Raw genomic sequence first — 68,307 nt, 5'->3', positions numbered from 1 at the left:
GCAACTTTCAGTCGCAACTGCCTAAGGTAGGTGCTGGTACGTGCTTTAAATAGAGCGAAGAGAAAGCTTTCACTGGCCTCTATGCCTCTGCTAACCACAGCAGGAAGAACTGTTTGTCTGAGATTGCTCTCACCATTATCACATCTGGCTCTGAATTTAATTTTTCCTCCCAGCTGTCAGCATCCTGTATCTCCACATCCAAAGGCAGCAGCAGCCAACTCTGACATTTAGAGACAAGCAATAAATTTCAGCCAGCTTCAGTTATGTATATCCTGCAGGGAGCAGAGCTTTCCTGTTCTGCAGTCCAGTCACCACACTGTCAGGGAACAGCTGGGCCAAATTTATTGCACTCACAGCTGTATGTTTTTACATGGGTTGAGTATGCTACAGCCTCACAGCTCAGAACAAGGTGCAGGAGACAGGCTGCTCACTGTCTGTAGGAAAAAAAAAAAATGTATAAAAGTGGGTACACTGTGCACGAGTTAACTGTCCTTAGCTATCAGCCTTTACAGACGAAACTGGAGGGGACAGACTCCTGGGACTTAACCTGTGCTCTGACAGGGACTTGTTATGTGACCCTGGGTTATGCTGTTAGCATCCTCATCGGGTTTTAGTTTACCCAGCTGTAAACTAAGGGAGCTTTGCAGGGTTGAGAATGCCATGGTCAAGTATGCTACCACTGCTTTTTCAGTGTCAGCATCATGTGGAAACCCCCACTCAACCGCTAACACTAACACAGTGTCTCCTTCTTCTATAGGCAAGCAGTTAAAGGTCACCCTTGTTTTCAGCCTTCCTCTAATTTTTCAGGTAAGATGTTAAAAACATTGTTGAAATCCAGCTGCATTTGTGTTGTGGGTAAAGAGAGATCTCGAAAACTTTGACAGGCAAAAAGCAGCCACCCACAGCCCTGCAGAGATGTGTGGGGACACGGCTGCTCGCACTAAGGATCCAGAGGTGGGCGGTGAGACAGCAGAGCAGTGCTAGAAGCCAGAGGAAAAACAAACAGAAGGAACGAAAACAAAGAGAGAACAGAAACAATGACATACATTGCGATTTTAAGACGGCCTGGACTGTTAGAACCAAGTCCCCTTCTAGCACCAAAATGAACATTTTCAGGAAAGACAAGAGCATCTTATGCCGAGTGCTTGTGAAGAGCCAGCTCACTGCTCTTTGCAAATACCTACTCAAAGTGCTGGGCTTCAACTGAGGTCAGCGTTGAAGAGCTGACGTGCCCAAGGAGGAAGAGTTCAGCATCCTCCTCTGCCTGTTCCTGCTCAGAGCAAGTCTGAAGCGGGAAGGAGAACCCAAAGCACTGAGCTGTGCCGAGACCTTGCTCCTGAACCGCCGGCCTGGCCCCGGCGCTCGCGCTCCCACAACCACAGGAGCAGCCTCCGCCACGCCATGGCCCCCAGCTCAGGCTCTCCGAGAGGCTCAGCAGAGCAGGGAGAGTTTTGCAGCCTGTTTCTTTTTCCTTTCACTTCTGGTGGCATGCCTCCAGATAGCAGGCAGGATGTGGTGAAAGCCAAGCCCGCCTGAGATGGAGAGCGCGCTAAGATATTCAGTGATAACAGGCAGAGGTATCCAGGGGAAACCTTTCATCTCAGTGCAATGGAGAGGAGGTACTGGAGACTAATAAGTCACAAAAAAGCAGGGCACAGATACCACAAGCTCACTCTGCCCTGTAGGTTATGGCAGTGTAGGCAGATGAAACAAGAATAATCAGAACTTAAATCAGGGGCAGGGGCCTGAATGAGACACCGGCAACGTGTCCGCGCCAGCACGGTAACAGTTTCCTGCTTCACCCGCTGCGTTTCCTCCCAGTCTCATTAACACCTCTATTAATTTAGCAGAGAAAACAGCCCAGGGAGGCTCCGGCTTTGTCTTCCCAAGGAGCCCTTTGCTCGCAGCACAGCTTCAGCCGCTCGGCGGGCTCACCCCTCGCTGGGGGGACGGGGCGGCCACAGGACCAGGAAGCCCGGGAGGATGCTGGTGCTCGCCGTGCCAGGCTGCTGCCGGTTACAAACACAATCACTGCAGCCCTCTTCTCACTTGTGACAGCGCGAGAAGGGGACACGAGCAACAGGAATATCTCAGATGGGAGAAGGGAGGGAATACTGAAGTTAGAAAATACCTAATGAGTAGAGTCAGTCAGGAGGAAATGTTATCCCTGCTGAGAGAAGGAGAACGCTGAAGGATGTATTATTTTTCCCGTTTTATCCGACAGCTGACTATGTACATACAGCTGTACGTGGGTCCTGAAACATTCTGGAAAGCAGCCACACGTTTGAGAGTTTGCAGGTGTTACTTTGGCTGAGCACTAAACATTTCTTGCGGAATTCCCACTCTAAGCCCCCAAAAAAACCCCCAAACCCCACATACTTATGGGAAATGTTTTCAGCCGCAAGACCTTGCCAACTCTGTTAATGATGTTGGCATGAGCCAACGCGTGGGAACTCCCTGGGACTTCTCTGCAGCTGGGTTCTCCTGCCTGCTTCACAGGCCAGCACCAGGCTCCCTTCCTGACACGGCCACGGAGGGGTCAGTACCTGTCCCAATACACTCTTCTCTTCTTCCCTGTTCCAGCTGTGCACCGGGAACAACGTCACCGATGACTATGACTCCAACACCACCATCGACTACACCATGTTCGAGACCCTGTGCGAGAAGGAGGAAGTCCGCAACTTCCGCGCTGCCTTCCTCCCAGCCATGTACTCCCTCATCTGCTTCACAGGGCTGCTGGGGAATGGGCTGGTGATGCTCACCTACATCTACTTCAAGAGGCTCAAGACCATGACGGACATCTATTTGCTGAACCTGGCGCTGGCAGACATCCTCTTCCTGCTGACCCTCCCCTTTTGGGCCACAAGTGCAGCCATGCACTGGCTTTTTGGGGAGTTTGCTTGCAAAGCCGTCTATTGCATCTGCAAAATGAGTTTCTTCAGCGGGATGCTGCTCCTCCTGTCCATCAGCATCGACAGGTACTTCGCCATCGTTCAGGCTGCCTCGGCCCACCGTTTCCGTCCCCGGATGATATTCATTAGCAAGGTCACATGCGTCCTCATTTGGCTCCTGGCCTTCATCCTCTCAATCCCCGAGCTGGTTCACAGTGGTATAAATGACGCAAACAACCATCCCCGTTGTTCCATCATCGCTAATGACTTGCAGACCTTCAACACTGGCATCAAAGTGTCCCAAATGGTTTTTGGCTTCTTATTTCCCCTACTGGTCATGTCTGTCTGCTACCTTATCATCATCAAAACATTACTCCAGGCCCGCAACTTTGAGAAGAATAAAGCCATCAAGGTCATCATCGCCGTGGTAATTGTCTTCGTTGTCTTCCAGCTGCCCTACAACGGCGTCATGCTGGCCAAGACCATCTCAGCCTTCAACGACACGAGCTCATGTGAGGAGAGCAAGAAGCTTGACGTGGCAGATGACGTGACCTACACTCTGGCCTGCTTCCGATGCTGCCTCAATCCCTTCCTCTACGCCTTCATCGGTGTCAAATTCCGCAACGACCTCTTCAAGCTTCTGAAGGAGCTGGGCTGCCTGAGCCAGGAGCGCCTCTGGCAGCTGTCCACCTGCCGCGAGAGCAAGAGGTTTTCCTTTGCCATGGAGACAGAGACAACCACCACCTTCTCCCCATGAGCCGAGCTCCGGGCAGGCTTTGACCACGCTGAAGGCTGGAGTAGCTTTGTACACCTCCTCTATTCTGAATTACTGGTAGAGCGAGCCCTGGCACTACTGTAGGAAAGGCAGCTGTACGAGGGAAACCCAGGAGCTTCCCCATATTTCAGGGAGTGACCACTGCTGGCCAATACTCCCATGGATGGAAAGACTCCAATAAAGCTGTGACTAACAGAAAAGCAAGGGAGAGGGAGACCGGCGAGTCTAGAATTTATCATGCCATTTCACCTTTATTTTAGTCTTTCCTAGTCAAAATGAGAAATGCTTAAAATAGAACATTTTCCCTAAAAGCGACAAATACCAAGAGAGACATTTATGCAACAGAATTGCTTGTTTTAGAGCTGAACTTCCAACAGCATCGTCCTTGCTTCGACTGTTGCTTTTACCAAGACTACCTATTGCTCTTCCGTACCCACAAAAACGGTCCCTGCTGCACTGACTCGGTCTTCAAGACTAAACAGCACCATCAGCCTCAGCCTCCAAGCTTAATCCAACATGCAATATAAGCTAAGAAGTATCCTAGGATGCAACTCTCTGCTTTGTCTTCCCCCACGAAAAGTGAGAAATTTCCATAACTGATACTAAATCCATACATATGATATACATAATTTCAATAACTTTGTATATTATTGTGGCAACTCATATGTTTGTCAGGAAAAGTACAAATTCCACTTCACTTCTGCCTGTATCTGGTGTTTCACCTACAAAGAAGGTGCATCGTAAGGAGCACAGATTATTCTATCCCAACCTTGACTTGAATTCTTTTGAAATGCTGCTCCACACTGTAAATAAAGTCTCCTTTAGCTTCTGAAAGGGCATCTGCCTGCACAAGGGCTGGTGCAGGGGTAGCTAGCACAGTTTAGATTCAAACTTTTTGCACAAAGACAAATTAGTTACAAGCTCCAAAAAACCGCCGTCTTTCCAATCACCACGCATACAAACTTAAACTAAGAAACAGATACTTCTGCACCAATCCAGCCAGGTGTTAAAATATATTTTTACCCCTCAGCCATCCAGCCTGTCCCAATGTCATCCTTACTCCTGACGTGCTGAGGGACTCTTTACTCACTCGCTTCATATAAAGCACGTGTTTTAGCGGACTGGTGCCAGAACCGTCCAAATTTTAAAGATTCAAGCCCAGGGCAAATCCGTCTGCATTTCTTAAGGCAAGACTCTCAAATTCAGCATATAGTTGTGCCCATGGTCCAACCACCTCAGCCTGCCAGTATCTGAAGCTTGCTTGTACCTAGCTTTATCGGCTGCTGCGGACACAGCCTGCTGATTTTTCACATACGCGTGGGGGCCTTCTGTGCTATTGCTTGCTGACCTCAAGCGATAAACAAGAATGTGGGTTTTCTTCTCCATACCCAACCAACGTGTCTTTCTAGAAGGATTTTAGCAGCTGGCTTTTAAGTCAGATATGTATTTCACTTATAAGCTATTGAAAACGTGTTTTGCATTCATACTGTCAGTGCTAATAAAGATGCCATTCACCGTGGTTTGATTTAAATGCAAAGGACAGTCACGTGTTGAAGATTACTGCCAGGGTCACGTACTTGAAAGGAACATGGCAGCTGAACAACAGATCATTGTCATGTAAAATAAGACCCTGAAAAGAAGCCCAGAATGTAATGCCAGTTGGTGCGTTTACTAGAAGAGCAAGGATTCCTACCAACAGATGAATACCCTGGGAGCTGCTGTCATGGCACATCCGAACGTCAGCCGGGGAGGAGCTGCTGCAATTGTTTGTGCATCTGTTACTGACTCGCGTGCTCTAATCCCCAGAGCGCACAGCTCTCCCCAGAGCCAGACGTCAATGGCGAAAGGTCTTGGCCAGGAACCGCTCCCGGTGCCGGGCAGGAGCAGGCTAACTCTGCCGAGGTGCGTAGCCTCACCCTCCAGAGCAGCAGCTGAACAGTTTTGTGGAAACTGCAAGGCATGCTCCAGTGGACATACAGACCCATCCAGAGCAAAACACGCTTACTAAAAAGACATTTATACTTTTTTCAATACCACACATGGATCCATTAGGACTGATCCAGGGAACTCTCTGGATCATAGGTCAAAAAACATTGCTTTAGAGACATGAGAATTAAAATCAACCTTCCAAGGAAAGAATTCAATTAGCTGGTTTTGAGACAATATTGCCAGTTATATAGCTGGCTGCCACCATAATTAAATAAATTCTTCTTCATAAACCATTTCGCTCTGGGGTATGGGATTTTGCCAAGAGCTGGGATTCAGGAAGAAAGCACGTTCTGCTCCACATTACCTGTCTATGCTGAAGTACAATCCCATCCAACCGTTTAACACATTTTCTTTTATAATGCCCACGTAACATGTACAGAAGTGCTGCTTCTCTGTCATATGAAATGGGGGGTTACGACTGACACTGAATAGTCATTTGTGCTTGGTTTGTTCCTTTAGTCCTTACTCAGGCAAGACACTCTGCTAACGAGAACTTTTCCAGAGCAAGGAATACCCATAATACAGAGTCTTTTTAGTTTTCTTCATCTGTAATTATATATTCTTAATGTATATTCATACATTGAAAGCTGCTTTACACAGAAAAAGTTAAATATGTACATGAATGTACCCTGAAAATACACTGCTTTAACTAAAACTTTTTATGCAAAATACATTCACCTAACTTATTCTAGCAAGGAAAATTGCTTCACCAAGACATGCAATTGTACTTGTCTCCCGTTTGATAAAAGCCATTTCTCTTCTACAAACTGAGAGTCTTCAGGCCTTTATTGACCACATGTATTCTAAATAGCAAAACATGCAGCTGCTTCCATATTAAAAGCATCATCTGGGACAGCTGCATCTGGTGCCTCCTCAACAAGACAGCAGTGACTTCAGAGTGCATAGCTTTTTTTTTTTTTTTAATTTAACAGACAGACCAAATTTGCCACTTATTTAGATGAATCATGTTAACATTGGCCTAACAGCCTAACCTGACATTCTCCACTGAAGTCTGAAAACTGACTGTATTTTGCTATTTGTGGAAAATAAATTATAACAATTAAAAAAAAAAATACCTTTGTTTTTCCATTGTATTTCCTCCATAAGATGTATCTTGTATGTATCATAGCAGTTCGTATCATATCCTTCTGGTCCTGTCAAGAGCTGTTTGTTGATCAACTGAGCTTCATATCAGTACTGCCCTGCAGGAAAAAGAGCGTGTCAAATAAACTAAGTAGGAAAAAAGCTGGTTTACTTCATCTGTTGATGCATTATACAGTAAACAAGTCATCAACAGAGTAAGTAGTAGTCTTTATTTTAACTATTAACCCAACTGCCTTGACACTGCTCCACTACTGGATATACCTGATGGCTATTTATCAATGTTTACATGAAAAGCCTTTATGTTGTAACATTTTATTGTTCATTTTTAAATTAAAAGAAGTCAGTAATGAAATACCATGTTACTGTGCAAATTGCTCACAGGGAGAGGCGGCAACCACAGCTCTGGTGGCTAGAGCACCTACCTACAAGCTAAGAGCAGCAATTGCCACTGAGTTGAGATGAGCTGTCTATCTAATCCAGCTCTGCAACTCAAACAGGCCAAGGTGGCATGATTAACACGCACAGAACATTTCTTCCTGACCTCCCCAGCTGATTTATGCCTCAAGGCACATGGGGATGATCAATACCCTTTACAAAAAATGTCTTACAATTGCAGCCACGGAATCAAAGAGGAAGGAACCTCAAAGCAAACCAGAAGACACGAAGCCTGATATTTGAGTGCCAAAACTAAAAACTGTTTCTGCTTTCACTAAACAATGCATGTCTCTCATGCTTTCTCCCTAGAGAGAAAGTATTAGGCTAGTTTCAGCATCCGGCCCAGAGGCTCAAGCAGCGATGAGGAGCATCTCAAGACCACGGCACCACAATACAACTCTAGATAATGACTGCCTAAACCCAAGGCTCCTTAAATAAACATTAGGTCTCGCTTACCACAACTAGGTCAGAAGTCTCAACTGCCCTGAATCCAAGGAGCTCATTTGTGCAAGAGGTGCAGCCTGCTGAAACAGGAGCTCTGAGCTAGGGCACACAAAACATGGAACAGAACTGGGGATTTGCAGAAAACCGCCACGCTTTTAACAATTCCCTGTGCTTCTCAGAGGTGACTGTGAACCAAGCTTTTAAACAGGAAAGTTCCCGAATTTTAAGAAAACAGAGACTCCAACTTACAACCCTAATTTAAACCAGTAAAACTCAGCCCACCAAGCAACCGTCCAAGGCCACAAATAGCCCAGCCAAATCACACAGAACCTGTTACATAAAACAGGCGCATTTCTAGGATGGATTTAACCCATTTTAGTACCTTTCATCAGCAAGACAGAGAAAGAAGTTCCCTTTTAGAGTTCACTGGGGGACTGAGACCAATCTCAGTTTTAAATCTTCTTTAAAAAGTCAATTAAAAAAGCCTGGCCCTCGTTACAGAAAGGGGCCACTGGTCTGCAATAAACTACAGCAGAAGCAGGAAAGACATCTACCACCTAGTCACAGCCACGTGGACTCCAGGGGGTTCCTGCAACGCCTTCTCCAAGTCATTGTGGGAAACCTCTTCGTCGCTCAGAAGCCCGGGACTCCTCATTGCTCCGAATAAAGTATCGCTGCTAATCACTTCTCTTTCCCTGCCAGTTCTTTATCTATGCATGTGTGCTAGCGTGTATTTTTAAGTTACGGTTTAAAAGCCCTCAGTGCCAAACGGACCTGGGCTAGGCGGGAGGTACTGGAATTAGGGGGAGGTAAACCAGAATGAGTCCTCACTAAATGCTCCCGACCATCTCAGAGCAGGCACTGGTTTGTCCTCTCCCTCCTCGTGCTGTCCCAGGCACCGCTTCCCATCACTTGCTGGTGAATGAACTGATTACCATGACGGTGAAGGGGAAGCTTCTCCAGGCACAGCTGTGGTTTCTGATGTGCCACCTGGGTAGCTGCGGGAGGGAAGTCCTTGTCACCCGAAGAACGAACGAGCTGGAGTTAAGTGAGGCAAACAAACCCCAAAAATAATGCATGTGGGTGATGAGGAAGGGTGGTGGCACACTGCAACAATCAGAATAGCTGAGAGTGGGCTATGGCTTCCTCTCCCCACATCTTCTTTTATATGGAAAAATAACCCAAACTCTTGTTCTGGGGGTGGAGGTGTCAGATCTCGGGGAAGAACTTCTTGCACGGCCAACTATCTTCCTCCCCAGCTTGTCAGCAGAGCTGCCCTGCCTGGGGGCCGCCTCCCCCAAAGGGGCCCGCGGTGGGTTTTCTCTCCACACCAGGGGATTTCTCCCCTCCTACCTGAGCTGCTGTAAGATGGATCTGGGGAAATTTAAGTCAGCTGAGACCTCAGCTGCCCCTTGTTTCTATCATCACGAGCAGCTTCGTGACCTCAAAGCAAGTAGATCAAAGGGCCTGATCAGACCAACAAGCAGAGACTTTTCATGGATTAGAAGGCAGGACCAGCTCAGAGCCAACTGCTGGCACAAAGGATGAGACAAGAACATGCAGCTGGAATATAAGGAAAAATAACACAGCATCATGCAGCATTTAGTGACAGCAGCAGCATCCACTGCTAGACCGCCTTACCCTTTTACAGCCCCCGGTGTGGTGAGAGCGTGCTTCAGGGGGCTGGAAAAGAGAAGAGAATGGATGTGTAACATAATGAATAACCCTCTAGCTTCGGATGTGGCCGACCATAAAAACAGAAGATACACAAAGGGATGGGATCTTAACAGGGTTTTGCTGAGTTCTTCTTAGACACACTTCCCAAAACGGGCAGTTTATTCCTTCTGGTGACCTGTATTAATAGCCGAATACACAGCACAAAAAGGTGAGACTGAGAAAGATGCAAGATGATGAAAAAAGGCGGCAGCTGACTAGAAAAAAAAAAAGATTATCTAGCAATATTTGCTCTCTACCAGGCCTTTTCCTGCTTGAATGCAGGCACGAACCTCCAGACTGGCACTGAGCGATTCCACCCAAAGGACACGTGGCCAAGGTAGCCTCAGAGTCTGCACATTTCTCGTAGTGGTACTGTAAGAGGAAAGGAAGCTCAGTCTGATCCAATGGTTAAAACTTCGGACAAGACTTAGAAAATATGGGTCATATCCCTAGCTCTGCTCCTCAGTGACCTGAGTCAATCCTGCACTTCTTCCCCAGCACTAAAACAGATAAAATGTCACTTTGCAAAAGCAGTAATAGGAGTACCTAGCTCTGTTACTAGTACCATGTATGGGAGCCTTCCCGCCCTCGCGTTGAAACAAAAAAGTAGACCTCACGTGTTTAGGTTTTGCAGAAATTGCAAGTTTTCAAGCATGCACACACAGAGCTCTGGGCAGCAGGCAACCCATCTTCAAGCTGCATGGAAAGTTATTTTTCACTTTTGTCTTTCAGTAAGACCCCAGTTCTTCACACAGCCAAGACTATTACCCAAGCAGCGGGTCAAATCTTCTTGATATTAAACAAACATCTGTCACTGCCACAGCTCCTTACGAAAATCTTATTCAGGTCTTAACAAGTACGGAGACTTTTGGTTCACCTTTACCACATGCATGGCAGATGCAAAGCCAATATAGGCATGATCTCATGTATTTGTCATTGCTGAACCCATGCAAATCTTCAGCTTGCAGGAACTGAAACTCTAACTTCCCTTCCTGCTGCTTTGTTTTTTTAATTCAATTGTCTAAAATAAGATGGCAAGCAGATACTTACTTTCCTTTCTTTGCTGATGAGCACAGTTGCACAAAACTCTGATTCTTGAGTGATTATGTGCTTTATTGGGAAACTTCTGTGACAGAAGGTCAATTCCAAAGTCTAGAATCATCCCGCAGGAGAGCAAAAGACCAAATAATTTCCAGTGCAATAAATAGTCCAAAAGGCCTTCCAGGATTCAGAGCCTGCGTACACTGCCCTGTACCAAAATCAGAACTTCTCCCATCGATTCTAGTTCCTTCTTCGTTAACTAGGAGCATGGTTTAAAATCCACTGAAAGCAACAGGGACTTTCATGAAAAGCCTCTGCATTACCTTGAAGTTGATATGGATTTTTCATGTTATGCAACATGAGAGAGGAGAGGAGGTAAAATCCCAATGGTGATACACATGCAACCAAGTGTACTTCTGAAAAAAACACAGGAAAGAGAAACCACTTAGTATGTTCTCCCCCGAGAGTTCTATTGGCTTTGCAACAAGAGCAGATGGATTTCATGTCGGTGTCTGTTGAGGCTTGAAGAACCCAAAACTGCTGCAGAAGCCCCATGCAGTGACAGGACAGTGACATACGCTGCTACTTTTCAGCCCCCACCTGTCCTGACGGCTACGCAGCCACGTAAAACTCAAGAGCTGCGCTCCTCTGGGACGATGTCCTGGTTTATACTCATATAATGACCAAATCCAACTGGCTGAATGCTCCAGAGAAGGAAAAAGGTGCTCTCTAAAATGCTCTAAATACTAACCAGGTAGTAAAAAATAAAATCTTCGCAAGCAGAAGTGACTCATGAGTCAAAGTGCCTTTTCCAAAGAGTCCTTCAAGCCTTCATTTCCAAGAGACGCTAGAGCTTTTACATTTCAGACACCCAACAAAGGCAACCTATTTCCCACCCAACTGTCTGAAAATGAAGGTGCTGAGTTGGACATCCAAAAAACCTTTGTCTGACCAAGATATCACTGGGGACTCCCTCAGATCCTGATCCCACGGGCCTTCTTGTGGTCTAGAAATTTAGTCATTCCGGTTTACCAATTTTAATTACAAGAAAAGTAAAGTAAGTATTCCCCCCTGCAGCACACTACCCCACCGCAGATGGTGACTGGTGGGTACAAAGGCCTCCGCTCTCTCGGGTTTATTGGTGTAACTAGCACAGGTAGTCAGCGCAACCTTGCAGGTTTCTATACTACACCCACCGCTTTGCATCTTAGTGTCAGGGAATCACCATCTACATGCGAACGTTAATGTGGAAGGAGGTGTGAATGCACACATGCGTTCACGCTTGCATACATCTCCCAGCAGAACTGGTTTCAGACTCTGGGGGCTATCGCAGCAAAATACAACACCACTGGAGCAAAATCTCACCGCCGGAGCTGCACAAACAGAAGCTCATGTTTTTAGGGGAGAGCTGACTGATTCCCTTGGAGATAACACGTTTCTTCTAAGTTTTGGCCACACCAAGCAGTGAGAAAGAATCTCTACCCCGTGCCAGGGCGGGGAGGGGGAGAAGGAAAAACAAGTCTCTTTCTGGATGACTAACACAGCCAGCAGCAATTGCCACTCTGCAGCTCAGCCTCGCTCTTCAACAGGGAGTTGCACAAGACTCCTTTGAAGAGGTTAACACGTTCACGGTTGCTTCTCGTCTGCCTTGCCAGAGGGTCACAGGTAGCTACAGTGCTTCTGCTCAAACTTCATGACCCGACGCGGCAGAGGGAGAGAGTCGCTGAACGTCACAGAGCCGTACCCCAACAGACGTGGCTTCCACCAGGCTTTGGGTGGGATCGCAGCAGACCTGGCAAGTAACCAGATCCTTACAAGACTCATCAAAATGTCTTTATTGCCAGCAGCTTCTGGCAGGCCTCCACACCCATCTACAAATGAGCAACCCCTCACGTGCCAGCGCTGCCTGCACAACCTAACAAACAGCCGAGAGGCGTGCAGCCGGAGACGTGGAGACTGTTTTGAAGCGTGCTGCACATAACAAACAACAGAAAAGGTCTCCACATCATCACAGGCAAGACCTGAAACGCTGCCAGAGCCTGCCTCCTCAGCTGGGCATCCTGTTTGGGGCATTGCGAGGGCTGCAGCTGTTGGACGTGCACCCACCACGCTGGCTCGCCCTGCGCCTGAGAAGATGGTGAAGCATCATCCTGCAGCACGGCAGCCGAGCCACACAGCTCTCCTGCCACGCGCGACACCTGCCCAGCCGCAGGGCCACCGCCGCTCCTGCACAAGAGTGCACGGAGACGAGACACCAGTTCTGCAGAAGAGCGGCTCCTCTCTGGGGATTTAGGGCTTCTGGTACATGCCCACCCCAGAGACCTGCTCCTCAGCTACGGCGGGGAGCCCGCGGCGCATCGCGACCTGGTCTGCACCGGCTCACCCCGAGCAGACAGCTCCCTGCTCCACAGCCCACGGACAGACACCGCAGTGGCAACCTCTCCCTGAGGAGGTTTAGTCTTCCTCCCTTGGGATCACGGTCTAGCCAGCCTGCTAGGAGCAGCCAAAACCCAGCCGTGCCTCAGATGCGTTGCACATGAGTAACACCACACCTTCCCCGCAGCCACGCAAAACACATGTGGTGGGAGAGGGGCAGGAGAAGTGGAAGCAGAGGGGAGCCTGGATGTGTCCGAAACACCCTAACAACGCGCCATGCCTCACAGATTCTGTACGGCCCTCTGGGAAGGAGGGAGGTATCTCCTTGCCAAGCACTAACGGTGATCTTCAGCTTGGAAATTAATTCCCTTTATAATCAGTAATACAAAAGGAGTCTTTCCTCACAAGGCATTTCCTCCTCCAGACACGCATCAAGCTTGTCGGCCATGCACGTGGCCTGAAACACACTATGGTGTGAAGCTTCAGTGACTAGTAACCAAGAAAAAAACACTTCCTTCTCCTCCCTGCGAGGGGAAGCTATCTGAAGACAAAAAATACAGATTATGTGCAGAGACAGGTAACAGAAGGCGCTCTCACAACGCACTAGCAACCTCCCCAGGCTCCAAGTGACCCACGGCACATCCAGAACAAGTCCACGGTCACAGTCCACTCTTGGCTGCGATCATCACACAGCCCCAGGAACTAGCAGAGAGCGGAGACAGAAAGCTGAGATTTCTTAAGAGACCAGGGACATGATCTCCTCTGCGTCCTTCCCTCCGAGCCGCTCTCCCCTCCTCTTGCCTTCAGTCACCCATGAGATGAAAAAGCACGCTCTCCTTGGGAGAACCGCTGATCTCTGGCGACGGCCCGGGTAAATCCGCAAATGAAGAGGACCAACCAGAGCCCTCTTGTTGAGAGATGCTGACACCATGTGGGAAAGGCTGAGAAATGCTCCACCGCAGACGCTCCACCTGTGCCCACCGAGCTGGGACTCCAGGAAAAACCAGGAAAACTTACCCCTGAAATAAAGGCGTGGGTTCAAATAGTATTAGTTGAATCATATTAAAGTCCTCTGTGGGCAATCAGGCTAAAAAGTAGAGTAATTTTAGTTTGGTTTAATTTATATATATACTGGAAGCAATTTTAAAATGGCTTTTGATTCAATAATTTAAAATTACTTTTAGTTTTACCTCTGAATCAGACTGCCCATGCCTTTTCCATGTGGTTTCAATAATCCCTTTTAAATGCTAAACCTTGTAATGTTTCTCACATCTTCCCATAAAAATGACATCTTCCATGTATCACCTTCCGCTAACTTTGTACCCAAATTTCCTAGACAACTTGGAAAAACATAAATGGCCTTTTCCTGTCACCTCCTATCACTTACCACCCTGCGGGAAACTGCGCTGCTTAAGAGTTCAGCTGCGTGAGCAGCAGCGTGAGCGGAGGGCAGCCCCTTCTCGCGCATGGGAGCTGTGATTTTTTCAGGCAGCTGAAGAAAGCAGCTTTTTTAAAGTGAACTTTACAAACGCGCATTTTTCCGCACGAGGCCTCATTCTGATTTTTAATCACTCCCCGATCTAACCTGTGGAGAGCTCAATTTCTGCTGTCACGTGCGGCGCCGGAACCCGCACTTCGGCAGCAGCCCTGTGTAAAGCAGTTGCTTGAGCATAACCGCAACTTCTACAAAACCCCACAACCAGCCAAATTCCTCGAGCCCCGCACTGCTCCCCGGTCACTACAAAATAGCGGACAGCCTTAGCTTCCAAGCTCTTGTAGATGAACCAAGACAAAACCCTGTCATTTCAGCCAAGGCCTCGCTTGATGACTCAAAGGCTTAGTCACTGTTATGCAGGTGAGAACAAACTTAGCAGCAGTGTAAATTTTGCACCGTAGGAAAGCCACAGCTGGCAGAAGTTAGAACAGAAATTTCCACAGCAGACAGTACCTGCGCTACCTGCTAGAGAGTTTCTATTCCCCTAAAACCCCACCATACTAACAAATTGTTGGCAATGTGTCACACAGCAATTCCTATATTTGTCAGCAAAAATGCACATGAAAACTTACAGAATTAGACTATTTCTCACATAGTGGAGAAACACGCTTATTTCAGCCACTTACTTCAGGGGGGATGGCCCCTTAGAGGCTCTTCCCGTGAACCTTACACTTCTATGCTCCTCCAATATGCATGAGGCGTAATTTAACTTTGTATGCCTTTTTTTTTTAATGGAGGCTAACACTGGGGCAATTGCTGCTTTCAGCGCATACTTCAAAACTCCTCCACCTGACACGTTTCCAGTGCTGACTCCCAGCAGAGGCTCCATGAGATGCCATCCTTCTCACCTGCGGAGGGGCTCCACCAGCCAAACAATCAGGAGGCTGCATCGCAGGGCTCTGAAATGGAACTGGCAGCAGAAGTCGCTACCTCCATTTCACCCTCAAACGTACTTATTGCAAACTGAAACCTCCCTGGCTCCATGTGGGTTGGCTCCAGTAATGCCTCTTTCCCCTGTTTGCATAGAAAAGAAGTCCTTTCTTTGTGGCTTTCTGCAGAAGTTAAATGAACAAAAACAACAAAGATTGCTCCACCTATGCAGATGGCTTTTACCTGAAAGGGATACAGCCCACAGCCCACACTCCACCCACCCAAACCTTAAAGAAATAAACACACAGTGACATAAAATCTGTTATCAAGGAAAGTTTCCCCACACCCCCTCACAAAAACACTTCAATATTTTGTTCTCCGAGATACTGCCAACTCGCTTCTCCCCCGCAAACCAGAATGCGTGCAACAGATAAGGAATCAGACATGCTTTTTTGGCCTTAAAGATGTTTCGCTAGACATTTTCCAAAGATCATTAAAATCTAGGATATGTGCAAGAGGCAAGGAATTCCTGCTATTTTCTAAAAGATTTCCAAGCAGACCCCCAAAAAATCAGTGCTACAATGATAAATAGAGTGATAGCTTGTTTGTGCACCAGGCTCTGCTGCGGTAGGACAGACCAGCGCCGTGCTTTGAGGGTTACACTAGGTCTGCCCATAGAGCAGCCAAGGTCACATTTTGAGCGTGAGTCCTACCGCCGCTCGGGAATGTGCATTTTATCACTGACGTCAGTCAAGCACCCAGGTGCGGGCACAGGCGCTGCAAGGTAAGCTGTTGAGACAAGAGGACTTGGGTTGGTAGCAGGGAGTGGCGTGACCCTGTTTGTCTCTGCTCTGCTCTTCTTCCAGCTGCAGACAGACTCTAACCCGCTCCCACAGCTTTCACTTCTGTAAAGGTAATCCTTACATGATTCCTGACGCTGTCAGCAAATGGAGCAGAGGGTCATCCCATCTCTTACCTGCCACACTCCCATTTTCTGGAGTCTCCTCTCCCAGGTGAAGCACTCTCTGCTGCTGTGGTGCTTCTGGACAATGCACATCCGCCAGCTTTCCCTGCACAGTAAACATTTAAAAGCATTGGTTCCAGGTTTGACAGGCTCTGGACAGCAGCGCAAAGCCAAGCTGTACCAGGGCTTCTGTCAACCACCCCTGACCTGGCACCAGCTTTCCAGGCACTTTGGTGCTTTCCTAAGCTTTCCTACTCCGTGCTCTGCCTCCATCCTTGGGGCACGCTTTCCTGAGCAGAGCGCTTGGCATGGTGTGGCTTTGTGAACCAATTCCTCCCCGTTTCAATGAGTCCTGACCACTTCTTCATCACAGGCTCTGAAGAAACAGCAGCCTGAATGCCTCAGCACAAAGAGAAGCTTGGGATCTGGTTCCCTTCCCAGCTTGCCTACACATTCCCCGCATGATCCTAGACCAAACACTGAGGAACAGCAGGTCTCAATTCCCAAGCTATAAAACGGGGCCATTAGCACTTAATTTCTCTCATCCATTGTCTGCCTAGATTGTAAACTCAGTAGGAGAGACTATGTGTTTGTTCAGACTCTAGCATGAAAGAGCCTCCAGACATAAATGAAATATAAAATAATAAAAATAATTTAAAATCCCCAGTAGGCAGTTGTAGAAGTAGCAGGATAGAAGAGAAACACATGCTTGCCTTTTAATGACAAAAATAAACACCCTCCAGGCAGTTAGGAGACTGCTGAGCTCCGTGGTGCAAGGTTTCTCATTGCTTTTCTGGGAAGGGCTTGCAAACCCACAGCTGGGGATGCCATGCCAAATACCACCAGGCAGGTCGAGATCCCGTTAACACCCGATCGGCATCGTCCTCTCATTGCATCCTCCCCGCAGCGCCTCAGGCGATGAGCGCACGAAGCTCACCAGACTCGGCGCAGCCCGCCCAGTGCCACACGGCACTGCCGGCACCGCAAGGACAACGCGTCACCCCCTCTCCCGCCGAAGGCAAAGCCGAGGGACGCCCAGCCCCGCGAGCCCACACCGATCCTGCCGCGAGAAGCAGCTGATGGATTTCACCCCATTTTAAGCCACAAAAACATGCCTAACTGTTCCCATTTACAAGTCTGCACATTCCGCGGGACGTGGCTTTGCCGCAGCAAGGCGAGCCAGGAGCGCTCCCCGTGCCGGGAGCCCAGCGCCCGACAGCGAGGGACGAGCACGTGTGCGTGGGGGAGCGCGCCAGTGGGGGAACCCGCGTTTGGGGGCAAATGGAGACACTAACCAGCGATGCAGCCGCCTTGATAACACCTCCACAGACTGCTGAACCGACAGCCCAGGAAGGCAGCGCCTCCCCCAGCCTCCCCTGGCCGGTCTCTGCACAGCCAGCGCCGCCAAGCGCTGCGAGGGCTGTGTTTTGGGAAGGACCGTGGAGCGCTGCTGCTGCTGCTCGCGCCCCGGCCGTGCTCGGTGTCAGCCCCACGCGCCCTGCGCAGCGGCGGATCGCAGAGGCCGGGGGAGCCAAAACACAGGGCCGGGAGGGGAAGGGGATCCCCCCACATGCTCCCCACCACCCCAAACGCGCCCCTCACACCCCACAGACACGCTGCCCATGCGCGCGCACGCGCAGCCGCCGCTCACGCCGTCACACGCTCGCACACGCCTTCCCGTGTGCCCTGCAGCAGCCACGCGCCGTCCTGCACGCACGCTCCCTGCACACGCACACAGCGTGCAGCCGCATGCACACACGCGCAATCAAGCGCCGGCACACACGCGCAAACACGTGCAATCACGTGCCCCCCATGCACTTGTGCACGCCCACGTTTGAGACACCCGCACGCGTGCACGCACGCCTGCAATCACGCACGCGCCGAGCCCCGCGCGCAGGCGCCCTCGCGCCCCCGCACCTGCCGCCGTCGCCGCGCGGCGCCCCCTGGCGGCTCCTGGCGGGACGCGGCGCCCGCAGCGCGCAGACCCGCTCGCCCCCGCCCACTGGCATGGGGCAGGCGGCTCCGCCGGGCCACGTGACCAGGCCTGACCACTCCCGCCCCGCGTGGGGGGGGCAGGCGGGAACGCCGCGCCATCCGTCCGCGATCGGAGCGGCGCGAGGGGCCTCGCCACCCCCGCGGCTTGGAGCAGCCCGGGGGAGGGGGGGCGGCCGGGCCGCGGGGGCTTTAAAGGGCGGGTCCGGGCTAGCTGAGGAGAAATGGCGGGAACGGGGCTGAGGGCAGCGGTAGCGTGGAGTCTGGCCCGCCTCGCCGTGGAGGCGGGCGTGCTGCCCCCAGCGCGGCGTGCAGAGCCCGGCCAGCCCCCGCCATGGCGGCCTCGGCTTCTCATGGGGTCTGGGTGCAGCGCGGGGCTGCACAAGCAGCCGGAGTGCCAGGGCCTTTGGGGGTACGGGAGGTTTCTGACTGGTCAGGCCTGCCGGTGGTGGCTCCCTGTTCCCCCTGAGGGTGCTGGTGTCTGGTGGGCCCTGGGATGGGCGCACGTGGGTGACAAACAGTTACAAACAGCGCTGCCCTCGTAACTGGGGTTGTGAAGTGGTGTGCGGCACTGCAAACGGCGTGGTCACGGGGAGAGAACGACAAAAACACTTCAAAAGGGGCATTGTGAAGGAAAATGGGGTTGGCAATGGGAACGTGGTGTCTGCGGCAATGCTGGGGAGGTCACATAGGGCACCTGTCTGATCAGACCGAAGTGGTGAGAGCTGTGCTCCTCTGAGCTTATCTCCTGTGACGGGCTGATAACACGGTATTGGATTTGTAGTAATGCAATTATCTGTGTGTCGGGTCACAGGGATCAATGCTTTAGTAAGCAGGGCTGCCAAGTAAGATTTAATCTAGGAGGTCTTTATCATCTCTGAGAAAAAACAGGAGGCAGTTGGTCAGAAAATAAAGTGGTGTGACCCGGTGCGTTAAAGGGAAGCTCTAAGCTGGGCTTCGTCAGTGCTGAGGGAAGTGTCAGCTGGAAGAACTGCACCTGGCTATTTGTGCTGCCGTTGCGCTTGCGGTGCAACACGTGCTGTGCATTCGGAGGGGGGCACAGCACAAATGCAAAGCTCTGATAAGTAGGAAAAATGTCGCCATCCCAAAACTACTGCGTACTGGTCTCCTGGCCCAACCTAGAAAGAATCTGAAATAGAAGAAAAAGCTTTAAAAATCAGGGTATTCCCGTTCCAAAATTGGAACTGGTGAAGGGCACATGCGGAGGCGCAGGAACAGGCGCGTCCTGCAGCAGCGCGGCGAGGGGGCAGACGGAGCAGAGCCGGCTGTCGTCGCACACCTCGGCCTTCCCCCGTACTGGGAAACACGGGGAGCAGGGTGAGAAGCACCAGCATCTGTACTCGTTTGGGGTGGGTTAGCCGCATGCTCATTAGCCGCGTGTTCATTAGCCGCGTGTTAAACACCCGGGGGAAATGGCCGCCTTACCCGGGCCGGCCAGGTGCGCAGCGCCGTTCCCGCCGGCTGTGCTCCGCGCCGGGCCTGCTGTGAGCCGCTGCCACTGGGGGGCAACAGGAGACCACAGGATTTCTGGCACCCCTGAACCTGCGGTAGACCTGAAATGAGCACAAAGCGCCAGGGAAATCAATCCGCTGTGGCAGAATAGGTCTGCTGGGAAGCCGAGCCCACAGAAAGACGAGGGAGCTGCAGCGTGCCGGAGAGATCAAGCTCTAATTAGCTTTTTATGTGTTTTCTTCCCTGTGTGATTTCCAAAAAAAGTTTCTAAATCTTTCTCTAAGCTCTGTGTCATGTTATTCTGGTTTAAGTGGTTATTCATGGTGCCCTTCATTATTTTTTTAAAGGGTCTAAAAGTTTGATGCTTGAATGTCCTCATGCCTCCCAGGCGGATGCTGTTACAACCTCCCCTCCCGCTGCTGCTACAGGGAATCACATAATGCCCAAGAAATCCAGAAACAACACATTCTTGGCAGCAGTCGGCGTCTTCTCTTTTAAACGCAGACTTGCGCCATATAAATCCTGGCTCCCTGTGTCCCGACAGAGGCCACTGAGGCACAATTTCCACTTCTGCAAACCACGAACAACGCAGTGGGAAAGCCCAGCTAGGAAACAAGGTGGGAGAGCCACGCTGTCATTTCTCTGGTACCTTTTGAGGATTTCAAGGCCCTTTGGAAATGAGAGCCAAGCTCTAAGTGTGTGTTACGGGGGGAGAGAAATAAGTCCGAGGTGATGCTTGGAAGCGTGAGCGGGAGAGCCTGGCAAGAGCCTGGAGCTGGGCATGTATTTCCAATGTCATGAGCTCATTCTCATGCCTGTTTTGCTGGCACAAACTGCAGCCCAGAACCGTGGCACTTGAATTAACAGGGAAGGAAGTAGTAATGCAGCACTTCTGTATTAAGATGAATCAGTAAATAGACCATGACCTGCATGCAGTGCACTAGAAGGGCACTGTAGTTTGGAGCCGCTCGTTTCTTGGCCGAGGTCTAGGAGCTGATCCTTTCCTTGTGCTGCGGCTGGTGAGCTGCAACATCATGGGTTATCCACAGTTAGGGGCAGGAGGGAGAGGGAGAACACGGGCAAGCAAGCAAGTGCTAATTCACAAACATGCAGGGAAACAAACAAAACCAGAGGCAAACCATCTTGTTCTTGTAAACACTGAGCATCTCTTTTTGGTTTCTTCTGTTTTCCCATGACACATTTTTGTCAGTGTCATGAGAAAAGCGCTGAAAATTCCTAATGGCAAAATAAAAATTAAAGAGGCCAGCATGTAATGCCTGACACATGGGTCAGGCCTATCCCTGCTGCCAGGATCCACCTCCAGCAGGGCCTCACCAAAGAGCTCCTCTGCAGAGGAAGATGCCGGTGTGATCTGGCAGAATGGGGATGCTGATGAGGCAGAACGTGAGATACCCCAAGTCCTCCAAAGTGGTGGCACTGACACCCAGATTTCCATGCCTTGGTGGTCATGCCTGGAGTGGCAGCTCTTCCTCCGTTAGAATTTGTTGAAGCTGTGACCCCCAGGGGATGTCTGAGAGTGACAGCCAGACCAACCGTGGAAGTGCCAGTGATCTGCTCGCCGCTTTTTCTCTCTTCAGGACAGCTTGTCTGCCTCCCCGGAGAATCACCACAACTCCATTAGAGTCCATTAGCAGCTTCCTTTCCTTTAGCCTTGAAGTGAATTTAGCGCTGGTGAAAGGTGTTGTCGTGGCAGTCCCGGAGCCTGCTCGCAGCGCAGCAGCGTGGAGGGGAGCCAGGCGCACACGGAGCAGCCGCACCGAACCTGCCCTGTCCACAGGCAGCCCTGTCTCCGTGCAGGAAGGAACCGCAGGGGCCTCTTCTTCCTTTTCCTGCAGACTTGGACAATAGCAGAGGCAAGGAAGAGAAGGAGCGATGGTTTTCCCACATCAAAACCAAGAGATTTTTAATAAAGTGGTGTCTGACGGGCGTTTGCTTGCCCTGCAGAGGGGGTTTCAGGGGCGCTGGTGTTTTGCTGTGAGCTATCTGTGCTATCCGGTTATTACTATGTGGCCTGGCCATCCCAATCGGAGAGCCCTTTGCATCCCTGAGCCAAGGGCAAAGCCTGAAAAGAAAGTATTGCAGCACCGTGTGGGACAGGAGTGGATGGGACTCATATTGAGGGCTTTGGCCAGGACAAAGAGAAGCCTCTCTCACTGAGAAATGGCCCAGCCTGGAGCCCATGGGGGACCATGGGCAGAGCGGGGCAGGTGCCTTTCCAGTCCAGGAGCCCTGCGGCCTCGGCAGCAGTCAGGCAAGGGGACTGCAGGCCAGGACTGAGGCGTGGAGAAAGCACGCAGAGCATTTGGCCCTGCTATACCCGGCACTGCGGATGTGAACAGCCTTCCATAAATATCAAAATGCTTTCAGCATGACAAGTGTCAGCAGCTGTGAGTCAGCCCTTTGCAATGCTTCCAGTCAGACAAACCATGGTTCCATTGTCTCTGGGTCCCCCGGAATGTGACCCACACAGAAGCCCACCCCGGCAATCCGGCTGCTTTCCTGGGCTGCAAAAAAAGGCGAAGCAAGCACCTTGTGAAGTCCCGATGCAGTGATGCATGCCGAGGCTACAAGGGATCCGAGGGGAAGATGCCACTTTCCAGGTAGCACTTGAGCGCTTTGTGCCTGGCCAGCGTGTGGCTCAGTGTGGAAAGAGGATCCCGAAAGCACATCCCGACTCTTCTGCCAGGGGAGATCTGGGAACAGCTGCTGCGAGAGCGCTTGATCCTCAGCCCCTCAAAGGCTGCTGCAGATTTCAGTGGGTTTTACCCATTGTAAGATGGAGAGGTGCATGTGCCTACCTGTGCACAGCTGCAGGGAGGTAGCTGCACGCCCTCAGCACAGCCCTGTCCCACTCACAGCCCCTGGCAGCCCTCCAGCTCCAAGTGATTCTCACCTATCTCACCATTCTTGCCCACTTTATCCCTGTAAACCCACAATAATCAGCCTATTCTTCTCTAGCCCTTTGCTGCTGCACCCATCCGGAGGCCCTCGATGCACTTTGGCTCTACCATTCCCCTTCCTGTGCTGTCCCTGCTTTCATTCCTACTCACCCTGCTATTAGCAATAGCAGTGTGTAATTAACATCGCTGGCTGTCTCCCTACCCCGTTGCAGTGGAGTTTAAGTGGAGTTCGCAGGTTTTCCGTTGAACAAATATGGGTGCAATTCACCTGCATTGCCAATCCCTATCAGTTGCTGGCTTGGGGCATGGCAGCATGAGCAAACAATGCTGATTATGGAGAGGAAAAGCAAGTGTGGAAAGCAATTGTTCTCGTTGACTTCACCTTGATAACAAAGACGCCAGTTCCAAGACAAAAGCCGATTCACGGTTCCGTGCCCTGGGGTTGCAGGAGTCTCATTCCTGGAAAAGGGAAAATTGGTGGTATTAGTTTAAAATGCAGCTCTGAGGTGGGAAGGATAGTCCACTGGTCAGGCAGAGTGGGAAGAGCTGGATTTCATTTCCTTTTCTTCTTCCACCCACCATGAAACCTCAGGCAAACCTCTTATCCCGGAGAAGAAAACTTTTCCATGATTATTTAGTTGAAAGCTGTCAACAGCTATAGCTCAGAGGTTAATGTCTCTCCTCTTGCAGTGCTGTCAGTGTGTGCAGAAATGCTCCTGCTGAGAGGTCACTGGAGCGCAGACAAGCGTGCACGTAGAAGGTGCGATGCCTTCATCTCCGCTCTGTGCACCGTCTACCTGCAGGCTCTGTGGACAGTGCACCCGCGCTGTAGGCCCAGCTGCCATCTGGGTTTGGGGGCCATCACACTGGATTTCTTTACAGCAGTTACAGGGTGAACAGCCCAACTGATCGTCTTTCCCAAAGTCTTGCGTGTAAGATACCCACGGCACATGAGCTGTTGGCTCTGAGCCCAACCAAACTGACTGCAGGATTGCACCCTGCGCGAGTGCGGGGGATCCCTCATGGCTGGCCATGCTCTGGTTTCTCCAGTGGCTTGTGCCAGCAGCTTCTCCGCTGCCCGGCTCTGTGGCTCACTGGTGGGTTATCCGCAGGTCTGGCAGAGGGCAGCGCGCTGTGCCCCACATGCCACGGCAGGTACCAGCTTCTGCTGGTACTTGAGAAGACCATGATCCAGGCCAGTGCCTAAATGCCAAGGAGCTTCTGCAAGCAGTCAGGGTGCACGGGTGAGAGGAGCTCTGTGGGGTCCCTCCCGAAGGGACTCACTTTCAAACTGGAAAGTTTCTTTTAGATGGTTGGGGATTTTACATTGAAGGGGAAACAAACTCCTTAGGATCTTGCTTTGTAGAGGAGAAGCCTCTGTATCTTTGAGCACACATAAACACAAACATCTCCAGGATTTCTCCTCCAAGAGAGCCCCTGCTTGCTGAGAAGCTCTGTAGGCTTCACCCAGCACTGCAGCTCCCGCTGGGCTATCCAGCAGCCAGCCGAGAGATTGAACCTGCTTATGTTTTTAATGATGAAACTGCTGTTGGCTTACTGGGGCAGGGCGAGTCCTGCTGCCAGGCAGCTCAGCCTGGGACTGACCAGGACAGTCTCCTCTGCAAACCCTGGGATTTAGCGCTGATAGTGACTGGAATGGCTCCAAGTGTGTTTTTTTTCAGACAGCATCTCCACAGCCCCGTGTCGCTGATCACATACAGAAGGACTGTGGAAATGCCTACTGAACCATTGCTAACATGCTCCTTGGAGGTGTCCATCCATGTTCTGGCTCCGGCTGGCTGGGAGCAAAGCCTGAGGCAGCGCATGGGGACTAGTGGATAGCAAAACAGACTCCCAGAGACTTGGCTGTAGCACAAGAGAGGAGGGAGCGTCGCTGCTCCTCTGGAAACACGATGTTACGGTTCAACGCCTGGACTGGAAGGTCTTCTGTTAGCCCATGGTCACATGCCTTTGCACCGTGCTGTCCTTGTTGACTAAATGTGAGGTGTCTGGCACAGGCACTGGGAAGATCCTCTGGTACCTGAGAACCCCAGCCAGCAGAAACCCCTCAAACAACGCAGTCCCCTAGGTCTCTGCTGACAGAGATGGCCTCCAGGGCCAGCACAAGTCTGTGATGACTATCTGCAAGATGATGGTGCCGCTTGGCACAGGCTAAAATACGTCTCTGGTGGAGACCCAGGTGGCTCCATGATTCATTCAGTGTCTCACATCAATGTGGGATTGTTCACGGTTGTATCCGGGGCGGATCCTAGAAGCATCTTTCTAAGGAATGTTTTGGACCCTGACGTCTCAGCTTCTGACGGATGGGTGCTACCACATGGCACAACCTGCGCTGCCTGCTCCTGCCCTCCTGCAGCATCACACACCACAGCAATATGGAGGCATTTATTCCCCATGCGAGGTTTCCTCACTGGAAATGCTCAGTTAAAAGCTGCCTCAGGAAAAGGGCTTGCTGTTAAGAAAAGAAGAATCCAGTCTCTAACTCTTTGCAATTTTGAGAGCACAGCGCAAGCCGCAGATGCATGCTGCAGACAGCCGTCCTGTGCTCTTTTGCTGGTTTTAACATCCCCAACCTCTGAGAAAACACCCCAGGGAAATCAAAGATGTGCATCCTGGGTGGCAGTGGCTCGGGGCACTCCGTCATGTGCTGAGCAACATCTGTGCAACATCCTCAGTGCCCTTTGGGGCAGGGAGCCTCTAGATGCCTTTGGGCTTGTCCGTAGCTTCTTTGCACATTGTAAACTACCAGTGTCACACAGCACTGGCCAAAAAAGGCTTTTTCTCAGTGCTCCACCTCCAAAGCAAGGTAATTCCTTGAGGGAGGCTGTAGGAGCCACCCGGCGCTGCCACCTCAGCTTTGCCCATGCAGGGCAGCAGCAGGACCTCATCCTATTTTGTTGACGTCAGTGGTTTTCCCCTCGCTGGCTGCCGAAGTCCTCACAACGCCCAGCGTGTACAGACAGATACGGGGAGCTCTGCTGCAACCCAACCCGCGCCTCTGGCACGCTCCGGGCTGTAGCAGTTGCTTTTCGATTCCATCCTGCACAGACACATCTGTCGGATCGGGGCACCCCGGCCAGCCCCCACCGCGGAGCGTGCGGCCACGCGTGCAGGACAGAGGGAGCTCGTCCTTTCCCTCCCCCGGCTCGTGGCTGTCTCTGACTCTCACCGATGCTCCTGGGCACGGCGTGGCTTCTGCGGAGGCTTGCACTTTCAGTCTATGAAAATCTTAACTGTAAGATCTAGAAAACAAAAGGTCCTTTTTCAGTAAGAGGAGGCTGATTAACATTCCCTCGGGGGAACCAAAGGCCCTCGTCACCGTTCTGAGTAAATGCGTTTTGTGTTCCAAGAAAAAGGGTGACTCACCTGGCGGAGGCTTCGGAAGCGGTGAGGTCTCTGCAGCATGCACGTGGCTGTTAAAACGAGCCCTCTAGTAACGGGGTTTAGCGGAGGTGTGAAGGGCTGCCTGCTGCCCCCGCGCGTACCCCACATCAGTCTGTCCTCGAGTCTCCTGCGCTGGGCAGCTCACGCCATCAGCAATGTTGTTGAATGCTTCGGGCTCGGTGCTGCTGAACAGTGCTGGATGTGTGCCCGTGTGCTCCCACGCCGACAGAAGGGGCTGGCTCGGCTCGGGGTGTCTCTGGGGGTGTTTGGAGGTGGCAGCAGGACCCAGTTCCAGACCTCGGGTGGTACTCGTGGTCCTCTCCCCTGCCCCGTGCCACTTGGCAGCCTGGTCGAGGTCCGGTCAAGTACAAAGCAGGTCAGGCATCCCTCAAAGGTGTCCCTGGGAGCTGCCTGGACTTGCTCTGCCTGTAACAGTTGTGCCATCAATCCTGGGAAGCTCATAGCCCTCTGTGGCTTTTTCAGATAGGTGTTTCAGCATTTATCATGTTTTCTTCATTTTTGAAGGCCCCAGAGGAGGGAGGAAGGCTGGAGGGGTGAGGAGGAGGAGAGGAAGGTAGCAGCGGTCTGCTTCCTGTCCAGATTCATTGCTCGGTCAACTTCCCATGTCACTTCTGATGCGTTGGGCATGGTGCCACTTCACTTCTCGTGTGTCAGACTTCTGCAAGGTTTTCTGGAGCCAGTGGTGACAGCACGTAACGCAGGACGCAGGGCAGAGCATTCCCAAAGAACAATTGGGCAGAGCAGCTGCTTGGGCCAGCTCACAAATTTTATTTGTTCTTTTTTAGCTGTCAGATTAATACTTTGTCTTTTATGAGCACATCTTGGGTAGGGCTGTGCTCGGAGAAATCTGCTCTGCATAGACAGGTCCATTTTAGTTAAGAAAAGAAGAGACAGAGGGGCTACCAGCAGAGGTGGTCCCAGAGCATTCTGCCACTGATGCTGCCGAGGAATCCCAGGGCGAGGGAGGACCTCGAGGGCAGTCCCTTGTTCCAGCCCTTCTGCGTGGCCTGAACATTTCAGCCCAAGGCCTCCCCCACCTCGCCCCCCTGCCCTGGCCTGCAGCCCGCAGAGGTGCTCCGTGGCTTCCCTCCAGTTACGCAAAAAACAAATCTTCAGTTCCAAGCAGAGGCGACAAACAGAGAGATTTTTTAACCTTTTCTCCTCATTTGCACAGGTGCATTCCAGGGAAGCACTCCCAAGTCTTATTCATAACCAATATTTGTTCCTCTGAAAACGCTCTTTTGTGTTGGGACAGCTCATTGATATCTGTGTATTATTTTGCTCAAATTCCAGAAACAAGTAACCATGTATTTACAAAACCTACATGATCCTGACTATATGGCTATCTGCCTCTCTTGTTCTTGAAATAAATTTTCGTTCTTTATTTTTGCAGCCTGCTTCTGTTGGGAAGGTCGATCTGTTCTGCAAACAGCGCCTGCACATCTTGCTGTTACTGGCACTGCTCTGTTTTGCCCGTGATCCGGCCCCGAGCCAGCAACCATCTGACGATGGGCTGCAGAGGGCCCAGGAGGAAGGGCTTTCCTCCAGCCAGTCCTACGGCCGCTTCGGTTTTCCTTGGCCCTCTCCAGCTACCAGCTGTGACCAGAGTGCGCTCCCTCAGCCAGCCTCCCATTCCTCCTGATTTCCCTCGCCTTTCTCCTGGGAACAGAAAGCGGCATTTACTGGCCACTAACCACCCGTCCCATTCCACCTTGGAGGAGTTGCATTACCACGGTCTTACCCACCTGCACGACTGTGTAACTCTCTGCAGAGTCTAGGGATGTGTTGTTTGCTAATAATGTTTGGGGCCTTCAGGGTGGGAAAATCCAGGATGACGCAGAGGCTTGTTCGTGGTGGGATTTTTCACTTCAGTGTAAGTACACCCGCAGAGCTGACTGGTGTGGGTTCTCACAGGCATTGCTGCTTAAATACAAAACAGCCTCAGTAAATTCAGCTTAAGCCGGCTTGTAACTGGGGTAACAGAGCCCTAATGCACGCAGATTTTTACACCTGTGCAACACAGGGGGGTGGTTAGGGATCCATCGGGGCAGGGCAAAATACCCTGCTGTGTTGACGAGCCCTCTGTCCACCTCGTTAATTTTTTCCCGTCACTCTTCCACGCATATGGAGAGTGCAAAGAAGATGTAATGGCTTGGCAAAAGAGCCACTGAACATCTTGGCTTCACTGCAAAACCAGCAAAGTCAAAGCCAAAGGCAAATGGTGTTTTTTTCTGAGGGGTCTTGCACTATCTCCGCGCTCGTGTTTGCTTCAGCATTCGGGGAGGAGTTTGACAGTACTGCAGCAACCAAGCCTTTTTCTATAGCAACTGGCCCCTCCAGGACATCTCCGAGCGCCTTACACAATGCAAATGGAAAAGCACTGAGACGTGAATGTCTGTGCTGCAGATTGAAAGCAACATTAAAAAAGCAACACAGGATTTCAATTTGGCTTTATAAGTGCCCATAGCAGTAACAATCCAATACCCACTGAGAAAGAATTGCATCACTCTGGGACAGAGAGGCCTCTTCAAGCCTGGGGCAAACGGGACGGGATGTTAAAACACAGCAAACAGCTTTGCATTTATTTATGTATTGCTGAGCAAGTTAATGTTAGTGATAGGTGTCTGTGTGACGGAAGCGCCTTCTGTTGTGGATGCCAGCCCAGCCCTGCAGTCACGTTTGATCTGATCACCTCCTTTCAAACGAGGCATGAACCAGCTGTGCGCTGGAGCTGGGGCAGTGGGACAGGGCGGTCCAGCGCAGGGTCGCTCTTGGACGCGTACGCCTGCGTGCCATTTTTCCAAAGGAGATGCTTAGCCCCGAACCACGCGGTTCAGCCTGCTGGCACAGGGTTGAGCTTACCAGGGTTGCAAACCCCGTAGAACATCATCAAAGCTGGGTGTGCTCTGAGTGCAAGCCGCAAACGAGGGGACCAGAACGTAAAGGCACCTTTTTCTACTGCCAAAACCCTTCCTTTCCCCCCACAGCCCTGGCGCTTTCCCTTCCTACACTGTCTGTAGCTGCTGCAAACGGCGCAGCCCTCTGTAACTGCCCAAGCATCCTGCGAGAGATAAGATGCTCAGCTCGAGGGACCTAACGCAGATCGTGGTTCCCCAACATTACTCCCCGTCTGCTCCCTCCAGCTGCAGTCTCGCACTGGTGATGTGCAGTAATAGCGATAGTGAATGTCCTCCAGGTTACAGATGCTGTCTGTCACCTACCTCATCAAGGGCGAATTTTACCAGCCGGGAAAAAGGAAAGCTGCCGGGAGATCACTCCCCGCTGCAATCTCGCAGCCGTTACAGAGGGAAAGGGGCTGTGCTGGCAGTGTGAAACACTGTTTACCCAGGGATGTAAGGAAAGGAAAAAATAACCGCTGATAATAAATAAAACGTTGGAAAGATTGTAAATTGAGATCAAGGAATTTAAAGGAAGGGAGTTTATATGGTGTATTTCCTGATAAAATCGGACATTTCAAAGCGTCCCTTAGCGGTGTGGCAATGTTGCGGTAAGCCGAAAGCATTTATGGGCGGCAAAATAGGCAGTTCCCTTGAAAAAGGGTATTTCAGATACATGATTTTAAAGGTTGCTGCGTGGCTCTGTGCCCACTGAAACTGGAAGAAACCCCTGAGCCAAAATGTACAGCAATCCAAAAAGATGTTTGGGGATTATTTATTATCATTCATTCCCATTGCGGGAATGCTTAATGCAGCAGTCAGGCCTGGCTGCTCTGGGCTGGACGCTGTGCAAACATGAGTTAGAGACACCGTTGCCTTTAGATATATTTTTTAATCTGCTCCCTGTAATACACCAGTCAGATAATTGTGCTGAGGGTGTGGACAGACCTGGGTCTTTTTTTAGATCAGGAAGCCTACAGCCGCCCTTTAGCCAGACGCGATGGGAGATCTCTCCCCTGGCACCGAATTGCCCAGATCCCACTGTTGGTGCGGCACCTTGCCACGGGGCAGTGACAAAGGGCAGGCTGTAGCTCTTAAACTGCTCCTCCCAACACCAGGTCTGTCGGTGCCCTCTGCACCAGGGAGCAAGACACCTCTGGAGAGGAGCACAGAGAAAGCACGGTCCCGTGCTCCAGCTGGAGAGGAGAGTCGCGTGCTTTTTGTTCCCTCTTCATGTATTTTCACAGCCTACAGCCGACGTTCGGAGAGCGAGGCTGAAGCACGGTCCCTGTCTGTCCTCCCTCCCCGAGCTGCGAGGGGGCCCGTGCCACGGCTGAGGGCTGGTTTTGGGCTGCTGCTGACCCGCAGGGGATTGCAGGGGGACCCGTGGGATTGCAGGGGCTGAGCACAGTCCTGGCCCCTGGCAGCCGTAGCATCAAATCTGCAGCTCCAAGCAGAGTTACCTCGCTCTGCACCAGCTGAAAGTCATCCTCCTGAGCCGCTCGGCCGAGTGGCTCCCTGCCTTCAGCCGTCCTGTGCCAGCATGCTTTGGAGGCAGCCTGGTCTCTTCCCAGCTCAGCACCGCTTCAGGTTGTACCCCGGCGTCTGGGTCTTCCCTCTTGCATCACACCTGGCCTGAGCAGGCTGCGCCCTGCGCACGGAGGGGCGGCGAGCAAAGCTCAGCCCAGGTGGGAGGGACTGGGCTCCCGTTAAATCCAAGGCTCCCAGAGGACCGAGTCCTTGCACAGACTCACCCTTGTGCTGATTTTATAAGCTCAGGGTGCTGTTGGAGGTGTTGCAGCAAGAGCGGTGCACAGGAGAGGGGACGAGCAGCTGCAGCTCAGGTACCTGCTGAGTGCTGATTTCAAGGGCTCTCTCTGCCTTTTCTACGCCTCTTTCAAGTCCTTTTTTGCCTTCGATCCCCCATGCTAATTTTATTTGCAGTTTGTATCAGTTCCTCTCTTCCATCGCTTCTCTTTCTTCTGCTGCTGCTTTGCATTTAGCTGGTGGTTATTCTTGTGCCTTGGGAGAAATCTGCTGCGGAGATCTCAAATAAGCCAAGACGTGGTTGTTCCTGCCTGAACAATGCTGCTGGCTGGCAGAGAGACCAAGTGGTGTTTGCCCTGGGTGGGGAAGGCTGCTGGATGTTCTGTGAAAAATGCCATGGGATTATGCTTATTGCTCAGGCTAAGGTTTTGGACTTTTCTCAGTAGTCTATGGGTTTTACTTTATTAGCAATTACCTTTCTCATTCACCCAGAGTTTGAAGCCTGTTTAAGATTTCCAGTGATGTTTGTTGACTGTGCATCCGTACAAGCGGTGTGAGATGCTTCATTCACTCTGCCTGAAGTGAATTCAGCCTGTAGCAATGAGGCTGTGTGTGCACCCTGCTTTTCAGTGGGAGGCTGCGGCGTGGTGAAGTGTTGAGAGTTCAAGGCAATAAAAATGCCACATGGTAGCAAGAAGTGACCTGCTGGAGGCAGTGGTTTGTGCAGGGCTCGGGAGGAGAATCAGCTAGCTGTGCATTAGGCAAGGTTATTTGGTACCACTGTACTTTCTTAAGCCACTGACAGTCAGCAAGGTCAAAGCATCGTGACTCAGGTCAGTATCAAGAGATGCTGTGAAACCAAAACCAAGGTCCTGAGGATCCGTCCTTGTGTAGGAGGAGAGCAGAGCATCAGGACGATTGCGTGGAAGCTGTGCAACCAGGGGTCCAGCCAGGAGCACTGCAGATACACGGCAAATGTATCGGCAGGCAGATGGAGGTCTGAGGAGGGGAGGAAGAGTATCTAGCCCCACCTCGTGCTGTTTGGCCCTTGGACCCAAGAGAAGAGCACGGAGCATGGTCTGCTGCTTCACAAGGTTTCAAGCCCTGGGATGCAGTGTGTACACTCAAGGGAACATGCACGGGGGAGTGCAGACGTACAGCGTCCTTCTGAAATGCTTGAAGGTCTGCAGAGCCCTCTGTGTGGCAGCTCCCATCCTGTCCCTTCCCTTGGCACCTCCGAAATGCAGAGAAACAGCCTCTTATGCTGCAGCTTCCATCGTAGTAATACTGCCTAACGCGGTCCCACAAGGGGATGGAGGTGAGGTGTGAGCGTGGTCTCAGAAGGGAAAAATTCAGGCTGGTGCTCTGAGGAGCTTGTTAGTGTGTCTAGAAAGTCTTACATTCCTGTAACTTCATCTCCAACATTCCTAGGATTAGCTAATTTAGTCTATTTTTGGTCAGACACCCTCTTCTAAAGATGCTCTCCTTGCTGCCCCCTCCCTGAGCTTCCCGTGTCCACGGCTCACCCTGCAAAGAGCGGGAGGGAAAACCCTCCTGGCTGTGCTGGGACCTCTCCCGGGATCGGGGGACCGCGCTCTGCTGCTCGTCTGTACCCGCAGAAGCTCTTGCCAAAGGGGAAAGAGCCGTCCTGGGAGAGGAAAAAGGAGCATGGCAGTGGGAGGGGGAGTTACTTGAGTAGCAATTTCGACATTACTAATAACTCTCCTCATCCAAAACCCTGGAGACCCTTTCAGAAGTCTGAAATGTTGCTAAACAAGCAGTGCATTGGGGCTGTTCGCAGGGGGATCGCTGGGGGAGGATGGCTTCTGCTGCCGGACGCTGACGGGTTGCGTTGGAGCGCTTCTCGCTGCCCCAGCAAAAAGTCCTCCTTTGGCAATGGTCACACAGATGCTGCCCCGTCGCGGGGCTCCGGGGGCCGATCAAATACCGAGACTTACGTTGCTGTCTGGGGTTTCATAAAGCCTTCTTTTTGCTGCTGGACTTTCTAATTATTCTTGTTTGAGCAAGGAGGGAGGCGGCTTTGTCTGACAGTCACCCCTTCTTCCCCTGGGCTCTGGGAGGGCTGCCCCTCCTCGGGCACCAGCTGCCTCGCGCTCCAGGGGCCGGGCCCCCCCGTAGCTGGAGGTATATTATTAATATTTGCTACGTGATACCACTGCGCGCTCTGCTCTGCAGGCAAAACACAGCATAACCATGGCAACTTTTTTCCTCAACCTCATCAGCACGCCCTGCTAATCTAGGCAAGTCACCCCGCAGCCCTCGCAATGATTAAGCTGGGCGTAATGAGCTCTGTAAATCCTGGGTGTCCCAGCAGTTCCTTCTGCTTTTCCTGGTGAGGGGATGTGTAACAGACTCGTCATCGGGAGGCTCCGGGGCTCACGTTGCAAGGAAAAACAAGCCAGACTTGGCAGCTGGCTTTGCTGTTTTGGGGTCTCTGCGCAGACAGGGAACAAGCCTGTGTCCCGGCTCGTATGTCTTCGCCCCAAATAGCTGCGCTGGGACATCAGGGCTCTGCGTGTGCAGCTGCCGGGCGAAGCGAGCGGCAGCGTTTTCGGCATTGCTGTTACCTTGCCTGCTCTGCTGAAGCCGGGGGAGAGCCGGCTCGGGCAGAGGTGGGGCTGGGGGTCCGCACCGAGCTCGCTGCGCCCCAGCAGACGAAGCCAGGAGAGGGCCCTGCACGGGGGGACTTTGCCCCGTGCAGGACGCGTGGGGCTCGGTCCACGTGGCCGTTGCAGCCGGGCTGGGCTGGGCTGTGCCTGGCGGGTTTGGGAAGGGCGCAGGCGGTTATCTCACAGCCGGGGTGTGTCTGGCGCAGCCCTGGCCCGCGGGCACCCTGCTTCTCCTGCCGCCCAGCAGGCCCCCCGCGGCCCTCCAAACCCAGCACCCTACCTCCTGCCTCGGCTCTCCGCAGCCCCGCGTGGGTGCTCCAGCTCTCGTCCCAGTCCCGACACCCCAAGCCCCGCTCCTTTTCATGTCAGGGGGTTTGTGTTTTCATGTCAGGGGGCTGCCTGCCAAGCTGGGCTGGAGGTGGAGGGGAGGACTGGGGTTACTGGGCTGAACTGCAACTCCTGCCTCACCGAGCCAGGTCTCCTGGTGCAACACGCAGCTGCTGCACCAAGAGCCTTTATAAGTGTGTCCGTCTGCATCCGAAATCTGTGACTTGTCCCCTTCATCTTAGGGGGAATTCTGTGCCACAGTCTGTTTCCAGAAGCAGAAACTCTGTAATTTCCAGTCTAGATGTGTTTGTGGCCAGCTTATTTCCATTTCTTCTTGCGCTAGCCTTGTCTTAGCTTAAACAACAGTGCTCCTTCCCCCAGTGTTTCTGTACAGCCAGTAAATCCTCCCAGCCTCGGTTAAGCTAGCCAGCCAAGCCCTGTAAGGCATGTCTGCAGCGCCTGGGTTCCCTCTGCCAGGGCTGCGATGCTTCTGTTGCAGAGCTTGCTCTGCTGCTGCTGCCGGAGCGAGGGGCATCGCTCCTGGTGGCACGGCACAGATGTGCCGTTGGCTTCGCTGGGGGATACGGGCTCCCTGCCTGCGCTCGTGATCCTTGTGCTCCAGCCCGGCCCCTCTTCCCTGCCCGGGGGCACCGCTGACACTGCCCAGCCTTCGGCGGGGCTGTGCAGGAGGGCGCTGCTCTTTGAGTGCTCTTGGGAAGTCCTGATGCCTGTGGGCAGCGTTTGTCTTTCTCGTGGCTGCACCGCGCTGGTGGCTAGCAGCCACCTTGTGATGGACCTCCTTCGCCCGAGCCCTTCTCCTCCTTTGTTCCTCTGAGCAGAAGAGCAGCTGAGGCTCGAAATTCTTGTGAGGAGCCTGGGAGACCTCTCACTTTAACCCAGAGAAGGGAAGGGAGGAGAAATGAGGTTTGGAGGCTAATTCTGGCAGCATCAGGCACGAGAAAGATCAAAAACTCAGGGCAGGAGTACAAGAGAGGAGGGAAGCTGTTGCGTGCATGCTCCTGGAACCCCCTGACAGTCCTGGTTCATGCATACTGCACGTTATTTCTGTACCTACTTAAATTAAAACCAGCCTTGTCTTGCGGACGCTGACTGGAGCCAGGCAGTTCTTCTCCCCAGGGGAGAATCCAATTTTCACTCCATCTAGCTTGTGTTTTTGACCTGGAATGACTCTTCTTTTTATATTTAACAAACGCTCCCTCCAAGCCTTGCACCGCGCTGCACTTCTCACGGCGGTGCCTGCGGCGTCATGGCACATACGTGCTCCAAGGCAGGAAACCAGAAGTGGGCAGACCGCTTACCTGTCATCCGACGGACCGCCCGGCAGAGCCGCGCTGTGACCGGATCAGAGGGGACGCGAGCTCTGCCGGCAGCGCCCAGGCACGGCCAGCCCGGCCGGCCGGTGGGAAAGGGGAACGCGGGTCCCAGCCCACTTCTGCATCCTCTGCGCCTTGGGGTTTGGGTCCAGAAATGCCGAGGAAGAGCAACGCACGGGCGCTGGCCGTGGCACGGCCGGCTGGGAAGGCACCGTGGGCTGTGCAGCTGCTGGGCCGTGTCGCGGCTGCGGTCGCAGGAGGGACCCCACCACGCGCAGCCTGTGCATCTCCCCCCGAGCCTGGGGAGCAGCTACCCTGAGGTCCAGCTCTTCCCACCCGTTCTCTGACAGATCCCTTTGCAGCGGGCCCTCCGTAGGGATAACCTGCTCCCGACTGTCCATCTCCCGCCGGGGCTGGGACAGACCTGCCTTGCAGAGCACAGCCCCGAATGCCTGGAGGTGCAGCTGGGGCTGTGTCTTTCCCGTCTGCGGTGTTAATCAGTCACGTACAATTCAGAGATGCCATGTGCCTGTCTAATTTGCAACTAAAGGCACAACAGAGGTGCTTTCTTTTCTGCAGCACGGGTCTTGGTGCAGGACACGTCCTTGCTGCTGAGCCTTTCTTACGGACCAGCCTGCCGGTCCTGTAAATAAAATCTGTCAGAGGCTCAGGAGACACAGTGGGGTCTGGGCTGGGAGGAAGCTAAATGGGTTTGAAGTATTTATTCACTTCTGCAGTCCTTAAAAACCTCTCCTAGCTCTTTTGAGAGCGTTAACTGGTGTGACTCATGATCCATAGCCGCGCCGAGTGCCATACACTGTGAGCAGCAGCAGACAGCAGCAATGTTTTGCTTCTAATTCGCTAATCTTCATGAGTCTGTGCTATTCTTGGTGTCTCTCTGGCGAGAGAAGAGGCTTCTTCAGGGTTATATAATTCATCGAGGGCAAGGCCGGCCTGTTTTGAGCCACCTCCGTAACAGCTCTCAACACCCAGCATGGCAATTAGTCACCGCTCCCCAGACGTGACGCACCGCGCCAGCCCAGCGCTCCTGCCCTCGCCCACGGGGGGTTGGGGCTGGCTGCCCAAGAGCAACGTGTCTCTTTCTTAATCCTGTGACTCCGTGGTTAATCAATCGGAGATAGGCGAGTAAATAAGTCAGTCATTCAAGGCTGATGCAGGGAAGGACAAATGTTTTAACAAGGGTAGCCCACTGTTTGTATGTATTACGCGCCAGATCCACACCGTATGGAGGAGGGAGCCCTGAGCCGTTGGATGAACTCCTGTCAGTGAGCCTTTGGCTCCGACTCTCTGGACATCCCGTGGTCCCCACCGGTGCTGCCCGGAGAGGACGGGCACGTTCCCGTGGAGCCGGTGCAGTACAGGCGTGGGGAATGTGCTGGGCTTCTATGGCCCCAAGCACCGGGACGTTGAGTTTTGGCTGCCACAGAGGGTAGGGAGGGGACAGGCTTATTTTCCTTATCCTGAGATAAATGAGCGAGGTTCCCCCAGTGCGTTTGGTGGTCGTGAGTTTTGCTGAATGGCAGCTCCCAGCGTGCCGGCATGCAGACGAACACGAGGGAGAGCAACGGCTGGGGGACCCCACTTGATCCTGATGCAGCTGGACGACTTCTCCACTTCCAAATCGTGTCCTTGGGGGGCCCAGAACCCCCCAGGGGAAGCCTACCTTCTGCTGTGGGGTTTTTTTAATGGAAAATTCAAAAATACTTTCTATCTAAAGCGAAGCCAGAGAGTATTCAAAATTTAATAGCAATCAGATTCCTAGAGCAGTGCCTTGACTGAGAAAGCAGCCGCGTACACAGGCTTCCAGGGCTCAGCTCACATTGTACCAGCAAAATAAACCCTCAGATTAAATGTACACCCACTCGCAGAACATTGCTCTGGCAGGCTGCTCCGTCTCTGGCCCGCTGCAAGCCTACCCCGCCTGGCTCCGGGCTCGCTGTCTACCATTGCCTCTCCGATGGCTTCCGAGGGTCGGGATCCCATGCAGAAGTTGTTAGACTGATACTTCCTTTCATTCTTAACCAAAAAAATAAGCACTCTGCAAATAAAGCAGAATGTAGTATTCAGGCCTTTGAGTCCTGAAAAGCCGTTGCAAATTAATCCTCCTTGCGCTTGCCCAGGTGCAGTGTGGCACCGGGAGCAGGGGCTGGAGGGGGTGGAAGACCAACGCAGGATGACTTGTTTTCTTATGAGCTGAATTCCAGCTTTGCACTCCGAATCCCCGCTTTTATAGACTTTTCCGCTGAAGTCTGCTCCTGCCCTGGGCATGCCTGTGTAACCGCTCCTCTCTCTGCATTCCTTAGATTCTTCTTCCGCTTGAGACGCTGGATTGAAGAAGGGGTCTGAGGTCCCTGGTGGAGAGAGGGAGGCGAGGAGGAGGAGGAGGAGGTTTCCCTTGGACTCTGAGACATCAAATCAGAAAACCAAACCATGTCACAGGTCATACAAAGCCACGTGTTGCGTGTTGGACAGACCGTGTGTGTTTCCTCACAGGAGGAAAGCAAGAGCTTGCACCCGGCGGGGTACGCGGGCTGCTCCGCGCTGCCGATGAAGTACGTCTACTACTCACCGGAGGGCTGGGCTGACCCGCCCGCGATGGTGCACGCCAGCGCGCGCCTGCTGCCCCGCGGAGGGCTGTACGGAGCCCACCCCGTGTTTGAGCACGTGGCTGCTCCCGCCCAGGGGCAGGGGCAGGGGCAGCAGGATGCCTCTTCGGAGAGACCCGCTGCCCCGTATCGGCCCGAGGAGGAGGAGGACACCGGCACGGATCCTGAGGCTCACCTGCTGTCTCCTACCTTGGACATATCAATAGAGAGTCTCAACCAGCTGATCCTAGAAATCGATCCGACCTTTCAGCCGCTCACATGCAAGCCGGTGACGGATGCGGTCCAACCTGCTTCTCAGGGTGACGCTGCTGCCACCAAGAAACAAGATCCGGAGGCAATAGGTGAGGCAAAAGGTGCTGGTTGTGCGGTGGAGCCGGCGCAGCTCAGACCTAGCGAAAACCATTTGCAAGAGGCAGAGTGCAAGTCCAGGGCAGAGAGGCTGGCCACGCACCAGCCCCAGCCCCTTCTGCTGCGGGCAGGATGAGGTCCTGTGCCCCTGTGAAGGGCTGGAAAGGGCATCGGTGACATCCCCCCATCCCCATGGGATCAGTGTGGGACACTGCCGACATCAGGGCTTCATATAAAGGAGCAGGAGAACAGATTGTGTCCCCAGGCTCTCCGCCTGACTCGCTGCTTAGGGGGCCCCAGTCCGAGCACTTCTGAAGTGCCTCGTGTCCAGCTAGCTCAACAGGATCCAAAAGAAAAGAGGGAGGACAGCCTTGATCCAAATGATGTTTGTTTCCCTGTGTTGGGAGAAAACATTTCTCATTAGAAATGGGACTTGTCGCTCCCAGAAAGAGCCTAATCCAAGTTACGACCGTCAGGGACTAGGGGCAGGCACTGACCCTGGATGCGATGTCTGGCGCGTGCTTACGCTCGCAGCAGAGCCCCGGTTCTACCAAAGGGCAGTGGAGCCTTTCCCAGGGTCATACTTGACCTGTGGAAGCACAAGGATTTGGAGCCAGATTTCCAAAGCCTTGGGCTAAGGTACTGATCGTTGCACAACCATCCCATTTAAATGTTCCCAATCATTTTGCCAGGGAAATTCTTTTTCCAGGGCTTGTGCACTCCTCCAGCAGCATACCTGGCATACACAAGGCAGAACATCAGCAGCACATACCAACCCCCTCTTTCTGCTCCCATGCCTGGGTCCCTTACGTGAACCCTTTTGCAACACTTCTCTGTCATCCCTGCGATCCAAAGCTGTGCTGTGTGTGCTGCTTCTGATCCAAGCACTCTCGCCTGTGGCTCTTTTGCAGGGTGTTCGCTGCTCAACACACTGTGCACGGGGTAACGCAAGCAGACAGCGTGTTGCACGCTGCTGCAAGCGTTGTGGTGTGCCGGAGGACAGATCTGTGATGTGTTTAGGTGCCTAAAGATACGGCTTCTGAAAAGCCTGATTGCCTATCTGTGCCTTTAGACACGGAAATACCTTGAAAATCTGTCCCTAGGCCTCTTTCCAGAGGAATGTCAAATGAGACGATGTTAAAGGCATGAAAAAAATCCTGTTCTCCCTGAGCCCTTGTGCAAAGGTCTGCACGAGGAACGCGGGGTTGGAGGAGGAGGAGGTGCGTGTCTGCAAGTGCCCGGCAGGTGTGAGGGTCCCGGTGCTCCAACAGAAGCAGCGAAGCCGGAGTCAGGGAGCGCAGGGGCCGGAGCGGTGCGACCACGCCGCCGGGCTTGGGCGATTCTGGAGCAGACGGCATCCCTGCTTCCCGCTGGGAGGGAAGGGGGTGGCCCTGCAGGTAAAGTACCGTGACAAAGAGCAAGTTCAGCTCTTGGCTCCTCAGAGCAGTGTTTGGAGGCGTTCAGGTGCCGCTCCTTCAGGCATCACTCGAGGAGTCCCGAGCAGCTCAGCAGGTAGCGTGCTCGTGGTTTTGAAAATCTGGCTCCAAGTGTGGAACTGAACATCTGGAGATCTGGCCCTGAATTCAGTGGGAAAAGTCTCACTTCAGCTTTCATTTTCTTTTAACAGCTCTTACTTTTTAAGCAAACTTCCTACTGCTGCACAGCATCCCTGTTCACCCACCTCCTCCCGCTGCAGCCGTGCAACCTGTGCGTGCACCGCTGCTCCCGACTCACGCCAGCTGGCCCCGTGGAAACGCTCCCGTTGGGGTCCTGCCTCCCTTTCCCCCCCTGGCCGTGCCGGGCAGGGCTGCACAGGGCCCCACTGCGCTTTCTGAATAACGTCCACACCCCTCCTTTCTCCTAAGGGGTAAGTTCCCTGCCAGCACGGGCAGTTGACGTGCGGGCTGGCAGGAGACTGGTGGTGCCCAGAGTCCGCGAGAGGGGCTTGTTCTTGTCTAGTGGAAACCACGAGGAGGGCTTTTATCATAACAGATGCTGTAGCCATAGGAGACGCGCTCCTACAGTCACTAACTCCCTCTGGTACTGGCTTGTTCCTGGAGCAGAGGAGAGCCTCTCGGCTTGCGTGGCAGCTGGGCCCCGTGTTTGCGGGCTTTTGCCACTCCTTGATGCTGAAAAACTTGCCAAGGTCTTGAGCAAATATTTGAGGTTTAACCACACCTGATAAGCAGGAGCAGAGGCAGAAAAGTAGGAGGCAAAGGGCCTCGTTAGCCCAGAACGGAGATGCTTTTCAGTTATTTCTTTAAAGGACAATTAAAAACCCCATTTCTTTTCCCCTTTTGAGGGAGACTTTGACAAAAACCATCCGGCCAAGAGCTTGCTGTAAGGGTTTGCGCGCTGATACCAGAACCACGTGGCTCCGGAGCCTTTCCGAGGACGGGCTTTGGAGGAGCTGCTGCTGGCTGCCAGTGGCAGTGAGGGTGTGGAGGGGGAAGGCTGCGGTTCTGGCTCCTTCCCCGTGCGTGGTCCAGCTGCGTCCCCGCTGGGGACCAGCCCTTCTGGCTTCCCCGGCGCCTCCTCGGCGGCCCTCCGCTGGCCGTGCCGATCCAATCCCACGCTGGGATCAGCATAGAGAAGGCGCTTGGAGAGTAACTTTTGTACAGACTGATGCTTTTCCTACTCATCAAGCTTTATGTCCCAGAGGTCTGGTTGTTCCTTGCAGTAAACAGGGTCTGCAGTACTTGGCAGTCTGGAGTCTGCGGCTCTGCCCCGGCCAGCTCCCCTCGCCGGCGGGTCCCAGGGCAGGAACGAGGCACATAACATCAACTGCCAGGGAGCTCAGGGCTGCTAAGAGCAGTTTTTCATTGCTGCAGCAAAAAGGTTTTTCTCTCTCCAAGAAACACCTTTGAGAAAGGGAACTTTCCTAAACTCCATGGCGGGGCAAGAACCAGGAGCCGAAAACAAAGCTGGGCACGTTCAGACTAGAAAGGAGGCGCACGCTTCTAGCAGTGGCGGTGATTAACCGCTGGAACGGCTTCCTGGGGAGCTGATGAATTCGCCATCGCTGCAAGCCCTTAAATCAAGTCTGAGTGTCTCTTGCTAAAAGGCACCTTCTAGCTCAGCCAGAAATTATGGCCTTGTTCAAGGAAGCCAGTGACGGACGTGCATCGGGCACCTGGGAGCCAGGCATCCCCTTGCCCTGGTGTGAGGTTTCACTGAAGGTCCTGGAGCAAGCGATGCTCCGCCAGATGTGTTACCTTATAAATAATGGCAAGCAGAGGGGCTAGGAGATGCCCTGCTGCCCTGAGCATGAATGGAAGCGCAGGAAGAAACACAGAGCAGGGCACGGGCACAGAAACTGCCTTGGAAATTATTTCTCTGAAGAGACTTATGCGGGATGGGAGGAGGGAGGGGAGAGCAGCCGCCCTGCCCTGGGCTGCGCGCTTGCTGCTGGCACGCCTGGTGCCATAGCTGACACCCGGAGCCTTGTAAGCGCCCTCGTCCCGCACGGCTTCCCTCTGCCTCCCGCTCCGCAGCCGCGGTGCAGATGGTGCGGAGGTCCAGCGGTGCCTGGGGGCCAGGTGACGTCCCCCGTGCTTCTCCGCCCAGCCAGCTCCGGGGGCGTGCAGGGCCACCCGCCTGCTGCCGTGGGCACCCCCCGAGCCTGATGTCATCCCTGGGGGGAGCAGCCAGATGTTTTTCTCTTGAGTCAGGTACAAACAGAGCGGCTGCTGGAGGAAACACCCGCCTCTCGCTGCAGGTCTCGGCAAGCACCGGCTGTGCAATGCTGGCGAGGGGGGTCTGTGCAGTCAGACATGACCGCGTGTAACCCCTCCTGCCTGGGAGCCCGCCCGCGCTTGGGTGGGTCACCGTGACTTGGTGTCCGTGAAGAAATCAGCCCTCATAGGGTCCTAACAAAGGCCAGCGTTGGGCCGTGGGGGGTCTCCCTGCAAAGCCCAGGGGTCCTCCCCTGGGCCCAGCAGCCCTGCAGGGCATGCAAACCGGAGCCAAAATTAATAGCAAGAAGAACAGAGACGCGTGCCCCCCGCAGAGCTTAGCTAACGAACCTGACTCAAACACTGAATCGGTAACGACCTCCTCTTTCCTCCTCCAGACATTAAATACATAGAGATGACGCCAGGCAGAGCCATATGTCCCGAGCAGCTGCAGGGCTCCCCCAGCCCTTCGGGCACGCCGTTCTCGAGGTCCCCCCAGGGCAATGGCTTCCTGCCCCAAAAAGGGGGACTCAGAGGCAACTACAGCACCAGCGGCAGCGTGGTTTTCTCGAGCCCACCCGGACCCGCGAGCCCCCGCTCGGGCGCCCCGAGCTGCGCTGCCTCCCCGACCTGCAGCAACGCGTCCGAGTGCATCGCCGTCCCCCGGCAGTGCGCGGCTGGCCAGACGGACAGCATCTCCTACGGCCCCAGGGCTCTCGGCACCTCCCCGGGCTTCGACAATTTGCTGAAGCCCGTGCACGTGGTGAGGGCCCAGCAGAGGAGCAGCTGGGTCTCCCTGCTCTCCACGAGCCCCGGCTCGGACACCAGCTATATCCTTGGAAGGTAAATGCCGCCTTGCGTCCCGGTCTCGGGCTGGTGACGGGGATGGAAGGGGCACGGGGCGGTTTCCCCAAGTCCCATTGTCCAAGACCTCCTTCCTGAGGCTGGGAGCCAATGCCCCGCAGGGCTGGCACGGTCTCTGGGGTGGGCTGTGCACCCCATCCCGGCGAAACAACCCCCCCGGTCTCCTTCTGCTCTCTGTCTCCCCCTTGCAGCAGCACCCACTCGCTCCACAACGACGACTCGGATGCTCACCCCGCTGCCTGCCGCTCCGCTGACTGCCCGTCCCCTGCCAGCTCCCTGGGCAGCCCCTGCCCACCTTCCCCGAGCACCAGATCTCGCTCTGGAGAAGCTTTTGGCCTGAGTCCCCACCAGCCCAGCGCAGCCTGCTCCACCAAAGCCAACACCTCCCCGTCCCAGAAGGGACAGGCCAGCAGCTGCCCCCCCTCCATCCTCAACTCCGCAGCCGACATCCCGGTGCTGCTGGTGAACGGGTGCCTGGAACAAGGGGATGCATCGTCCAGGCTGGCCAAAGCCCCCCCAGCCTCTGTCAAGCAGAGCCCCCCTCCCAGCTGCAGCCCGGCCCCGAGGCTCGGTGGCCTGAACAACGCGCTGTCGGCACCAGCGCTCTCCTGCGTCTCGGACAGTAAGTCACCGCCCTCTGTTTCTGGGGTTTGTAGGCATGAAGGACAGGAGGTCCTTGCTGGAGCTAGAGATCCTCCACGTGTCTCCCCAGGGTTGCAGGGCCCTGCGGTGGTCTCCAGCTCTTTGCTGATGACCCTGCATCAGCCCTGTTTTGCCCACCAGGGTCCTGGGGCACGTGCTGAGCAGGCAGAAACGCCCTGGTCCCCTCGAGACGCAGATACACGTATTTCTAGCACCTGAGAATGAGAACCATAATTCTGTCATTTCGTACTTGTTTGTGGGCCCAGAACGGGTGGGGAAGAGGGGTTAGGGTTCCAGTTTGCTCTGGAGGACATCTAAAGATACCGGAGTTTATAAGGTCCCTCATTCAAGGGTAAACAATAGGGCTGTTGTTCCCTGGAGGAGATCAGCAGAGGCAGCTCTCGGGGCAGAGGGTTTTAATTGGGATTCTTATGGGAATAGCAGGAGGGCTTTGCGGGTCAGATCCTCAGCTGCTGTGAATCCCCATGGTCCAGTGGACTTGTGCAGGGTTGGGCAGACTGGCACTGCTGGGGGATTCCACGTGCTGCCTCTGCGCTCCATCGCAGCCTGCCAAGAGAGATAATTACATGGAGAACGAATTATTCTGAGGAGCAGGGAGGAAGCTCTGGTCAAAAGGATTGAAAAAACACTTCAACTCTGGCCAGCCTGGAAGAGAAATATCTTTGCTAGGGCTCTGTCCTGCTCAGCGGTGTCTGCTGTGAAGGTCTTTCAGGTCCCTCGCTGGCCTTGACGCCGTAAGGTCTCTTGCAGGTCCCCTCAGGGCTGGGCAGCCGACCATGAAGTTTGTGATGGACACATCAAAATACTGGTTCAAGCCGAGCATAACCAGGGACCAAGGTAAGGCAGTAAGTGTCTGCTGGGATAGGGCCACCCCAGCCGTGCTCTCTGGGGGGGTGCAGGACTGCTGCCTGTTCCCCGGGCTGGAGTTTGCCTCCCCGCAGCACCGCAGTCCAGCTCTTGCCTGAGGTCTCGGGGATGGCAATTCAAAGTATACTGGGGGTTGATGGGCATGGAGAGACCCACCCACTGGTGTAGGGGGAAGGCTCAGAAACACGGGCTGTGCCACGGCCCCTCTGTCCCCGCCTCAGGTCCAGAAAAGCTTCTCCTGCCGCTGACCGTGCAGCATGGCCGGGGCAGGGGCTGACCTGGGGACCACAGACCCGCAGCACCGAGCCGGGGCCCCTCTCTGCCGGGGCACTGCAGGCGGTACCTGCACGAGGGACGTGCGCGTCCTCAGCAAACGCTCCCGAGTATTTCTCGCTGCTGGCAAGGAACGACTCCCCGCGAGAGCATCAGCCGGACGCGAAACGCGGCGCAGGGAGGTTCCACCTGTTTTGCTTGGCTGAGCCTCTGCCTGTGCTCTGACAGCAATCCAGCTGCTGAGGGACAAGGAGCCAGGCACGTTCGTTGTGCGGGACAGCACGTCGTACCGGGGGTCTTTCGGACTGGCGATGAAGGTTCCCGTCTCTCCATCCGGCAGCCAGACAGGTACAGGCACTCGCTCGGAAAGGTGGGGTTTGCTTCAGGGATTTAATGGAAACCGGTCAAACTAAAGCAAGCCGAGAAGCCGCAGGACTCTGGTTGTGCAAGTGACACTGGCAGCGGGGTCTGTGCGTGCCCATCCCCATGCACGGGGGCTGGCACCGCGCTCGCCACGCAGAGCAAAACCTGGGGTGGGCGCCCTGGGACGGGCCCCGAGGCGGGCAGGGGAGGGCAGGGGCGAAACAACGGCGGTTGTGCCGGTGCTGACGCTGTCTTCCATCCCGCTTGCAGGCGATGAGAGCAGTGACCTCATCCGGCACTTCCTCATCGAGTCGTCTGCCAAAGGGGTGCACTTGAAAGGAGCCAGCGAGGAGCTGTATTTCGGTAAGGATGGTGCCGTCGCCCGCAGCAGCCCTGGCAGCCCCAGGAGCTGTTTCCAAAAGCCCCTCGAAGCACCGGCCGGGACCGGGGCTGCTCCACAGCCCTGCAGCGAGTGTCTTGGTGTGGGGGCCCGCCAGCCCCTGGCTCCTGCCTGCGCTTCTGTGGTAGTAGCCTCCAAAACAAGAACATGGGGTGAGGGCTGGAAAACCCACTTCTGTCACTGTGAGGCCCCAAATAGTCCAGCTTAGCCCCCCTTTCCCTCCTCCTGAGGTCCCTGGGACACTGTTGAGGGGCCAGAGGCGCGTGGGTGGGAGGTTTCAGGCACCAGGGTCCCCCCGACACGCGGTTCTGTGTTGCAGGGAGCCTCTCTGCCTTCGTGTATCAGCACGCCATGACCCCGCTGGCGCTGCCCTGCAAGCTGAGCATCCCCACCCGAGGTAGGCGTCGGGGCAGGAGGGGTGCTCCGAGCGGTCCCTCCTGCTGGGCTGGGGAGATGGGGACGGTCCTGCAGTGGGGACGGGGCTGAGCCGCCCGGGTGCCCCCGCAGCGGGGCCGATTGCCCTGGCTGTAGGGGGAGCAGGGACCTGCAAGACCTGACTGGAGCAGGAGATGGTGGTGACCTGCTGCTGCTGGGGACGGGGGGTGGTCAGCAAAGCAGCGGGGAGCAGGGACCACTGAGGGTGGGCAAGGAAAGGAGGAGTGGGGAGATCAGAGAGGAACGGAGCCAGGAGAGGCAGATGGAGGACAATTAAATTAATTACTGCTCTAAAGTGCTGCAATTTAAGCGGTCCTGGGCCTTTGGGCCTCTTGTGAGATAAGGAATTTCACCCAACGCAAAGCGGGTGCTGACGCAGCGCAGCCTGACCTGTGGACATGAGTGCTCCTCTGTCGTCTGTGCAGATCTGGCCGACGGAGAAGAGAGCCCTGACTGCGCCCCCGAGTCCGCTCTATCCCTGCTGAAGAAAACTGCTGGTGAGGAAAGGAGCTGTCACCAGGGGACCGTCAAGTTTCCAGCAGCTAGAGCTCTGGCATCACCCATGCTTTGGGCTTTAGTCCTTACGTATCAACCACGGGGCTCTGGTTTTTATGTCCTCCATTCTGACACCATGCCCAGCAGAAGCTGAAAGGCCAGCGCTCTCTTTGGACCTGTGCACAGCAGGTCACCCCGTGCATCTGTGGGGGCCGGTGCAACGTCCCCCCCCAGCTTTATCAGCAGGCTGCGGGTTTTCTTCACGTCCTCAGGTCACGGGCCTGCCAGGGAACCTGGCATTTTTAAAGAAAGGAGACTTTTGGGCCTCATGATAGTGAAGTAAAGTTTGAAAAGACAGGTCCTGAGGTCCCAAGGCTGATAAAAGACCCACAATTCCCACAGTTTTAAATAGCCCCTGATTTTTAAGCCTCCCTGCTGATTGCCCTCAGCAGGGCTGAGGTAAGGATGGTGCCGTCAGCCTCCTGATTGCCCTCAGCCGCGGGCTGGTTAAATGCTGAGGGACCTTATGGGAGACGCATGGAAACTGCACAGCAGGACGGGGAAGGGTCTTTGCTTCTCTTCCGCGCCCGGGTGCCCCCAGCCTGGGTGCAGCGGTGGGTGGGCTGCAGGTGAGAGCAGACAGCGATAGGCAGGAGGCCGCGCAGATGGGTGACGGCGCAGTCAGGGGAGTCAGGAACTGCTTTGTTTTGCTGGAAATTCTGAAAAATAAGTTGGCAAGCTGAAAAGTTTAGTTTGACCCAGAACAGCCCTTTAAACAGCTCAATCAGCCTGAAATGTCATGTTTTAGGTTGGCCTTCAGCCGTTAGTTGACTTGGGGTATTTCTGCTTTTCATTAAAGGAAATATGTAATAAACAGAAAAAAAATCCAAATCTGACATTTAGAAACCGGAAATTAAATACTTTGACTTTTAAAACAATTAGTGCAAAGAATTAAAGTAAACCAAAATAAATTTGTGAAGAATTTCCGAGTCACCAAATCTTTAATTTTCATCAAAACAAATCTGACCCACGTACACATGTCCGGTTCTGCAGGATGATGCCTGGGACCCGGCCCCGCACCCGGCACCGCTGCGCTCGGCGCTGCACATGCTCAGCGCAGCGAGAGGCCGGCGTGATGCTGGCCCCGTGCTGAGCCGAGCTCTGTGCTGTCCTTGCAGTGTGCAACGTCTTGTACCTCAACTCGGTGAACATGGAGACGCTCACGGGAGCCCCGGCCATCCAGAAAGCCATCTCCTCCACCTTCGAGCTGGAGACACTGCCCACTCCCACCCTCGTGCACTTCAGAGTGACGGAGCAGGGAGTCACGCTGACGGACATCCAGAGGAAGTAAGAGCCGCCTGGGGAGGGTCAGGACGGGGCTGCCGGGCTGCTGCCGCGGCCGAGGGCTCACCGCTGAGAGCTGAATGGTGATGGAAATGCAGCTCGCCCCTGACCGCACAGCGCTCTGCTTGCTCTCAGCCTGCCAACGTGCTGGTCTGCAGCACGTCGAGAAAAATTGGCCTGCTAGGACAACTCCGTGTTGCAATGCAGGGATGGGCTTGATCCCTTCCAGCACGGGGCACGATGCTGCGTACGTGAAGCTAGCGGCCACGTCTCAAGAGTGGGAGGCGGGAGCCGGCTGAACCCAAGAGCTGCCTGCGCTTTGCCGGCTGCCAGCTCGGCGGCCGGCCCCGGGGAGCGGGACCCCCACACCCCCCGTCCCTCACATCCCCGTTCCCAGCAGCCACAACAGTTTGAGAAGGCTTGGATTTGCAAATGCCCGTTTCTCCCACCAGCTCTGCCCAGGCACTTTCCTCCTCTAACGCCCCGCTCTCCTCCTCCCCCGACAGGGTGTTTTTCAGGCGACACTACCCCTTGGCTGCCATCAGGTTTTGCGGGATGGATCCCGAGAACAGAAAGTGAGTTATCGGCTGCTCTGCGGGATGAGGGCATCCGTGCCGGTCGGAGCCGCTGCGGTTCCCAGCGCGACTCCGCTGCTCCCATCTCTGCACCGCTTAAAATCCCAAATCCCAACCACCGGCTGTGCAGCCCCTGCCCCGGGCTTAACGTGCTGGGTTTAGCTAAATATAAACCTGGACTTTGCAGCTGATGGAATGAGTTAAAAATCACCCTCCTGAGCAAATCCAATTCTCTTCTTCCCTCAGGTGGCAGAAGTACTGCAAGTCCTCGAGGTAAGACCTGCGCAGGGACCGCCCGCAGCCGAAGCCTGCCGGTGGAAACCAGGCAGGAGATGCTGCTTTGGCGCAGCCTCGCCTCTCCTGCGGGTGCATTGCAAAGCTTTGCAGAGCAGCAAAGAATCAAAGCTTAAAAAAGAAGAGGGGATGCAATAAAAGTTAACGTGGTGGCACGATGAGATGTGGGCCAGATGGGTGCAGCTTTGTGGGGAGTTTTGCTCTGTAGGTTTTAATGAGAGGCTTGGCTAAGCCCAATCCTCCGCATCCCCTCGTGTAGAAAGCCCCCGTCCAAATCCGTCAGCCTTCCCAGTGACTCGCTTGCTCTGGGCTCAGGAAGAGAGTTTATATCTGGCTCTACCTTGCGTTCAAGAAACTTTTCACAGCTGGGGAAGCCTTGCCAGAAACACTTCTCCTGGCTGTTTTGCTTCCAAGTAAACGTGATTGGGGAGCGGGCCAAGGTGGAATTGCTGGAACCGGGATTTTGCTTTGTGGCCAGGGCTAGTTTAAGCGTATTCCTTTGGATTCCTGGATGCAAACTACATAAGGCTCTCTCTCCTTTTTCGAAGGATCTTTGGGTTTGTGGCCAAAAGCCAGACAGATTCGGAGAACTTCTGTCACCTGTTTGCAGAGTACGACACTGTGCAGCCAGCGTCGCTTGTCATCGACCTTCTATGCAAGCTCCTGCCGGGCCCGTAGAGGACAGAAACCCTGGGACAGCTCGGGGCTGGCGGCTGCCCACACGCTGCCGAGCTTCTGCTGCTCACCTTTTCCTGCTTCTGGGTTGCATTTTGGCAACAGCTCATATTTATATTTTTTTTGATACGTACCATCATGTCAAGAGTCTCAGTTAAAGATTTTATGCTCTGGTGGGATGAGATGTTCCTCCGAGACCCTCCACGGGGCATCGCGTGGCAGCGCTCGCCGCGTGGCCAGCACGGGATGGCTGCCTGCGGGGAGCTGTGCCGGGCTGGGAGCGGAGCTGCGGGACGGGAGCTGTGCTCACCGTACGGAGCCGCTGCCTGCCTCACCCGGCATGCACCGTCGCTTTGCTCTGGAGGACTGAAATACTCTGGCTGAGATTTCTACCGGCAGCGGGGGATGCTGCACTCGGGGTGTCCAAGCTGAGGCGCGGTCGGTGGAGCTGAGCTCCCACCTTCGGGGACTCGGCCCTAATGTCCCCCCAGTGCCGCGGGAGGGGAGGTCTGGTGCAGGAGGGGGGACTGACCTCCCTGACGATAGACCAGCGTCAGGAGGCAGTTTTGCAAATCAAAGCATATAAAATCATTAACCCCTGCGGAAAAATCCTGCTTCCCTCAAGAGCAAGAAGCATCGAAAGGCAGCGTATTTTTGCCTGGTGCTGGTAAATTCTCCTGCCCTTTTTTGCAAAGCGGGGTTACAGGCTAGCTCGACCTCCTGGCATCGCGGCAAGCTGAGAAATAAATGTTGACATTTTCATGACAGTAAAACATTGGGTTTTTGGAAATTACTTGCATGAATTTGGGCCAGATCCTCAGATGACGTAAATTGGCGCAGCCTTGTGAAAATCAGTGCTGCCGTGATTTACACCAGCTGAAGATTCAGCTCTTGCTGTAACCTCAGAGTGGAGCGGAGCGGCTCCGGGCCCACCATAGCACTCGCTCACCTGGTGCCTCTCCATTCTTTTAATTGTGGACCCTGTGCTGACAAACCCTGCTTCGGGGTATTTGCAATAAAGCAGCGGATCATTTATCTCGCCACAAACACTGCAGAGATGTTTGCAACTGAGTGCGTTACTCTGCCTCTCAAGCTGCCAAGCACGCGCATGCGTTGCACACAAAGACGGCCGCTCTCCTCCAGCCGGGCTGCGCAGCGGCGTCCAGCTGCAGCCGCTCCTTGGCAGCGATGGAAACAGATATTGGAGTTACTGCGGGGGGCGGGGGGAGCACCGGCACCGGCCGAGAAACTAACGGCTGTGTCCCCCGCTCCGTCTGCCCTAAGCTCTGCTCAGCCGAAACCCAGCAGCCAGGCGGGGCCCCCCGGGCTCCGCACCCCCGAGCCCTCCCCGTCGTGCTGCAAAGCATCAAGTTCAAGGCCCAGGGGAACGGGCAGCTCGGGGGGACGCGGCTCAGCCCCAGCGCCCCGGGCCCGTGCACCCCCGCCCCGGCCCCGCAGGGACACCCGGCCCCCCGCGGGGATGCGGGATGCGACCCGCTGCAGTGCGCGCTGCCGCCGGCAAGGGGCCCCAGCACGACACCGTCCAGCCCTGCCTGCGCCCTGCCTGTGCCCTGCCTGCGCCCTGCCTGCGCCCTGCCTCCTGCCTGCGCCCTGCCTGCGCCCTGCTTGCCTCCTGCCTGAGTTCTGCCTCCTGCCTGCGCCCTGCCTGCGCCCTGCCTCCTGCCTGCGCCCTGCCTCCTGCCTGCGCCCTGCTTGCCTCCTGCCTGCGTTCTGCCTCCTGCCTGCGCCCTGCCTGCGCCCTGCCTCCTGCCTGCGCCCTGCCCGTCTGCTGGGAGCCGTAAATAAGGGCAGAGCCACCGGCGCGCGCAGAGCTGTTTTCATTAACCACACTTAATGAGCGCTGCCCCGGCCCAGGGACCCGGCCCAGGGACCCCACGGGCTGTGCAGCCCCGAACCAGCGCTGCTTTGCTCCGTCGTGTTTATCGCGCTGCTGGTCAGGGCAGCAGCAGTAAGCACAAAGGGAATATGAACGTTCAAAGGCTCTGGCTCCAAACGGTGCTTTGGGGGGATGGCGCTGCCGCCCCCGAGCCCGGGGCCCTGCGCGCTGCTCCCCTGCGTCAAATCCAGCTCCCTTTTGCAGGACTCCAGCCACAAACGGGAGGGTTCGTCTGGGGAACAGGGTGATGGCTGCTTTTCCCCGCTTCGGGACCGCTTTGGGACAGGGAGCGGGCCCATCACCAAGTGCCGTCTTCCACACGTGGAATTTTTGGTTCATTGAAAACCCTTTTCCAGACACCGCGGGGACAGTTCAGCCAAAACCACCTGGATTCAGGAAAAAACAAACAATTCTCTGAGCTCCTCGTGGCTTCCAAAGTTTGTCCCAGGCTTCCTGGAAGCGCGGCTCTTGGTTTTGGTTCCTGGGTCCTGTTCCAGCCATTTTGTAACAAACCCAGCCCCTGTCCTGGCCGGGCTCGCGGGTTTGTTCCCAGCAGCCTCAGCCGCCAACGGGTGATGCCCCATGTCCCCAACCACAGCAAGAGCCCGAAAGCCACCGGTGCTGCAGCGTGTGGCCAGGCTGTCCCTGGTGACGGGGACAGGGATCACACCGGTGATCACCCACCATGCTTGTGGGTGCACGGACATGTGTCCCTTGCGTGGGTGACACACAAAGCCCTGGTGGCAGCGGGGCGGGCGGCAGCGTGGTGCCCACAGGGGTTTCTGCGCAGAAACGTCCTCGCCCTGCACCGGGGACGGGGAGCTGCTGGCTGTTGCAGCTGGAGAGTGTGCAGACGGGGACGGGCTCACTGGGGACCCAGACCCACCACCGGACACTGCCGGGGGTCGGCATCACCGCCTGCCTCCCCCATCCCGGCACAACAGGGTCCTGCCACCGCTGCCCGGCGCAGCCCTGCCTGGGGGTCCCGGCCGCGCTTCCGGACACACGGAGGGCGCAGGAGGGTTCGGTTTCCTCCTGTCACCGGCTTCCTGGTGACCTGCAGAAGAGGGAAAGGGCCGCAGCCCTCCCTTGGCCGACAGGGAGGAGCCGCAGCACGCAGGAGAGCCGGGGGAGCCGGGGGGAGGTGGGTGCCCCGGTCTGCAAGCACCACGGGAAGGGGCAAATGACCCCCGGACCCCGCAGCACCAGCCCCCCCACTCCCGGCAGCAGTTCTGCCAAATGCACACACACGTTTCTCCAGCCAAACCAGTTCCTGAGCCCAGCCCGGTGCCCCCGCAGCCGCCAGAGCTGGGGGCAGCCGGAGGGGGGTCCTGAAGGAGAGCCCGGGTAGCCCCAGCCCCGGGCAGCCGTCGACACGGGGCCAGGAGAGCTGGCGTCTTCCCTGGTCCGGCTGCCGATCTGCTGCGCCAGCACATTACTGCGCTTGTCTACATTGGCTGCAGATGGCTGCCTTCGGCCCAGCTCCTCCGGGTGTTTGCACAACCCTGAGCACCGCCGGCCGCGCAGCTCCAGTAACCGGAGCATCGGGCTGGCACCGGCCCTGGACGACACCTCCAGCCCCAGGGAGCCGCGACACTGGAGACCCGGGGTACTCCTGCGACGTGACCGCAGGCGACACTGCCTCCCAGCTGCCCCGGCGAGCACGTTTGCTGCAACCACCGTGAGAAAGCCGAGCCATGGCCAGGAGCACCGGGCAGCCGGGAGGCGTGCGGCCACCGGCATTCCCACGCCTGGGCATCTTCCAGCTGCCGGTCCCCTGATGCCCTCCCAAAACACTGAGCGGAGCTGGTGATGTTCAGTGCATACCAGCACCGGCATGCACATGCACACGTGCCGCGGGCTGCGGCTCTGCGAGGCCGGCGGCGCTGCCTGGCCATGAGCACGTCACCCTGGCGCGAGCCGGTGCCTGTCCCTGTCCTCCCCTGAACTTTGAAGCCCATCCAGCGTCTCATCCTAGCCTGGCATCGGCCCGAGGCCCCGCCGCTGCTCTGTGCCGCTGCTCTGTGCCGCTGCGCTGTGCCACTGCTCTGTGCCGCTGCGGTGACGATCCTTGCTGCCCTCGCGGTGGCACCAAATGGAGGCTGAGCTGGGGCTCACGAGGTGGCACGAAATCATTTGCTTCCCGCCCCATCCCTGCTCGGCGTAGCTCTTCCTGAGGCTTTGTGAGTGCCGGGGTTTTCAGGGCTGCTGAACCCCAAACCCAGCGCGGTGTCCCCCGGCCAGGGGGACCAGGTGCCCGGGCAGGGACGGCGCAGCTGAGCCTGTCCCCACACCGGTGGGATGCCCAGCGCCGGCCCCCGAGCCCTGGAGCGCAGGAGGCGCTGGCCCCGCTCCCGCAGCCCCGTCCCGGGATCTACAAACCAGACGCTCTCAGCTCAGGCATTTTTTCCACTTCCAAGTGGCCGCAATCCAGCCCCTCGCCCTCCCCAGCTCCCCCCGCCCCAGCCTCCCTACCCTGCTCCACAGCCGGCCGTGCCCGCGGCCCCTGGCAGAGGGCGGGCAGGTGCCTTTGGAGGTGGCCAAAGGGGGTCCCTGCCCGGAGGGTGTCAGGAGCAGCCCAGGGCCCACCCTGCGCCGAGCTGTACCCCGGGAGCTCGGGGAGGGGAGCGGAGGGGCTGCTGGGGAACAGGGACCCGTGGGTGCTCCTGGGCGATGTCCCTCGCTGCCACCAAGGATCCCTCCCCGCTCGCCCCACCGGCAGCCGGTGCAGCCACGCTGCTCTCCCCAGCGCCCGTCCCCGGCGACAGGCGGAAAAAAAAGTCAAATATTTTTGCTGGCGGCTCAGAGACGGAGCCATCGCAGCCGCTCGGCCGCCAGCCCCCGTAGCTACAGCAACCAGTCCCCAGCCAGGCTTCCAGGGTGCACCCCTCCAACCCCTCGTCCTGGAGCACCGGCCGGCTCCAGCGGGCTCTGCTCCCACCGCCGGCACCGGCACTTCCCAGGGCCGAGGAGCCGGGGCTGGTCCCACCGGCGGTCCCGGGATGTGGTTTGCGGGGGGCCTGGCGCCGGGGCAGGCTGGCAGCCCAGCCCAGCGGCTGGACCTCCCTGGGGGTCGGGGCTGCAAGCGCCGCTCCCCCACCCTCTGCCAGGGCTCGAGACGGCGGCGGGTGCCGAGGTCACGGGAGCCTCTGGTTTAACTTGGCCGGTTTGGAAGGGAGCGTTTCCACGCGGCACTGCAGGAACGCAGGGATCCCCGCAGACCCCTCGCTCCTCCTCTGCTTTGCTTCCTCCCTCTCCTTTTCTTTAAAGCAATGCAAAGATAAAATACACTCGATAGAAACACATTAAATAACAGGGAAAATTAAATACAGTAATTACCTTTTTTTTTCTTTTTGACAATACAAAGGTTCAAGTTTACTGCAAAAGAGGGTCGGTGCTACACGGGAGTCCGAAGGGACGGGCTTGGCCCAGGAGGAACCGACAGAAATCACATCGGCGTGGAAAAACACCGCTGGGGTGGGGGAGCCTTACGCTGGTATATGATCGTGTGTAAATACAGCCTTAAACTACAGGAGAGACGATATAAAACGCTGCAGCCCTCTGAGCTGGACACAGAGCGCGTCCCGGGGAGCGCCAGCATCCCCAGCCCCCGCCCAGCCACCCACCGGCCACCCCAAAACCAGGAGAGGCTCCGCTGGCTCTGCCGGTGCTGCCATGGCTGCGTGCGGGGAGGGTCCGGGCGGCCGAGCCCGGCGGGCTGGGGCTGCCGCTGCATCCTGCACCCCGCCGCGGTGCTGCCGGCGCGGCCGAGCGGGAGCGGCACCGTGACCGGCCATGGTCCCCAGCAGCACCTCCCCGCGCCCCGGGAAACCCATCCTTTGTGCGGTGGCACCAGGGGCCAGGGGCTCTGGCAGGGGCAGGGACCCCCGTCCTCGCCGACCACCATCCTGGCAAATCGACTCAGTTTGGAAGTTGGGCGCAGCCCCCTCCGAGCGCGGCCACGCGCAGCCGGCCGGGCGGGCGCTGGGGCAGGCCGGGATCCGGCAGGGTGCCGGGGCAGGCAGTGGATTTCGGCAGGAGCCCGGCGAGGCACCGAGCAGGGACGCAGCCGGCGGCTCGGCAGCTCTGTGGGACCCTGCCAGGGACGGGGGTTTGCAGCGGGGCAGGGGCCGGAGTGCAGCCCCGCAGGACACGCAGTGGAAGGTGCTGGGGCCACGCTGGGACACGTGCACCTGGGGACATGGGACGTGACATGGGGACACTGCCACCCGCATGAGAAGCCAGGCGAAGCCGTGCCGATGGGATGGCAGCACTTGCCAATCCCCGTCCCCACCTGTGTCCCCACCGAGACACACAGGGACATCCCCGCTGGTGCCGGGGAGCTGCCGTGCCGTGCCGTGCCGTGCCGTGCCGTGCCGTGCCGGGGAGCTGCCAGGGACGGGGGGGACAGAAGGGTGTTTCACTAAAACTGAAACATTTCATTCCCATCGGGGGCCTTGGCACCCGCCGGCGTGGATGGGGCAGATCCATGCGGAAAACCAAAACCTCCCACTGCGGCCATGGAGCCGGGGGGTGGGGCGGGGGGGATCGGCAAAATCCCCTCCGTCTTTGGCACACTTGCCATGGCAGCCAGCACGGCCATTTCTCACCTAAAAGACATTTAGGTGAAAAATTTCCAGCCCAGCTTAAAAAAAAAAAAAAGAAGAAAAAAAAAAAGCTACAAAAATAGTGACAATTTCTCAGCTGAGAACTTTGTGCTGGCGAAATCTGCAGATCCCGTCACTGAGACGTTCCAGAAATTCATCCCGGTTTTGTCACGTTGGCCAAGTTGGAAGAAGAGAAGACAGAAACCATCGCCGGCCGTGCCCCATTCCGCGGAGATGGAGGATTTCAGCCTCAGGGGCCACCGGTCGCTTTTAAGGTCCCACCAACAGCATTTTTTAAATATTAAAAATCTTTGGGGAAGAAAAAAAAACCCAAAAGAAGCCCTTCCTGCTGGGGGGTGTTTCCGGGGCGTCCCTCGTCCCCCGACCCTCCCCTTGGACCCAGCGCCCGCGGGGATGCGCCCCTGCACCCCTGCACAGCCCCGGGGACGGGGGCTGGGGACGGGGCAGGGGGAGACAGGACGGACGGGAGGAAAACGCTGCGGCCGCCGGCTTTGTCCCTGCACAGGGCCGGGGCTGGGCCGTGGGGCAGGCGGTTCCCGGGCTGGGGGGCTGCGGCGGGGCAGGGGAAGGTCTCTTATAGCTCTGGGCGGCTGCGATGCCCATGGCACGCACACGCCTTGGGTGAGATGGGGGCAGGGAGGGCCCCGGGCAGGCGGTGGCGGGGGGGTCTCTCTGGGCCCCCCCGTCCTGGCCTGGGCAGCCTCCCGCCGCCGGGGAGGGCAGGGTGAGGCACTTCTGCTGCCGCACGCAGAGGTCTGGCGTGGGCGGCGAGGCACTGCGGGTGGGGGTGCCACCGCGGCACCCCACGAGGCGCCGGCGTGTCCGAGGCTGCCTGCGGGGCCAGGCTGGGCCAGGGCAGCAGCCGAGCCCCTGCCGCAGCCACCGGGCTCCGGGTCCCCTGGCCACACCGCAGCACGGAGGGTCCAGGGCGAAAGCCGGGGGGGCACCACGGGGCGGGCGGGCAGCGGTGGCTGCGGGAGCAGCACCGAGGGGCGGCAGCGTCGTGGGTGCTCTCCACCCGCTCCACCCGGGCAGCCTGACACCAGCCCCAGGGTGGATCTGTCCAAGCAAGTGTCCGTGCGGGATGGAGGTGCCGCTGGCGCACGCCGGGGACCCCTTGGCAGTGGCGGCTAGTGGTCATGGCGCAGGTCGTGGTGCCGTGCTCCATGCCGAGGGCAGCCGTGGCGTGGAGCACAGCGGCGATCCGGGGCGCATGCCGGGGTGGGGAGCTGCTCGGCAGTCACGTCCCCTCTCTTCCTCTCCTACGCAGCCCCGGTGGGTGTCCTGGCCGTGGCACGGCGCGGCCGCCGCGGTCGCGCTCACATGCTGTCCGCCAGCTGGTGACAGTCCAAGTCCCCCTTCAGCTCCAGGAAGCCCGGCAGCTTCACCCCCGTCTTGCGGTCCACGCACCAGCACTTGCCCCGCTGCCCGTCCAGCGCCGGGTGACACTGAGGGGACGGGTTCGGTGAGGGGCGCCCAGCCTGGCCCCCACAGCCCCATCCCCGCGGGTGCCTGGCTGGGGCGACCGGGAGCTCTTGCGGGGGTTTGCCGCCCCCGTCCCACCCTGGGACTCTTGCAAAGGGCCCCACAACACCCGAAGAGTGATGCCCACCAAAGCCAGGAGCTGCGGGTGCCCTGCCGTGCCCCGGCACCGGCCCGTCAATCTGTCTGTCCGTCCCCCCTCCCGGCTCTGCAAAATGTCCCCACACGAGTGGCCCCCCCAGCCCCCCGTGATGGGCGACAGCCCGTCCTACCTGCTTGGGGTGGAAGTTGCCGTTGCGGTCGCAGTTGGGGATGGGGATGACGTACAGGTCTTCGTGCGTGCGGGTCTGCGAGGCGGCCAGCCTCTCCAGCGCCCGGTGCAGCTCGCTCTGGCACGAGCCCTGCGCCTGCGGGAAGGGGGGGCTGAGCCGGCAGCGGGGCTGGCACGTGCCCCCGCCCCAGCACCCCGGGACCCCGACCCTTGCGTCAGCTTCAAACCCCCCCTCCCGCCCCGGGCTCCACCGGCGCTGGAGCAGAGCCCAGGGGTGCTCAGCACCCATCCTGCCCTCCCCAGCCCAGCGCCGCCCCAGCACCCGGTCCCAGCCACCCGCCGCGGTGCCACGCGGTGCTCACTATGGGCCGCGTCTCCTCGCGGTGGTAGGGGCTCCCGCTGTTGCGCATCTTGTTGCCGTTGTTGACCCGCTTCGCCTGCTGCTTCTGCAGGCACTTGCGGTCGTGGATGCTGCAGGGGCTGAAGCTGTTGTTGGGGTGGTCGATCTCCTCCTTCTCTGCAAGGACACAGACCGGCGGGGGCTCAGCGCCGCGGGGCAGCCCTGGGGATGGCGGTGCCCCCGTGGTGCCCCGGCCCCCGCGGAGCAACTTGCACCCCCAGGAACAACGCGCAGCCGATGCTGCCGGACCCCACATCACCCTCCGTGGTCCCCACAGGCGTCACCCCCAGCCCTGGGTCCCCTCCTGCCCCTGCCACCGTGCTGGCCTGAGCTCTCCCTGCAGCACTGGGAAAGGCTCCTGGGAGTTTTTACAACTCATTAGCCACGATTCACGGGCTTGTTGCCACATGTCTGTTATTGTAGGGTTGCAAATGCACGCTGCGAGAGTGCCGGGAAGCTGCTCCAGTGTGCTGCGCGGCACGAGGGTCTGGCTGTGCCCCGGCCAGCCAGGTGCCACCAGGCACCGGCTGCTCGCCCACGGCACCAGACCCACAGGGCTGGAAGGTGACCCCACGACGCACAGCCAGGGAGCCCCAGGAAGACCCCCGTGCCCCCAAAAAGCTGCCTCTGAGGAGCTGCAGCGGGAACGCAGGCACCGGGGCTGCACCGAGGCGGTGCTGAGCACCCACCAGGCCCAGGGCAGCACCGGGCACCGCGGCCAGGAGCGGAGCCGCAATCGGCCACGGGGCACAGCCCCCGCAAAGACATGAAAGAAGAAATTCCTGGAATAAGAAAGTTAATCTCCTGCGGGGCCAATCCCAAAAGGCGGCGCTTGGCATCCGCGCCTGCGCCAGGAGCGCAGCCAAACTGCGATCCCAGATGTTGGCAGCTGGAGGGAGCGTCATGAGACCGAGCTCTCGGCGCGACTTTATTTTTAAAAAGCTGCCGGTTCCTCTGGTTTGGGGCCCGTTAATGCTCTGCGGAGGGGGGACGCCCCGGGGAGCCAGGGTCCCACCTGCGCTCGGAGCCACAGCCCGAGCAGCGTTTCGACTCCCACCCCGCCTGGGCTGTAAGAGGGAAGCGGCCAGGGCTCCCTGCCCGAGTTTATCCCGGGGTTGGGCTTATACGAATCAATATTGCAGCCGGCAACGGGAAAAACCTTCCCAAACCCAGCGGGGGGGCAGATGGGTGGAAGCACCCAGGGGCTCACAGCATCGGGGACAGAAGCTGCCGCGGTTATGCCCGGCACCGGCCCTTCCCACGGGCAGGCAGCAGGCAGGCAGCAGGCAGGCAGCGGGGTCGGAGCCGCAGCCTCCTGCCCGCCACGTCCCTGCGGGATCCCGGCCCCCGTCTCCCATCGGCACCTCACGCGGAGGCTCCCCTGCAGCGAAGGGTTCCTGGACCGGCTCCCAGCGGCCCGGTTAAAGTTCACAGCAAAGCTCCGATCAAATCCTTCTCCTTCATTCATGTTATTTGCTTTTAGTTTAATCTGTCAATTTTTTCCAGGAAATGGCTCATGCCCTTGAAATTTGAAACACAGATCCAAAGTCTCCAGGACCCCGCGCAGAGCGATGCCAGCCCTGGCGCGCACCAGCCCCAGCGGCACCAACCACGGGGCCGTGGCGCAACGCGGGCACTGGCGGCAGAGCCCAGCCGGGGGCCGGGGGGGCTCGGGCAGGAATGCTCCTTCCCTCCCCTACCTCCCCCCTGCAGCTCCTCTGGGAGACATGCAAGGAAGATCTGGCACCAGCGGGGACCACCATGCCAAAGTCCCGGCTCCTCCATGCGCTGCTCCCGCGCCATGGAAAGGCAGGACCGGGAAGCACCGGCCTCTGCCCGAGGGAAGCCCTCACCCAGCCCCGGCACGGACAAACACCCCTCCTCCCCCCGCCAGCCGCCTTCAGAGCGTCAAATCTCTCAGCTTAAATAAAACCAGATGCCAATAACATTTTCATAAGGTCACATGAAACGTCGGTGCCTCCGGGCAGCGAGGCGGCTCTCGCCCGGCACCGGCTCTGCAGACAGAGCTCCGGGACCCGCGGTCCCCCAACTCGCGCCCCAGCTCCAGGATCCCTCCCCGCGGCGGGGATCGCTGCAGTCCTTGGGGTGACTTTCCCACCCGCTAAGCGACGTGCGGCAGCTCGAGGAGCCTCCCGCCTCCCTTGGCAATCCTCCCGCACCAGCTGGACGAGGAAACTCCTCACACTCCCCCACAAAGGCATGGAAAAAGCAACTTCTGTGGAGCCCGGAGGCCCCCGACCCGCCAGCCCCCCGCACCGCTCCCGGTGCAGCCCGCTCTGCCCCGACCCCTTGGGCAGCACCATCTGGATGCCGGCCCCGGCAGCACCGGTGCCTGCAGGGTGCCCCGAGCCTCCTCACACCTCTGCCCCCAGTCCCGCTCCCCCGGCAGCCTGGGCCGCGCAGGGCAGCCCATGCACCGGCCACCAGCACCCCGGTGCTGCCGGTCGCGGTTGGGGCTGTGCCGGCAGAGGGGGGGCTCTGAGCGGCAGGGGAGGACAGGCAGGGCGGAGCGGGGGTGCCTGCTTGGCCGAGGGCTGGGGGAAGCCCCTCTGCTCGTTTGGGATGGAAGCGGGTGCCAAGGGGATGGGAATGGGTGCTGCCCTCGCCAGCCGCGCAGACCAGCGGCCCCGTCCCAGCAGGAGGAGGGTTTCTGCCCGGCTTTCTGCTCGGCCCACGGACAGGAGACACAAACGAGTCATTCAGCATCGCCTTCAATTAACGGGAGCTGCAAATGAGGCTGGTCACGTGCCAAACTTGTGATTCACCGCACTGAGCCCGAGGGAGCAGCGAAGGGCTCCGGGCTCCACCACGCGGCTCCCGTGGGAGGAAAGCCCGGGGCAGCGAGCGAAGCCTCGGAAGTGTGCGTGTGTCCGTGGGAGAGGGACAACTGTCAGGGGTCCCCGCAGCTCCCCCACGCTCCCCACCCTGCCAGCCCAGGCGCAAAGGGCCCACGTGCCCCATGGGCCGGAGGGGACGCGTCCACGTGTCTGTGGCCGACACGGCACATGAGCCGGGGTGAGTCGCAGCACCCTCCGCTTCCCCGTCCGGCACCCCTGGTGTCACCTGCGGTTGGTCCTGGCAGGGCCGCGGCGCAGCCCCGGCTCTCTTGGCTGCCGGGGCTCTCGACTTGGCAGGCGCCGGCGCGGGGAAGTCTGTGCTCGTCCTGCCGAGCGCTGGCCCCAGCGGAGTGCGGGGAGCCGGGGCACGGGGGTGGCTGGGGCGCAGGTCCCTTGGCCAGGGACACCGGCTGGGAAGCTTGACCCGTCCCCATCCCGCAGGGACACGCTGCTGAGCCCTGCCGCGCTCAAACACGGCCGAGCTCATCTGCGCCTCCCGGCTCGGCGCCCGACCCGAGCCCGATGGAAGAGAGGTCGGGATGCAGATGCAGATGATTCCCCGTAGGGACCAGAGCCTCACCGGGAGCAGCGCCCGGCCCGGAGAAACCCCAGCTTGAGCAAAGGCCAGACCCCATCCCGGGGGACAGCTGGGACAGGGCAACAGCCTCGCCTGGGGTTGCCTGGCCCCCCAACGGGGGGGGGGGATGCATGCGGGGTGGACGCCACCGGGGGCTGAAGCCAGCCTGTCGACACTGCCCGTGCGCCGTCCAGCCGGGGCTCGGCCACCGCTGCACCTCCCGGTCACTGCACACGGGAAGGGAACAGGATCCATCCCAGCCACTGCTTACAGCAACCACGCAGGATGAACACAACTCCCATGGGGTCATTTTTTCCCAGACATAATTATTTACCCAGCATTAAATCACTCGTCATGTGTGCTGGGGAAAACGTCCTCACCTCTTCCCGGCTGCCACACGCGGGTTCAGCCATCACCTCCCCCAGGCACCCGCAGGCTGTGCCAAAAAGCCGCGGCTGGAACCTCCCGGGGCCGGCCCTGTCGTGGGGCCCTGGCCGAGCAGCGGGATGCCTTGGGAGCCAGCTCGGAGCGGGCAGGGCTGGGAGCGGGAGGCAGGGAGCAGGGTCCTGCACAAGGTGCCCAGACCCGCAGCCATGGGAGAGGGTCTTGGGTCAGGAGAGGGGCCACCCGCTCCCTCGCTTCCTAGAAAGTCCCATCCCGCGGGTGCCGTGGGTCCCGGGAGAGCAGAGAGGCTCTTTCCTGGTGATGGAGAGGGAGCCATCGTCCAACCCCTCGGAAAGCCCAGCCTCAGCCCAGCCCCCCCGTCGATCCCAGCCTCTTCCCTGGAATGCGGAGCCCCCCAGGCCGAGCCCCCAGACAAAGCGTTTGCTGTACGAGCTGCACGTTAACCGCTTCCCAGCCGCCCGCCCGCTGCAGCCTCCGCTTGCCCGGCACCCACTCAGCCCCGGGGGGCGCGGGTGCAGCCGAGGGGCACCTGCTCCATGCGCCCCTGCCCCTAAATCGGCATTTAATTCCCTTCGGCTTACCCGAAGGGGACTCATCGGATGCACCGGCCGTGCCGGGGTGCCCTCGCTGTGCCAGGCAGGGCTGTGGTGGGAGCGATGGAGCCTGCAGCCCCCAGCCCCACACTCCCACTGGCTCTGGGCTGCTGGAGCAGGACAGGGACCCGCGCCTCGGACGTCCCACTGGGACCTTCACACCGGGGTCACACCAAGCAATGTGCTGCAGGGGGTCCTGCCCGCGTCCTGCCGGGCTGTCCCAGGCAAAGGGGCTCGCTGCTGCCCACTCCCCCGTCCTGCCACCTGCAACGCTGCAGGCAGGCGCGTGGCCGGCAGGCGAGCCCAGCTCCCATGGCCACCCACCCATCCCCAGCAGGGCCAAAACACCGCGGGGAGGAAGGGAAAAAACTGCAAGTCTGTTTCCTAAAGGCTCTGGGAAAAAATGCTGCGTTACACGGGGCACGGCCAAAACCAACAGGCCTTGGCAGCCCGACGCAGCCCCAGGCCAGGGAGCCCAGACAGCTCCTGCAGGATGTGGGATGAGGACAGACAGGCAGGGCAGGGGGTCTCCACAGCAGACCCCATGTTGAGCACTCGCGGCCAACTCCTGTCCTTGGAGAGGGGCGGCCGGAGGGGCCCATCCACGAAGGGCCGTCCTCACCACGGGGATACTGGCGGAGCTGCCATGGACCAGCCATGTGAGGAGGGAATGGAGCTGGGATCCAGCCCTTGGGGCAGACAGGGACGGACACTGCTCCAGCCCCTTCTGCCCCTCAGGGAGCTCCGGGTGACCCCGCGTGGGGACACAGGGCCAGGCCAGCTCATGGACCATCCTGTGGCGGGATGCTGCTCCCCAGCTCCAGGGGACATCTCAGCCCGCGGGATGGGGAAGGAGGGAACATGGCATCCAGACCCACCGACAGGCCAGCCCCACAGGCCAGGTCTCCACACTCGGCCCCCGGGAGCGGCTCCATTCCCACTGTCAAAGCCACAGCGCAACCTGTGCAGCTCTGGGGCCGGGCTCCCACCTCCAGCTCCACTCCTGGCCCCCAGACCCTGCCCGAGCACCACAGGGGTGGCAGGGGGCCATGATCAACACCTGCGAGAGGGTCCTGGGGCAGACAGGCGTGGGCAGAGCCCGCAGGCAGAGGGTTTCTCCAGCCTGGCCCTGCCTGCTGCCCACACCCCCCTACCCTGCCCGGCCGCGGGAAGGACACAGCTCTTGGCAGGGCCCCGGCACAGAGCCCAGCCTGGCCTGCCTGCGAGGGAAGCAGGTGCCCCGAGGCCTCTTTCCTGTTTCCTCCTGGCACTGCAGGCAGAGCTGCCGGCAGCATCCCGGGGAAGTGGCAGCCCAGGGGTCACCATGCAACGGGAGCTTCCCCGGCAGCTGGGACCTGTCCCCAGAGGCCACGGGTGCCTGCGGGACCCCGGGCTGCCCTGCCGTCCAGGGGCACTCTGCAGCAGAGGTGATGAGTCCCTGCGAAGCACCCCATCCAGCGGCACTGCTGTGCCAGTGGTGGATAAGGATGGCACATACGTGACCCGCTGGTACCCGGCTGTGGGAGCTCATGCAGCTCAGCGCTGCTCCCTCCCTGGGACACGCTCCCTGCATGCCCATCCCCGGGCTGCCCCATCCCGTCCTGCCGCAGGGTACCCCACCCCGCTCCCAGCCCTGCGGCCCCAACTCTTGCCAAGCGAGCAGAGAGCTGGTTGGCGCAAACGGGGGCTGCTCGGGGGCACCGCTGGCAAGCCGGCACCTACCCTTCGCCCCTCGGCCGCCCGGGGCCGGCCTTACCTGGTGGCTGGAGGCTCTCCTGGATGGCCTCGACGTCGGCCAGGTCTGTGCAGACGCCCTGGCCGTGCATGAGGGTGTGCAGGGGCCGCGGCACGCCGCGGGGCGGGTAGCAGCGCAGCCCGGCGCCGCAGCGGGCGGTGTAGACGCCGCAGGCGGTGCCGCGGCCGAGGGCGCAGGTCGCGCAGCAGCCGCAGCCCGGCTCCCGCACCAGCTCCGCGCAGCCCTGCGGTGCCTTGCAGCGCGCCAGCCGCTCCTCCGAGCACGGCGGGCACTGGATCGCCTCCTCGCCGCCGCCCGGCCCCGCCGCCGCCAGCAGCAGCAGCAGCAGCGGCAGCAGCGGCGGCGGCAGAGCGCGCCCGGCGGCCCCGCGCATGGCGGCCCCGCGCCGCTCCGCGCCCGCGCTCCGGCCCGCTGCTGGCGGCGCTGGGCTGGCGGCGGGCGCGGGGCGGCGGCGGCTTTATGCGGCCCCTGGCCACACCTCCCGCCGCCGGCACCGGGGCCACCGGCGGGGCCGCCCCCGCCGCCACCGGGAAGCCACCGGGGAGAGCGGCTCCCCGCCGACGGGGGCGGCGGTGGCAACGGCGGCGGCGGCGGCTTCAGCACCGGGGCCACCGGCGGAGCCGCTCCGGCGCCGGACAGCGCGGAGACCCCCGGCCCTGTACGCCCCGAGCCCCGCCGGAGACCACCCCGCCACGCCACCCCCGCTGCGCCCGTCAGCCGCCCCGACACCCTGCCCGCCGCCGCCTGCCCGGTCCTGAGAGCAACTGGGATGAACTGGGAAGGGTGGGAAGCATACGGGGCTGCATCGCGGGGGCTGTGGCCAAGACCCCCAGCGTGGGGCACCCCGGGCTGGCCTCCGGGCCCCGGGTGCGGGGGTCCCCGGCGGGAGCAAAAGCGCTGCCGGCAACACGGCATCACGGGCAGCTCGGCCCCGGTCTGCAGCGACGCCCCGGGGCGGCATCGCAGGCTCCCCGCGACCCCCCGGCCCCGCACCCGCCGGCTCCCGCGACCCCCTCGGCCCCGCACCCGCCGCCTCCCCGCGCCCCCCCGGCCCCGCACAGGCCCGTGATAAGTTGAAAGCTGCCGGCACCTAGTGGCTACTTAGGAAAATGGGGAGGCGGGCGGGCGGGGAGCCCGAGCATCACTCCCCGCGGCTCCGGCCCCGCCAGCCCCCGCAGCACCCGGGCAGGGGCGGCCGGGCAGCACCGCGGGAGGAGAAAGGCCCGGGAGATGGCAGGGACCCGCCCCTGTGCCCGGGGGGACGGCTCCCCGAGCATCACCCGGGGGCCTGGTGACCCGCGAGCTGCACCCAGGGGCATCTCAGCCAGCGCCGGGCTCGGGGCAGCCGGGGGGACCCGCCTGGATGCGGCAGGGGGGTCTTGGACACAGCCCGGGGTGGGGTGAGCCCCGGCACAAGCACAGCCTCGCTGACCCTGCCCTGCGTGAGATGGCACGGCGCCTGGGCAGGCCTTGCAGGTTGTCCCCGAGGCGCCCAGCTCGCTGCGGGGGGTGGCAAGGGGCAGAGAGCCGCTCTCCCTGTCCTGGGGACAGGATGCTGCAGGGTCCTCGGGTCAGGACGTGCTGCGGCCAGGTGTAAGGCAGAGACTTGCTGAGCTCATGCCATGGGATGAGGAGCGGGGAGCTTTGTCCCTCATGCCCAAGGACACACCGGCACAGTAGCATCTGGGTGCTGGCCATGTCAGCACGCTGGCCCTGGTCAACGCTAGCAAAACCACCACCCTGTGCTGCACAAAGACTGACGAGATGACCACAACCACCCCTGCCGCCAGCACCAACGGGGAGACAATGCAGCCCATCAGGAAGGTGACCTTCACCCTGTGGGACACGGGGAGCCAGCCCGGCCCAGTGCGGCACTGCGGGGCGAGCACAACGTGCAGGGAACAACCACATCTCACAGGGTCTGTGCTGGCCCCACCAAGGACTTGGCTGAGCAGCGGGAGCCACTGGGGTTTGTGCCTGCGCTCTGCACCGCTTTCAAGGTAATTAACAGTCATTAAACACTCGGACACTGGGCCCCGCGGCAGGGCCCTGGTGTGGGGCTCGGTGCAGTGGGTGGGACATGGGGCAGCCTCCTGGGGGTGGGCAAAGCTTCAAAGGGGCCCCAGGAGGTGGGGCTGCCCGGCGGTGATGTACAAGGGGATGCACCTGGGCTGCCCTGGAGGGATCCTGCCCCAGCGCAGCAGCAGCCCGCAGCTCCTGCAGCTCCTGCAGCTCCTGCCCCAGCTCTGCTCGCCGTGGCACAGTCCAGTCCCCAAGCACCAGCGGCAGGGCTCGGCAGGCTGCTCCGTGACAGAGGCGTGAGCGGAGTCACACCAGGGCCCAGCTCTGGTTGTGCCCAGGAATTTAATGCAGCAGAGAGGGACAGGAGCAGGCGCAGGGCCCTGTGCGGGTGCGATACTGGACGTCACTTGTTTCATTTGCCATGATTAAACAGGCAAGAGGGAGGAAGGTGGGGAGCAGCAAGTAGACAAAAAGCCACCTCCCCAGGGTGCCTCAGCCTGGCCATGCACGGAAAGAGCTCAGCACATCACAGCTCCCTTGAGAGGAACAGAGCCAGCCTGTAACGCAGGGCCCGGGCTGAGAACCCCAAACTCATCTCATGGGTGAGCACATCTACTGCTCAAACTGGCATTTTGAAGCTTGAGTGCCAGCACTGGTGGCACTGGCCATGGGGGCTCCCAGGACCATCTCTTCTCTCCTGTGCAGGTGAGCTGGGCAGCACTGAGCGTGCAGGCAGGACACGGGCAGGCAGGTAGGACCTGGGGCAGGCAGGCAGGGTCCATGTCCCCCACGCCCTCCCAGCCAGTGCAGGGGCCCTGCAGGGCATCGGCACCCGGCGCTGCCCTGGAGCCCCTGCGCTGCCTGGCACTGCCACGGTGGCCGTGACTCGGGACAGAGGCACCAGCCTTGACACAGTGTCCAAGCCGGGGCCAAACCCAAACAGGTGCCCAGCCCCACTCGGGCCACGGCACCTTATCAGACCTTGGCAGCGCTGAGCGCCCGCTGGGGAGACTGTTGTGTCTGCGGGCAGAGGCAGCGGGGCAGCGCCGGCGGCCGGCGGGGCACGGGGGGGACGGGGACGCGCTCGCTGCACAGCCCCGAGGGCTGTCCCTGCCTCTGGCCAGGCATGGCTCCTTCGGGTCCCCATCCCAGCACCATCCTGTGAAATGGAGAGGGGGCCAGGCCTGGTGCACCCCACAGCCATGCTGCCCCCACCCTGAGATCACAGCCCCACAGCCGAGGAGGGTGCTCGGTGCAGCCCAGCTCCCCAACCTGTGACGGGCAGCCCCAGGCTCCCAGCCCTGTGGCTCTGTGGGCTCCCAGCAAGTCTTTCCCAGCCTCGGTGGCTCTTTGGGGTTCCTGAGGCTGTGCGGGGCTCAGGCTACTTCCCTGCAACTTGCCCCAGCAGGGTCTGGAGCCGCCCCAGCCCTGGGGAGAGACTGCAGGTCAGCGCAGGGCAGGGGCAGACAGGGGGCTGGGGGTCAGAGAGGGCTGGAGACCCCCAGCCAAGGGTGGCCCTGGTGGAGCCGGTGAGACGCAGGGCCGTTTGCACCCACTGTGGGACACGGTGACTGCACACACCGCAGGGCACAGGTATCACACCCACCGCAGGACCCCGACCTCCCAGGCTCTCGCAGCCCCGTCCCAGGGCTCAGCCCGGCTGACCCGTGAGCTGGTCTCCATCCCCTCTCAGCACCAGGCACCAGCGGTCGGGCAGACCCCACGGAGCACCCGTCTGCTCTCGCCGTGGCCGATGCCGCCTGCTCTCAGCCAGCCACTCTCCTCCTCACTGGTTTTACTCCCCATCTCCAGGCAGCATCTCCTCCCCCGCCCTCCCTCGCCTCGGTTCCAGCAGCTCCTCCTGGCCCTGGCTCCCTTCCCCGTGGTTCCCGGCTGCCTTCCTCGCCTGGGCCAGTGGGACAGACGGTGACCTGGCCATGTGCCAGGTGCTCAGCCCCTGCCAGATGTGGTCCGTGGGACGCGGGTGCCGGGGCGGGCGAGGGGCGTGTCGGGCGGCATGGGGGCCGCTGTGATAACAGGAGGAGCCGTGCCGGGGCTGCGGGAGCTGACGGCGTGGGCGAGCAGGACGAGCCAAGCCCCCCTGTCCTGGGCAGCCTGGCCCCGAGGCAGCGGCATGGGGTCCGGCGGCCCCCAGCGCCTCCTCCGCGTGCTCTGCATCCTCTCGGTGCTGGCCGGGCGCCTGCCACCCGCCACGGCCCAGTGGTTTTACCCCCTGGGCTTGGAGGACACCACCCCAGATCCGGGTACCAGCCCTGCGGCCCCCGCGGTACCCGCCCGGGATGGGGAGGAAGGTAGGCATGGTGCGGCGGGACATGGCTTCCCTGGCACCCCAGCAAGGAGAGGGCACCTCCGGCGTAAGGTGAGGTGTGGGGTGCCGGGGTCCAGGGCTGCTGGTGGCACCGCTGTGGCCGCAGTGAGTGCCAGGAACCGGGAATGCTGTGCCACCCCGGTCCCCCTCCAGCCCTGCCACCTCCCGCCCCATCGCCCCTTTGCTCCTGCAGACGGAGATGCTGGCGGCCTGGAGCACACACAGAAGGTGCTGCTGAGCAAACCCCCGCTGGCAACGGCCCCCAGACACCGGGAGCCCCTCGCCAGGGGGGCGGCGAAGGCCCCGGGCCATGCCCCGCCGCGCA

General features: G+C 57.9%; 4 protein-coding genes and 1 long non-coding RNA gene across 6 annotated transcripts in view; 3 read left to right on the top strand and 2 right to left on the bottom strand.

The window, feature by feature from the left end:
• LOC142091997 (uncharacterized) overlaps position 1 on the bottom strand; it is a 14,571-nt gene extending 14,570 nt beyond the window's left edge. Inside the window, exon 1 of the long non-coding RNA XR_012676927.1 lies at position 1. This exon is cut by the window's left edge and continues 460 nt beyond it. This is a non-coding gene — a long non-coding RNA (uncharacterized LOC142091997).
• CCR7 (C-C motif chemokine receptor 7) overlaps positions 1 to 6,787 on the top strand; it is a 12,702-nt gene extending 5,915 nt beyond the window's left edge. The window contains exons 2-3 of one of the 2 annotated variants that reach the window (XM_075171646.1): positions 758 to 807; positions 2,584 to 6,787. In XM_075171646.1, the coding sequence (XP_075027747.1) occupies positions 758 to 807; positions 2,584 to 3,648 (1,115 nt within the window). In that variant the 3' untranslated portion in view covers positions 3,649 to 6,787. Of the gene's footprint in view, positions 1 to 4; positions 808 to 2,583 lie in introns of those variants that run through there. The other variant, XM_075171645.1, reaches the window with a different exon arrangement.
• A 30,531-nt stretch (positions 6,788 to 37,318) lies between these two features.
• On the top strand, positions 37,319 to 48,931 carry TNS4 (tensin 4). The gene is made up of 12 exons (XM_075171888.1): positions 37,319 to 37,835; positions 41,915 to 42,359; positions 42,572 to 43,002; positions 43,794 to 43,880; positions 44,412 to 44,531; positions 44,817 to 44,909; positions 45,266 to 45,343; positions 45,807 to 45,878; positions 47,055 to 47,223; positions 47,727 to 47,795; positions 48,042 to 48,068; positions 48,638 to 48,931. The coding sequence occupies exons 1-12, from the start codon at positions 37,319 to 37,321 to the stop codon at positions 48,765 to 48,767; spliced, it is 2,238 nt and encodes a 745-aa protein (XP_075027989.1). The 3' UTR covers positions 48,768 to 48,931.
• Positions 48,932 to 56,495: 7,564 nt separating this feature from the next.
• IGFBP4 (insulin like growth factor binding protein 4) lies at positions 56,496 to 64,004 on the bottom strand. The gene is made up of 4 exons (XM_075171887.1): positions 63,632 to 64,004; positions 57,405 to 57,559; positions 57,044 to 57,178; positions 56,496 to 56,737 (listed from the first exon to the last, which is right to left on the bottom strand). The coding sequence occupies exons 1-4, from the start codon at positions 64,002 to 64,004 to the stop codon at positions 56,609 to 56,611; spliced, it is 792 nt and encodes a 263-aa protein (XP_075027988.1). The 3' UTR covers positions 56,496 to 56,608.
• Positions 64,005 to 67,670: 3,666 nt separating this feature from the next.
• The window catches only part of LOC142091802 (uncharacterized), a 7,082-nt gene continuing 6,445 nt past the window's right edge, over positions 67,671 to 68,307 (top strand). The window contains exons 1-2 of the mRNA XM_075171156.1: positions 67,671 to 67,965; positions 68,176 to 68,307. The exon at positions 68,176 to 68,307 is cut by the window's right edge and continues 11 nt beyond it. Coding sequence (XP_075027257.1) covers positions 67,671 to 67,965; positions 68,176 to 68,307 — 427 coding nt within the window. The remainder of the gene's footprint in view (positions 67,966 to 68,175) is intronic.

Source organism: Calonectris borealis, chromosome 22, assembly GCF_964195595.1.
Source record: "Calonectris borealis chromosome 22, bCalBor7.hap1.2, whole genome shotgun sequence".
NCBI lineage: Eukaryota > Metazoa > Chordata > Aves > Procellariiformes > Procellariidae > Calonectris > Calonectris borealis.
This window is presented reverse-complemented; position numbering and strand designations above follow the sequence as displayed.

What these genes read in the sequence shown, in the direction of transcription:
- TNS4 (XM_075171888.1), top strand. Translation starts at nt 37,319, where the DNA reads ATGTCACAGGTCATACAAAGCCACGTGTTGCGTGTTGGACAGACCGTG. An exon ending in GCTCTCCTGCGTCTCGGACA is followed by an intron (nt 43,003 to 43,793) that starts GTAAGTCACCGC and finishes GGTCTCTTGCAG; the next exon opens with GTCCCCTCAGGGCTGGGCAG. An exon ending in CAGCGAGGAGCTGTATTTCG is followed by an intron (nt 44,910 to 45,265) that starts GTAAGGATGGTG and finishes TCTGTGTTGCAG; the next exon opens with GGAGCCTCTCTGCCTTCGTG.
- IGFBP4 (XM_075171887.1), bottom strand. Translation starts at nt 64,004, where the DNA reads ATGCGCGGGGCCGCCGGGCGCGCTCTGCCGCCGCCGCTGCTGCCGCTG. An exon ending in GCGAGGAGACGCGGCCCATA is followed by an intron (nt 57,179 to 57,404) that starts GTGAGCACCGCG and finishes CCCTTCCCGCAG; the next exon opens with GCGCAGGGCTCGTGCCAGAG. An exon ending in GCAACTTCCACCCCAAGCAG is followed by an intron (nt 56,738 to 57,043) that starts GTAGGACGGGCT and finishes CCGTCCCCTCAG; the next exon opens with TGTCACCCGGCGCTGGACGG.